Source organism: Elephas maximus, chromosome 13, assembly GCF_024166365.1.
Source record: "Elephas maximus indicus isolate mEleMax1 chromosome 13, mEleMax1 primary haplotype, whole genome shotgun sequence".
In the NCBI taxonomy this organism is placed as follows: Eukaryota; Metazoa; Chordata; class Mammalia; order Proboscidea; family Elephantidae; genus Elephas; species Elephas maximus.
The window spans coordinates 469,252-541,340 of record NC_064831.1 but is presented as its reverse complement, the minus strand read 5'-3'; positions in this window follow the sequence as shown (position 1 = coordinate 541,340).

The following is a 72,089-nucleotide window of genomic DNA, read 5'->3' as shown; positions in this document are numbered from 1 at the left end:
CTAACATTAACCCTAAACTTAAACCTACCCTAACCATAAACCTAAAACTAGCACCCTAAACCTAACGTCTAACACTAACCCTAATCCTAACCCTAACCCTAACTCTCACCCTTAACCTAAACTTCACACTAACCCTAAACCTAAAACTAACCCTAACACTAAGCATAACCCCTAACCCTAAACTGGACCCTAAATCTAACCATAACACTAACCTGAACACAAACCCAAACTCTAGCCCTAACCCTAAAAGTAACCCTCAGCCTATGCTAAACTTCAACCAAATCCTAACCCTAACCATAACCGTAAACGTAAACCTAGCCCAAACCCTAACTTAAACCTAACTCTAACCGTAAAGCTAGTCCATCTGTAACCCTAAACCTAAGCCTTACAATAGCTCTGAACCTAACCCTAATCCTAAGCCCAACAATAGACCTAATCCTAAACCTAACCCGAACTCTAAACCTGACCCTAAATAGGACACTAACTCTAACCCTAAACCAGGACTTAAACCTAAAACTTACCCTGCACCTAACCCTAAACCTAACCCTAACTCTAACTCTAACCCTAATCCTAACACTTGCCCTAAAACCTAACCTTAACTGCAATACTAACTGTAACCCTCACCTAACCCCTAACCGTACCCCCAAGAGCTAACCCTAATGCTATCCCTAACCCTAACCCTAACACTCACCTGAAAACCTAAGCCCTAACGATAACCCTAACCCTAACCCAAAACCTAACCCCTAGCACCAAAGCCTAACCCTAACTCTAACACTAACCCTAAACCTAATCATAAAACTAACCCTAACCCTAAACCAAACCTAACCATGACCAGAACCACAATGCCTAACCGGAACCCTCACCCAAGCCCTAACCCAAAACTACTCCTCTAATCCCTAACACCTTACCATAACCAGAATCCTAACCCTACCCAACCCTAATCCTAAACCTAATCCTCACACCAACCACAATGCCTAACACAAACCGTAAACCTAACCCTAACCGTAACACTGAACTTAACCCTAACCTAAAATCTACCCCTAACCCTAAAAGTAAACAGAACCCATAAACTTATTCCTAACCCTAAACATAACCTTAACACTAACCTGAAAACTCAAGCAAACCTTAGCCATAACCCTAACCCTCACCCTATCTTAAACTTCACCCTATCCCTAATCTAAAGCACACCCTAACTTTAACCCTGACCGTAACCTTAACCTTGACCCACCTGTAACCCCAAACCTAACCCTTACAATAACTCTGACCCTAACCCTCACCCTAAACCTAATCCTAATCCTAACCCTGACCCTAACCCTAACCAAACCTTAACCGTAACTTTACCCTACCATAAACTTAAACCTAACCCTAACCTGTAACCTGAAATCTAAACCTAACCCTAGCCCTAGCCCTAAACCTAACCCTAACCCTAAATGTAACACTTACCCAAAACCCTCACCTTAACTGTAAACATAAATCTAACTCTTAACCTAACCCTAAATATAACCCTACCCTAAACCTAACCGAAACACTAACACCTAACTCGGAATCAAATCCTGATCTTTAGCCTAAACCTAACCTTAACCCTAAGCCTAACCCTAACCACTAACCCTAATTCTAATCCTAACCCTAAGCCTGATCCTAAACCGAACCCTAACCCTTACCCTAAACCTGACCCTAACATTAACCGAAACACCTAACCCTAACCCAAACCCTAAACCTAACCCTAACCTTAACCCAAACACCTAACCCTAACGCTAACCCTAACCCTCATCCTTAACATAAATTTCAAGATAAACCTAAGCCTAACCTTAACCCTAAAACTAAACCTAACCCTAAAAAAAAAACCCTAAACTATCCCCTAAATATAGCCCTAAACCTAAACCTCATCCTAACCCTAACTACAACCCTGACCTAACCGTAACACTGTAAAACATCAGCTTAAGTGTAAACCTAACACTAACCCTCCCACGAACACCTAACCCTTTCCCTAACCCTAACCCTAATCCTAACCTTAACCCTGACCTAAACCTAACACTTACCCTAACGCTAAGCTTAACCTTAACTCCACCCTAAAACTAACAAAAACTCTAAACCTGACCCTACCTCTTACCCTAAACCTTAGTACTAGCTCTAACTCTAAACCTAACCCTAACCTAGCCCTACCCTTTACCGTAAACCTAACCTTACCCCTAACCTTACCCCTACCCTAACCCTAACCCTAACACTAAACTTAACCCTAACTGTAATCTTAACCCTAACCCTTACCCTGACCCTGACTATTAACTGAAACTTCACCTTAAACCTAACCCAAACCCTAACTCCAACCCTAACTATAACACTTACCCTAAACCCTCACCTTAACTGTAAACCTAACCCTAACCCACACCCTAACCACAACCCTCACCCTAACCCCTAACCGTATCCCCAACCCTAAACCTAATGCTATCCCTAACCCTCTCCCTAACCCAAACACGAACATTAAACCTAATCTAACCCTAACTCTAACATTAACCCAACCCTAACCATAAACCTAACGTTAGCATCCTAAATCTAACCTCTAACACTAACTATAATCCTAACCCTAATTCTAACTCTTATCCTAACCCTCACCCTTAACCTAAACTTCACACTAACCCTAAACCAAAACATAACCCTAACCCTAAACATAACCCCTAACCCTAAACATAACCCCTAACCCTAACCTGAACCCTAGCCTTAAAGCTAACCTGAACACAAACCCAAACTCTAGCCCTAACCATAAAAATAACCCTCACCCTATTCTAAACTTCATCCAAACTTTAACACTACCTTAAACCTAAACCTAACCCAAACCCTAACCTTAAACCTACCTCTAACCATAGCGCTAGTCCATCTGTAACCCTAAACCTAACCCTTACAATAGCCCTGAAATTAACCCTAAACCTAATCCTAGCCCTAGACCTAATCCTAACCTAACCCTAACTGCACCCTTGACCCTAAAGAGAACACTAACTCTAACCCTAAACCTGGACCTAAACCTAAATCTTCCCCTACACCTAACCCTAAACCTAAAAATAACTCCAACTCTAACCCTAATCATAACACTTATCCTAAACCCACACTCTAACTGTAAAACTAACCGTAACCCTCACCCTAACGCCTAACCGTATCCCCAAACCTAACCCTAATGCAATCCCTAACCTTAACCCTAAAACTAACCTGAAACCCCTGAGCCCTAACGATAACCCTAACTCTAACACAAACCCTAACCCCTAACACCAAAGCCTAATCCAAACCTTAACCCTAACTCTCACCCTAACTCTAACACTAACCCGAAACCGAATCATAAACCTAAACCAAACCCAACCATGACCAGAACCACAATTCCTAACCGGAACCCTCACCCAAACCCGAACCCTAAACTACACCTCTAACCACTAACACCTTACCATAAACCTACTCCTAACCTTTATCCTAACCCTCACCCTTAACCTAAACTTCACACTAACCCTAAACCAAAGCGTAACCCAAACCCTAAACATAACCCCTAACCCAAAACCGAACCCTAAACCTAACCTTAACACTAAGCTGAACACAAAACCAAACTTTAGCCCAAACCATAAAAATAACCCTCACCCTATCCTAAACTTCATCCAAACCCTAACCCTAAACCTAAACCTAACCCAAACCCTATCCTTGAACATAACTCTAACCATAATGCTAGTCCAAATGTAACCCTAAACCTAACCCTTACAATAGCCCTGAACCTAACCCTAAACCTAATCCTAACCCTAGACCTAAACCTAACCCTAACCCTAAATCTAACCTTGACCCTAAATTGAACACTGACTCTAACACTAAACCGGCACCTAAACCTAAATATTGCCCTACACCTAACCATAACCCTAACTCTAACCCTAATGATGACACTTAACCTAAACCCTCACCTAAACTGTAAAAGTAACCGTAACCCTCACCCTAACCCCTAACCGTATCCCCAACCCTAACCCTAATGCTATCCGTAACCCTAACCCTAACACTAACCTGAACCCCTGAGCCCTAACAATAACCCTAACCCTAACCCAAACCCTAACCCCTAACACCAAAGCCTAACCCAAACCTTAACTCTAACTCGAACACTAACCTGAAACCTAATCATAAACCTAACCGTAACCCTAAACCAAACCTAACCATGGTCAGAACCACAATGCTTTACCAGAACCCTCACCCACCCCTAACCCTAAACTACACTTCTAACCCCTAACACCTTACCATAACCATAATCCTAAGCATACACAACCCTAACCCTAAACCTAAACCTCACCCCAACCTCAATGCCTAACACAAACCGTAACCTTAGCTGTTTACACTAAACTTAACCCTAACCTAAAATCTAACCCTAACCCTAAAACTAAACACAACCCATAAACTTAACCCTAACCCTAAACATAACCTTAACACTAACCCGAAAACTAACCCAAACCTTAGCCATAACCCTAACCCTCACCCTATCTTAAACTTCATCCTATCCCTAACCTAAAGCTAACCCTAACTTTAACCCTAAACCTAACCCTAACCTTAACCATGGCCCACTTGTAACCCTAAACCTAACCCTTACAATATCTCTGACCCTAACCCTCACCCTAAACCTAATCCTAACCCTGACCCTAACCCTAACCTAACCTTAACCTAACATTAAGGCTACCATAAACTTACACCTAACCCTAACCTCTAACCCTAACTCTAACTGTAACCCTAGCCCTAACCCTAACAGTAACACCCAAAACACTCAACTGTAAATGGAACTCTAACTCTTACCCTAACACTATTCTTAACCCTAAACAGAACCCTACCCTAAACCTTACTGAATCAATAAACCCTAACCCTAACTCTAAACCTAATCATTAGCCTAAACCTAAACTTAACCTTAAACCTAAACCTAAACACTCACCCGAACTCTAACCCTAACCCTAAACCTAAAACAAACCCTCACCCTTAACCAAAATTTCACCCTAACCATAACGCTAAACCTACCTTAAATTCATTCAAACCCTAACCAAAACTAAAACTAACCCTAAAGCTAACACTAACCCCAAACCTAAAACTAAACATAACCTAACCCTAACCCCTAACCCTAAACCTCATAATTAAAATAAACTTCACACTAAGCCTAACCCTAAAACTAAAAATACAACCTAAACATGACACTAAATCTCCACCTAACCCTGACCCTAACCCTAACCCTAAGCATAAACCTAATCCTAACCCTAACTCTAACTCTAACCCTAACTGTAACAAACTAAAACATCAGCTTAACTGTAAACCTGACACTAACCCTCACACGAATCCCTAACCCATCCCCCAATCCTAACCCTATCCCTAATCCTAGCCTAAACCCTGAACTAAACCTAACCCTTACCCTAACCCTAAAATTAACCCTAACATTAACTCTACCCTAACCCTAAACTTAAGCCTAACAATAACTCTAAACGTAACCCTAACCCTAACCCAGCACTACCCTTTACTGTAAACCTAGCCTTCACAGTAACCTTACCCCTACCGTAACCCTAACCCTAAACCTAACCCTGACACTAACCTTAACCCTAACTCTAACCTTAACCCTAACCCTCACTATTAACTGAAACTTCACCCTAACCCTAACCCTAACTCTAACTCTAACCCTAACCATAACAATTAACCTAAACCCTCTCCTTAACGGTAAAACTAACACTAACACACACCCTAACCCTTAACCGTGTCCCCAACCCTAAACCTAATGCTATCCCTAAACTTATCCCTAACCCTAACTCTAACACGAAGAGTAACCCTAATCTAATCCTAACCCTAACATTAACCTTAAACTTAAGACTAGCCTAACCATGAACCTAAACCTAACACCCTAAACCTAATGTCTAACATTATAATTCTAACCCTAATCGTAACCCTTATCCTAACCCTCCCACTTAACCTGAACTTCACCCTAATACTAACCCTGTTCGTAAATCTAACCCTAAACATAACCCCTAACCCTAATCCAAACCCTAAACCTAACCTTAAAAGTAACATGAGCACAAACCCAAACTCCAGCCCTAACCATAAAAATAACCCTCACCCTAGCCTAAACATCATCCAAACCCTAACCCTAACCTTAGCCCTAACCTAAACCTAAGCAAAACCCTTACCTTAAACCTAACTCTAACCATAACACTAGTCCATCTGAAACCCTAAAGCTAACCCTTACGATAGCCCTGAACCTAACCCTAACCCTAAACATAATCCTAATCCTAAACCTAACCCTAACTCTAAACTTGACCCTAAATAGAACACTAGCTCTGACCCTAAATACAGCACTAACTCTAACCCTAAACTTGGACGTAAACCTAAATATTACCCTACAGCTAACCCTAACCCTAAACATAACCCTAACTCGAACTCTAACCCTAATCATAACACTTACCCTAAACCCTCACCTTAACTGTAAAACTAACCGTAACCTTCACTCTAACCCCTAACCGTAGCCCACAACCCTAACCCTAATGCTAACCCTAGCCCTAACCACAACACTAACCTGAAACCCCTAAGCCATAAAGATAACACTAACCCTAACGCAAACCCTAACCTATAACACCAAAACCTTACCTAAACCTTAACACTATCCCTCACCCTAACTCTAACACTAACCCGAAACCTAATCATAAACCTAACCCTAACACTGAACCAAACTTAACCATGACCAGAACCACAATGCCTAACCGAAACCCTCACCCAAACCCTAACCCTAAACTACACCTCTAAACCCTAACACCTTACCATAACCATAATCCTAACTCTACCAACCCTAACCATAAACCTAACACTCACCCCAACCACAATGCCTAACACAACTCGTAAACCTAACTGTTACACTTAACTTAACCCTAACCTAAAATCTAACCCTAACCCTAAAACTAAACAGAACCCGTAAACTTAACCCTAACCCTAAACATAAACTTATCACTAACCTGAAAACGAACCCAAACCTTAGCCATAACCCTAACCCTCACCCTACTTTACTTCACCCTATCCCTAACCTAAAGCTAACCCTAACTTTAACCCTAATCCTACCCCTAAACCTAACCCTAACCTTAACCTTGGCCCATCTGTAACCCTAAACCTAACCCTTATAATAACTCTGACACTAACCCTCGCCCGAAACCTAATTCTAATCCTAACCCTGACCCTAACCCTAACCTAACCTTAACCCTAACTTTAAGCCTACCATAAACTTAACCGAAACCTAACCCCTAACCCAACTCTCACCCTAAACCTAGCCCTAACCCTAACCGTAACAGTTACGCAAAACCCTCACCTTAACTGTAAACGTAAATCTAACTCTTACCGTAACCCTAAACTTAAACCTAATTATAACCCTATCCTAAACCTAACTGAAACACTAACCACTAACCCTAACTCTAACCCTAATGCTTAGCCTAAACCTAACCTTAACCCTAAACCTAACCTTAACCACTAATCCTAACTCTAACCCTAACCCGAAACCAAACCCTCACACTTAACCAAAATTTCAACCTAACCATAACCCTAAACCTACCCTAACTTCATTCAAACCCTAACCCTAAGCTATACTGACACTAAACCTAACCCTAAACCTAAATCTAACCCTAACCCTGAATCTAACCTGAACTCTAAACCAAAACCCTAAACCTGACCCTAACATTAATCCAAACACCTACCCCAACCCTAACCCTCATCCTTAACCTAAATTCCACCCTAAACCTAAGCCTAAAGCACTATCACCATACTCTAGCCCTAACTCTAAACCTAACCTAACTCTAACCCTAAACCTTACTGTAACACCCAAAAACATCAGCTTAATGTAAACGTAACACTAATCCTCACACGAAACCCTAACCATTTCCCTAACCCTAACCCTATCCCTCATCCTAACCCTAAACCTGACGTAAACCTAACTCTTACCCTAACCTTAAACTTAACCTTAACCTTAACTCTACCCTAACCTTAACCGTAAACCTAACAATAACTCTAAACCTGACCTTAACCCTAACCCTAAACCCTAGCACTAACTCTAAACCTAACCCCAACCTAGCCTTACACTTTACCGTAAACCTAGTCTTAACCCTAACCTGACCGCTACCTTAACCCTAACCTAAACCTAACCCTAACACAAACCTTAACCCTAAATCTAACATTAACCCTGAACCCCACTATTACCTGAAACTTCACCATGACCCTAACTCTAACCCTAACCATAACAATTACCCTAAACCCTCACCTTAACTGTAAACCTAAACCTAACCCTCACCATATCCCCAACCCTCACCCTAACCCCTAACTATATTCCTAACCCTAAACCTAATGCTATCCCTAACCCTAACGGTACCCCTAACACGAACAGTAACCCTAATCTAACACTAACCCTAACATTAACCCTAAACTTAAACCTACCCTAACCATAAACCTAAAACTAGCACCCTAAACCTAACGTCTAACACTAACCCTAATCCTAACCCTAACCCTAACTCTCACCCTTAACCTAAACTTCACACTAACCCTAAACCTAAAACTAACCCTAACACTAAGCATAACCCCTAACCCTAAACTGGACCCTAAATCTAACCATAACACTAACCTGAACACAAACCCAAACTCTAGCCCTAACCCTAAAAGTAACCCTCAGCCTATGCTAAACTTCAACCAAATCCTAACCCTAACCATAACCGTAAACGTAAACCTAGCCCAAACCCTAACTTAAACCTAACTCTAACCGTAAAGCTAGTCCATCTGTAACCCTAAACCTAAGCCTTACAATAGCTCTGAACCTAACCCTAATCCTAAGCCCAACAATAGACCTAATCCTAAACCTAACCCGAACTCTAAACCTGACCCTAAATAGGACACTAACTCTAACCCTAAACCAGGACTTAAACCTAAAACTTACCCTGCACCTAACCCTAAACCTAACCCTAACTCTAACTCTAACCCTAATCCTAACACTTGCCCTAAAACCTAACCTTAACTGCAATACTAACTGTAACCCTCACCTAACCCCTAACCGTACCCCCAAAAGCTAACCCTAATGCTATCCCTAACCCTAACCCAAACACTCACCTGAAAACCTAAGCCCTAACGATAACCCTAACCCTAACCCAAAACCTAACCCCTAGCACCAAAGCCTAACCCTAACTCTAACACTAACCCTAAACCTAATCATAAAACTAACCCTAACCCTAAACCAAACCTAACCATGACCAGAACCACAATGCCTAACCGGAACCCTCACCCAAGCCCTAACCCAAAACTACTCCTCTAATCCCTAACACCTTACCATAACCAGAATCCTAACCCTACCCAACCCTAATCCTAAACCTAATCCTCACACCAACCACAATGCCTAACACAAACCGTAAACCTAACCCTAACCGTAACACTGAACTTAACCCTAACCTAAAATCTACCCCTAACCCTAAAAGTAAACAGAACCCATAAACTTATTCCTAACCCTAAACATAACCTTAACACTAACCTGAAAACTCAAGCAAACCTTAGCCATAACCCTAACCCTCACCCTATCTTAAACTTCACCCTATCCCTAATCTAAAGCACACCCTAACTTTAACCCTGACCGTAACCTTAACCTTGACCCACCTGTAACCCCAAACCTAACCCTTACAATAACTCTGACCCTAACCCTCACCCTAAACCTAATCCTAATCCTAACCCTGACCCTAACCCTAACCAAACCTTAACCGTAACTTTACCCTACCATAAACTTAAACCTAACCCTAACCTGTAACCTGAAATCTAAACCTAACCCTAGCCCTAGCCCTAAACCTAACCCTAACCCTAAATGTAACACTTACCCAAAACCCTCACCTTAACTGTAAACATAAATCTAACTCTTAACCTAACCCTAAATATAACCCTACCCTAAACCTAACCGAAACACTAACACCTAACTCGGAATCAAATCCTGATCTTTAGCCTAAACCTAACCTTAACCCTAAGCCTAACCCTAACCACTAACCCTAATTCTAATCCTAACCCTAAGCCTGATCCTAAACCGAACCCTAACCCTTACCCTAAACCTGACCCTAACATTAACCGAAACACCTAACCCTAACCCAAACCCTAAACCTAACCCTAACCTTAACCCAAACACCTAACCCTAACGCTAACCCTAACCCTCATCCTTAACATAAATTTCAAGATAAACCTAAGCCTAACCTTAACCCTAAAACTAAACCTAACCCTAAAAAAAAAAACCCTAAACTATCCCCTAAATATAGCCCTAAACCTAAACCTCATCCTAACCCTAACTACAACCCTGACCTAACCGTAACACTGTAAAACATCAGCTTAAGTGTAAACCTAACACTAACCCTCCCACGAACACCTAACCCTTTCCCTAACCCTAACCCTAATCCTAACCTTAACCCTGACCTAAACCTAACACTTACCCTAACGCTAAGCTTAACCTTAACTCCACCCTAAAACTAACAAAAACTCTAAACCTGACCGTACCTCTTACCCTAAACCTTAGTACTAGCTCTAACTCTAAACCTAACCCTAACCTAGCCCTACCCTTTACCGTAAACCTAACCTTACCCCTAACCTTACCCCTACCCTAACCCTAACCCTAACACTAAACTTAACCCTAACTGTAATCTTAACCCTAACCCTTACCCTGACCCTGACTATTAACTGAAACTTCACCTTAAACCTAACCCAAACCCTAACTCCAACCCTAACTATAACACTTACCCTAAACCCTCACCTTAACTGTAAACCTAACCCTAACCCAGACCCTAACCACAACCCTCACCCTAACCCCTAACCGTATCCCCAACCCTAAACCTAATGCTATCCCTAACCCTATCCCTAACCCAAACACGAACATTAAACCTAATCTAACCCTAACTCTAACATTAACCCAACCCTAACCATAAACCTAACGTTAGCATCCTAAATCTAACCTCTAACACTAACTATAATCCTAACCCTAATTCTAACTCTTATCCTAACCCTCACCCTTAACCTAAACTTCACACTAACCCTAAACCAAAACATAACCCTAACCCTAAACATAACCCCTAACCCTAAACATAACCCCTAACCCTAACCTGAACCCTAGCCTTAAAGCTAACCTGAACACAAACCCAAACTCTAGCCCTAACCATAAAAATAACCCTCACCCTATTCTAAACTTCATCCAAACTTTAACACTACCTTAAACCTAAACCTAACCCAAACCCTAACCTTAAACCTACCTCTAACCATAGCGCTAGTCCATCTGTAACCCTAAACCTAACCCTTACAATAGCCCTGAAATTAACCCTAAACCTAATCCTAGCCCTAGACCTAATCCTAACCTAACCCTAACTGCACCCTTGACCCTAAAGAGAACACTAACTCTAACCCTAAACCTGGACCTAAACCTAAATCTTCCCCTACACCTAACCCTAAACCTAAAAATAACTCCAACTCTAACCCTAATCATAACACTTATCCTAAACCCACACTCTAACTGTAAAACTAACCGTAACCCTCACCCTAACGCCTAACCGTATCCCCAAACCTAACCCTAATGCAATCCCTAACCTTAACCCTAAAACTAACCTGAAACCCCTGAGCCCTAACGATAACCCTAACTCTAACACAAACCCTAACCCCTAACACCAAAGCCTAATCCAAACCTTAACCCTAACTCTCACCCTAACTCTAACACTAACCCGAAACCGAATCATAAACCTAAACCAAACCCAACCATGACCAGAACCACAATTCCTAACCGGAACCCTCACCCAAACCCGAACCCTAAACTACACCTCTAACCACTAACACCTTACCATAAACCTACTCCTAACCTTTATCCTAACCCTCACCCTTAACCTAAACTTCACACTAACCCTAAACCAAAGCGTAACCCAAACCCTAAACATAACCCCTAACCCAAAACCGAACCCTAAACCTAACCTTAACACTAAGCTGAACACAAAACCAAACTTTAGCCCAAACCATAAAAATAACCCTCACCCTATCCTAAACTTCATCCAAACCCTAACCCTAAACCTAAACCTAACCCAAACCCTATCCTTGAACATAACTCTAACCATAATGCTAGTCCAAATGTAACCCTAAACCTAACCCTTACAATAGCCCTGAACCTAACCCTAAACCTAATCCTAACCCTAGACCTAAACCTAACCCTAACCCTAAATCTAACCTTGACCCTAAATTGAACACTGACTCTAACACTAAACCGGCACCTAAACCTAAATATTGCCCTACACCTAACCATAACCCTAACTCTAACCCTAATGATGACACTTAACCTAAACCCTCACCTAAACTGTAAAAGTAACCGTAACCCTCACCCTAACCCCTAACCGTATCCCCAACCCTAACCCTAATGCTATCCGTAACCCTAACCCTAACACTAACCTGAACCCCTGAGCCCTAACAATAACCCTAACCCTAACCCAAACCCTAACCCCTAACACCAAAGCCTAACCCAAACCTTAACTCTAACTCGAACACTAACCTGAAACCTAATCATAAACCTAACCGTAACCCTAAACCAAACCTAACCATGGTCAGAACCACAATGCTTTACCAGAACCCTCACCCACCCCTAACCCTAAACTACACTTCTAACCCCTAACACCTTACCATAACCATAATCCTAAGCATACACAACCCTAACCCTAAACCTAAACCTCACCCCAACCTCAATGCCTAACACAAACCGTAACCTTAGCTGTTTACACTAAACTTAACCCTAACCTAAAATCTAACCCTAACCCTAAAACTAAACACAACCCATAAACTTAACCCTAACCCTAAACATAACCTTAACACTAACCCGAAAACTAACCCAAACCTTAGCCATAACCCTAACCCTCACCCTATCTTAAACTTCATCCTATCCCTAACCTAAAGCTAACCCTAACTTTAACCCTAAACCTAACCCTAACCTTAACCATGGCCCACTTGTAACCCTAAACCTAACCCTTACAATATCTCTGACCCTAACCCTCACCCTAAACCTAATCCTAACCCTGACCCTAACCCTAACCTAACCTTAACCTAACATTAAGGCTACCATAAACTTACACCTAACCCTAACCTCTAACCCTAACTCTAACTGTAACCCTAGCCCTAACCCTAACAGTAACACCCAAAACACTCAACTGTAAATGGAACTCTAACTCTTACCCTAACACTATTCTTAACCCTAAACAGAACCCTACCCTAAACCTTACTGAATCAATAAACCCTAACCCTAACTCTAAACCTAATCATTAGCCTAAACCTAAACTTAACCTTAAACCTAAACCTAAACACTCACCCGAACTCTAACCCTAACCCTAAACCTAAAACAAACCCTCACCCTTAACCAAAATTTCACCCTAACCATAACGCTAAACCTACCTTAAATTCATTCAAACCCTAACCAAAACTAAAACTAACCCTAAAGCTAACACTAACCCCAAACCTAAAACTAAACATAACCTAACCCTAACCCCTAACCCTAAACCTCATAATTAAAATAAACTTCACACTAAGCCTAACCCTAAAACTAAAAAAACAAGCTAAACATGACACTAAATCTCCAGCTAACCCTGACCCTAACCCTAACCCTAAGCATAAACCTAATCCTAACCCTAACTCTAACTCTAACCCTAACTGTAACAAACTAAAACATCAGCTTAACTGTAAACCTGACACTAACCCTCACACGAATCCCTAACCCATCCCCCAATCCTAACCCTATCCCTAATCCTAGCCCTAACCCTGAACTAAACCTAACCCTTACCCTAACCCTAAAATTAACCCTAACATTAACTCTACCTTAACCCTAAACTTAAGCCTAACAATAACTCTAAACGTAACCCTAACCCTAACCCAGCACTACCCTTTACTGTAAACCTAGCCTTCACAGTAACCTTACCCCTACCGTAACCCTAACCCTAAACCTAACCCTGACACTAACCTTAACCCTAACTCTAACCTTAACCCTAACCCTCACTATTAACTGAAACTTCACCCTAACCCTAAGCCTAACTCTAACTCTAACCCTAACCATAACAATTAACCTAAACCCTCTCCTTAACGGTAAAACTAACACTAACACACACCCTAACCCTTAACCGTGTCCCCAACCCTAAACCTAATGCTATCCCTAAACTTATCCCTAACCCTAACTCTAACACGAAGAGTAACCCTAATCTAATCCTAACCCTAACATTAACCTTAAACTTAAGACTAGCCTAACCATGAACCTAAACCTAACACCCTAAACCTAATGTCTAACATTATAATTCTAACCCTAATCGTAACCCTTATCCTAACCCTCCCACTTAACCTGAACTTCACCCTAATACTAACCCTGTTCGTAAATCTAACCCTAAACATAACCCCTAACCCTAATCCAAACCCTAAACCTAACCTTAAAAGTAACATGAGCACAAACCCAAACTCCAGCCCTAACCATAAAAATAACCCTCACCCTAGCCTAAACATCATCCAAACCCTAACCCTAACCTTAGCCCTAACCTAAACCTAAGCAAAACCCTTACCTTAAACCTAACTCTAACCATAACACTAGTCCATCTGAAACCCTAAAGCTAACCCTTACGATAGCCCTGAACCTAACCCTAACCCTAAACATAATCCTAATCCTAAACCTAACCCTAACTCTAAACTTGACCCTAAATAGAACACTAGCTCTGACCCTAAATACAGCACTAACTCTAACCCTAAACTTGGACGTAAACCTAAATATTACCCTACAGCTAACCCTAACCCTAAACATAACCCTAACTCGAACTCTAACCCTAATCATAACACTTACCCTAAACCCTCACCTTAACTGTAAAACTAACCGTAACCTTCACTCTAACCCCTAACCGTAGCCCACAACCCTAACCCTAATGCTAACCCTAGCCCTAACCACAACACTAACCTGAAACCCCTAAGCCATAAAGATAACACTAACCCTAACGCAAACCCTAACCTATAACACCAAAACCTTACCTAAACCTTAACACTATCCCTCACCCTAACTCTAACACTAACCCGAAACCTAATCATAAACCTAACCCTAACACTGAACCAAACTTAACCATGACCAGAACCACAATGCCTAACCGAAACCCTCACCCAAACCCTAACCCTAAACTACACCTCTAAACCCTAACACCTTACCATAACCATAATCCTAACTCTACCAACCCTAACCATAAACCTAACACTCACCCCAACCACAATGCCTAACACAACTCGTAAACCTAACTGTTACACTTAACTTAACCCTAACCTAAAATCTAACCCTAACCCTAAAACTAAACAGAACCCATAAACTTAACCCTAACCCTAAACATAAACTTATCACTAACCTGAAAACGAACCCAAACCTTAGCCATAACCCTAACCCTCACCCTACTTTACTTCACCCTATCCCTAACCTAAAGCTAACCCTAACTTTAACCCTAATCCTACCCCTAAACCTAACCCTAACCTTAACCTTGGCCCATCTGTAACCCTAAACCTAACCCTTATAATAACTCTGACACTAACCCTCGCCCGAAACCTAATTCTAATCCTAACCCTGACGTAACCCTAACCTAACCTTAACCCTAACTTTAAGCCTACCATAAACTTAACCGAAACCTAACCCCTAACCCAACTCTCACCCTAAACCTAGCCCTAACCCTAACCGTAACAGTTACGCAAAACCCTCACCTTAACTGTAAACGTAAATCTAACTCTTACCGTAACCCTAAACTTAAACCTAATTATAACCCTATCCTAAACCTAACTGAAACACTAACCACTAACCCTAACTCTAACCCTAATGCTTAGCCTAAACCTAACCTTAACCCTAAACCTAACCTTAACCACTAATCCTAACTCTAACCCTAACCCGAAACCAAATCCTCACACTTAACCAAAATTTCAACCTAACCATAACCCTAAACCTACCCTAACTTCATTCAAACCCTAACCCTAAGCTATACTGACACTAAACCTAACCCTAAACCTAAATCTAACCCTAACCCTGAATCTAACCTGAACTCTAAACCAAAACCCTAAACCTGACCCTAACATTAATCCAAACACCTACCCCAACCCTAACCCTCATCCTTAACCTAAATTCCACCCTAAACCTAAGCCTAAAGCACTATCACCATACTCTAGCCCTAACTCTAAACCTAACCTAACTCTAACCCTAAACCTTACTGTAACACCCAAAAACATCAGCTTAATGTAAACATAACACTAATCCTCACACGAAACCCTAACCATTTCCCTAACCCTAACCCTATCCCCCATCCTAACCCTAAACCTGACGTAAACCTAACTCTTACCCTAACCTTAAACTTAACCTTAACTCTACCCTAACCTTAACCGTAAACCTAACAATAACTCTAAACCTGACCTTAACCCTAACCCTAAACCCTAGCACTAACTCTAAACCTAACCCCAACCTAGCCTTACACTTTACCGTAAACCTAGTCTTAACCCTAACCTGACCGCTACCTTAACCCTAACCTAAACCTAACCCTAACACAAACCTTAACCCTAAATCTAACATTAACACTGAACCCCACTATTACCTGAAACTTCACCATGACCCTAACTCTAACCCTAACCATAACAATTACCCTAAACCCTCACCTTAACTGTAAACCTAAACCTAACCCTCACCATATCCCCAACCCTCACCCTAACCCCTAACTATATTCCTAACCCTAAACCTAATGCTATCCCTAACCCTAACGGTACCCCTAACACGAACAGTAACCCTAATCTAACACTAACCCTAACATTAACCCTAAACTTAAACCTACCCTAACCCTAAACCTAAAACTAGCACCCTAAACCTAACGTCTAACACTAACCCTAATCCTAACCCTAACCCTATCCTTGAACATAACCCTAACCATAATGCTAGTCCAAATGTAACCCTAAACCTAACCCTTACAATAGCCCTGAACCTAACCCTAACCCTAAACATAATCCTAATCCTAAACCTAACCCTAACTCTAAACTTGACCCTAAATAGAACACTAGCTCTGACCCTAAATACAGCACTAACTCTAACCCTAAACTTGGACGTAAACCTAAATATTACCCTACACCTAACCCTAACCCTAAACCTAACCCTAACTCGAACTCTAACCCTAATCATAACACTTACCCTAAACCCTCACCTTAACTGTAAAACTAACCGTAGCCTTCACTCTAACCCCTAACCGTAGCCCACAACCCTAACCCTAATGCTAACCCTAGCCCTAACCACAACACTAACCTGAAACCCCTAAGCCATAAAGATAACACTAACCCTAACGCAAACCCTAACCTATAACACCAAAACCTAAGCTAAACCTTAACACTATCCCTCACCCTAACTCTAACACTAACCCGAAACCTAATCATAAACCTAACCCTAACACTGAACCAAACTTAACCATGACCAGAACCACAATGCCTAACCGAAACCCTCACCCAAACCCTAACCCTAAACTACACCTCTAAACCCTAACACCTTACCATAACCATAATCCTAACTCTACCCAACCCTAACCATAAACCTAACACTCACCCCAACCACAATGCCTAACACAAATCGTAACCCTAACTGTTACACTTAACTTAACCCTAACCTAAAATCTAACCCTAACCCTAAAACTAAACACAACCCATAAACTTAACCCTAACCCTAAACATAAACTTAACACTAACCTGAAAACGAACCCAAACCTTAGCCATAACCCTAACCCTCACCCTACTTTACTTCACCCTATCCCTAACCTAAAGCTAACCCTAACTTTAACCCTAATCCTACCCCTAAACCTAACCCTAACCTTAACCTTGGCGCTTCTGTAACCCTCAACCTAACCCTTATAATAACTCTGACACTAACCCTCGCCCGAAACCTAATTCTAATCCTAACCCTGACGTAACCCTAACCTAACCTTAACCCTAACTTTAAGCCTACCATAAACTTAACCGAAACCTAACCCCTAACCCAACTCTCACCCTAAACCTAGCCCTAACCCTAACCGTAACAGTTACGCAAAACCCTCACCTTAACTGTAAACGTAAATCTAACTCTTACCGTAACCCTAAACTTAACCCTAATTATAACCCTATCCTAAACCTAACTGAAACACTAACCACTAACCCTAACTCTAACCCTAATGCTTAGCCTAAACCTAACCTTAACCCTAAACCTAACCTTAACCACTAATCCTAACTCTAACCCTAACCCGAAACCAAACCCTCACACTTAACCAAAATTTCAACCTAACCATAACCCTAAACCTACCCTAACTTCATTCAAACCCTAACCCTAAGCTAAACTAACACTAAACCTAACCCTAACCCTAAACCTAAATCTAACCCTAACCCTGAATCTAACCTGAACTCTAAACCCAAACCCTAAACCTGACCCTAACATTAATCCAAACACCTACCCCAACCCTAACCCTCATCCTTAACCTAAATTTCACCCTAAACCTAAGCCTAAAGCACTATCACCATACTCTAGCCCTAACTCTAAACTAACCTAACTCTAACCCTGAACCTTACTGTAGCACCCAAAAACATCAGCTTAATGTAAACATAACACTAATACTCACACGAAACCCTAACCCTTTCCCTGACCCTATCCCTCATCCTAACCCTAAACCTGACGTAAACCTAACTCTTACCCTAACCTTAAACTTAACCTTAACCTTAACTCTACCCTAACCTTAACCGTAAACCTAACAATAACTCTAAACCTGACCTTAACCCTAACCCTAAGCCCTAGCACTAACTCTAAACCTAACCCTAACCTAGCCTTACACTTTACCGTAAACCTAGTCTTAACCCTAACCTGACCGCTACCTTAACCCTAATCTAAACCTGACCCTAACACTAACCTTAACCCTAAATCTAACATTAACCCTGAACCCCACTATTACCTGAAACTTCACCATGACCCTAACTCTAACCCTAACCATAACAATTACCCTAAACCCTCACCTTAACTGTAAACCTAAACCTAACCCTCACCATATCCCCAACCCTCACCCTAACGCCTAACTATATTCCTAACACTAAACCTAATGCTATCCCTCACCCTAACTGTAACCCTAACACGAACAGTAACCCTAATCGAACACTAACCCTAACATTCACCCTAAACTTAAACCTACCCTAACCATAAACCTAAAACTAGCACCCTAAACCTAACGTCTAACACTAACCCTAATCCTAACCCTAACCCTAACTCTCACCCTTAACCTAAACTTCACACTAACCCTAAACCTAAAACTAACCCTAACACTAAACCTAACCCCTAACCCTAAACTGGACCCTAAATCTAACCATAACACTAACCTGAACACAAACCCAAACTCTAGCCCTAACCCTAAAAGTAACCCTCAGCCTATGCAAAGCTTCAACCAAATCCTAACCCTAACCATAACCGTAAACGTAAACCTAGCCCAAACCCTAACCTTAAACCTAACTCTAACCGTAAAGCTAGTCCATCTGTAACCCTAAACCTAAGCCTTACAATAGCTCTGAACCTAACCCTAATCCTAAGCCCAACAATAGACCTAATCCTAAACCTAACCCGAACTCTAAACTTGACCCTAAATAGAACACTAACTCTAACCCTAAACCAGGACTTGAACCTAAAACTTACCCTGCACCTAACCCTGCACCTAACCCTAACTCTAACTCTAACCCTAATCCTAACACTTGCCCTAAAACCTAACCTTAACTGCAATACTAACTGTAACCCTCACCTAACCCCTAACCGTACCCCCAAAAGCTAACCCTAATGCTATCCCTAACCCTAACCCTAACACTCACCTGAAAACCTAAGCCCTAACGATAACCCTAACCCAAAACCTAACCCCTAGCACCAAAGCCTAACCCTAACTCTAACACTAACCCTAAACCTAATCATAAAACTAACCCTAACCCTAAACCAAACCTAACCATGACCAGAACCACAATGCCTAACCGGAACCCTCACCCAAGCCCTAACCCAAAACTACTCCTCTAATCCCTAACACCTTACCATAACCAGAATCCTAACCCTACCCAACCCTAATCCTAAACCTAATCCTCACACCAACCACAATGCCTAACACAAACCGTAAACCTAACCCTAACCGTAACACTGAACTTAACCCTAACCTAAAATCTACCCCTAACCCTAAAAGTAAACAGAACCCATAAACTTATTCCTAACCCTAAACATAACCTTAACACTAACCTGAAAACTCAAGCAAACCTTAGCCATAACCCTAACCCTCACCCTATCTTAAACTTCACCCTATCCCTAATCTAAAGCACACCCTAACTTTAACCCTGACCGTAACCTTAACCTTGACCCACCTGTAACCCCAAACCTAACCCTTACAATAACTCTGACCCTAACCCTCACCCTAAACCTAATCCTAATCCTAACCCTGACCCTAACCCTAACCAAACCTTAACCGTAACTTTACCCTACCATAAACTTGAACCTAACCCTAACCTGTAACCTGAAATCTAAACCTAACCCTAGCCCTAGCCGTAAACCTAACCCTAACCCTAAATGTAACACTTACCCAAAACCCTCACCTTAACTGTAAACATAAATCTAACTCTTAACCTAACCCTAAATATAACCCTACCCTAAACCTAACCGAAACACTAACACCTAACTCGGAATCAAATCCTGATCTTTAGCCTAAACCTAACCTTAACCCTAAGCCTAACCCTAACCACTAACCCTAATTCTAATCCTAACCCTAAGCCTGATCCTAAACCGAACCCTAACCCTTACCCTAAACCTGACCCTAACATTAACCGAAACACCGAACCCTAACCCAAACCCTAAACCTAACCCTAACCTTAACCCAAACACCTAACCCTAACGCTAACCCTAACCCTCATCCTTAACATAAATTTCAAGATAAACCTAAGCCTAACCTTAACCCTAAAACTAAACCTAACCCTAAACTATCCCCTAAATATAGCCCTAAACCTAAACCTCATCCTAACCCTAACTACAACCCTGACCTAACCGTAACACTGTAAAACATCAGCTTAAGTGTAAACCTAACACTAACCCTCCCACGAACACCTAACCCTTTCCCTAACCCTAACCCTAATCCTAACCTTAACCCTGACCTAAACCTAACACTTACCCTAACGCTAAGCTTAACCTTAACTCCACCCTAAAACTAACAAAAACTCTAAACCTGACCCTACCTCTTACCCTAAACCCTAGTACTAGCTCTAACTCTAAACCTAACCCTAACCTAGCCCTACCCTTTACTGTAAACCTAGCCTTAACCCTAACCTTACCCCTACCCTAACCCTAACCCTAACACTAAACTTAACCCTAACTGTAATCTTAACCCTAACCCTTACCCTGACCCTGACTATTAACTGAAACTTCACCCTAAACCTAACCCAAACCCTAACTCGAACCCTAACTATAACACTTACCCTAAACCCTCACCTTAACTGTAAACCTAACCCTAACCCACACCCTAACCACAACCCTCACCCTAACCCCTAACCGTATCCCCAAACCTAAACCTAATGCTATCCGTAACCCTATCCCTAACCCAAACACGAGCATTAAACCTAATCTAACCCTAACTCTAACATGAACCCAACCCTAACCATAAACCTAACGTTAGCATCCTAAATCTAACCTCTAACACTAACTATAATCCTAACCCTAATTCTAACTCTTATCCTAACCCTCACCCTTAACCTAAACTTCACACTAACCCTAAACCAAAACATAACCCTAACCCTAAACATAACCCCTAACCCTAACCTGAACCCTAGCCTTAAAGCTAACCTGAACACAAACCCAAACTCTAGCCCTAACCATAAAAATAACCCTCACCCTATCCTAAACTTCATCCAAACTCTAACACTACCTTAAACCTAAACCTAACCCAAACCCTAACCTTAAACCTACCTCTAACCATAGCGCTAGTCCATCTGTAACCCTAAACTTAACCGTTACAATAGCCCTGAAATTAACCCTAAACCTAATCCTAGCCCTAGGCCTAATCCTAACCTAACCCTAACTGCACCCTTGACCCTAGAGAGAACACTAACTCTAACCCTAAACCTGGACCTAAACCGAAATCTTCCCCTACACCTAACCCTAAACCTAAAAATAACTCCAACTCTAACCCTAATCATAACACTTATCCTAAACCCACACTTTAACTGTAAAACTACCCTTTACCGTAAACCTAGCCTAATCCTAATGCAATCCCTAACCTTAACCCTAAAACTAACCTGAAACCCCTGAGCCCTAACGATAACCCTAACTCTAACACAAACCCTAACCCCTAACACCAAAGCCTAATCCAAACCTTAACCCTAACTCTCACCCTAACTCTAACACTACCCCGAAACCGAATCATAAACCTAAACCAAACCCAACCGTGACCAGAACCACAATTCCTAACCGGAACCCTCACCCAAACCCTAACCCTAAACTACACCTCTAACCACTAACACCTTACCAGAAACCTAATCCTAACTTTTATCCTAACCCTCACCCTTAACCTAAACTTCACACTAACCCTAAACCAAAGCGTAACCCAAACCCTAAACATGACCCCTAACCCAAAACCGAACCCTAAACCTAACCTTAACACTAAGCTGAACACAAAACCAAACTTTAGCCCAAACCATAAAAATAACCCTCACCCTATCCTAAACTTCATCCAAACCCTAACCCTAAACCTAAACCTAACCCAAACCCTATCCTTGAACATAACTCTAACCATAATGCTAGTCCAAATGTAACCCTAAACCTAACCCTTACAATAGCCCTGAACCTAACCCTAAACCTAATCCTAACCCTAGACCTAAACCTAACCCTAACCCTAAATCTAACCTTGACCCTAAATTGAACACTGACTCTAACACTAAACCGGCACCTAAACCTAAATATTGCCCTACACCTAACCATAATCCAAACCCTAACCCCTAACACCAAAGCCTAACCCAAACCTTAACTCTAACTCGAACACTAACCTGAAACCTAATCATAAACCTAACCGTAACCCTAAACCAAACCTAACCATGGTCAGAACCACAATGCTTTACCAGAACCCTCACCCACCCCTAACCCTAAACTACACTTCTAACCCCTAACACCTTACCATAACCATAATCCTAAGCATACACAACCCTAACCCTAAACCTAAACCTCACCCCAACCACAATGCCTAACACAAACCGTAACCTTAGCTGTTTACACTAAACTTAACCCTAACCTAAAATCTAACCCTAACCCTAAAACTAAACACAACCCATAAACTTAACCCTAACCCTAAACATAACCTTAACACTAACCTGAAAACTAACCCAAACCTTAGCCATAACCCTAACCCTCACCCTATCTTAAACTTCATCCTATCCCTAACCTAAAGCTAACCCTAACTTTAACCCTAAACCTAACCCTAACCTTAACCATGGCCCACTTGTAACCCTAAACCTAACCCTTACAATATCTCTGACCCTAACCCTCACCCTAAACCTAATCCTAACCCTGACCCTAACCCTAACCTAACCTTAACCTAACATTAAGGCTACCATAAACTTACACCTAACCCTAACCTCTAACCCTAACTCTAACTGTAACCCTAGCCCTAACCCTAACAGTAACACCCAAAACACTCAACTGTAAATGGAACTCTAACTCTTACCCTAACACTATTCTTAACCCTAAACAGAACCCTACCCTAAACCTTACCGAAACAATAACCCCTAACCCTAACTCTAAACCTAATCATTAGCCTAAACCTAAACTTAACCTTAAACCTAAAACATAAACACTCACCCGAACTCTAACCCTAACCCTAAACCTAAAACAAACCCTCACCCTTAACCAAAATTTCACCCTAACCATAATGCTAAACCTACCTTAAATTCATTCAAACCCTAACCAAAACTAAAACTAACCCTAACGCTAACACTAACCCCAAACCTAAAACTAAACATAACCTAAGCCTAACCCCTAACCCTAAACCTCATAATTAAAATAAACTTCACGCTAAGCCTAACCCTAAAACTAAAAAAACAACCTAAACATGACACTAAAACTCCACCTAACCCTGACCCTAACCCTAACCCTAATCCTAAGCATAAACCTAATCCTAACCCTAACTCTAACCCTAACCCTAACTGTAACACCCTAAAACATCAGCTTAACTGTAAACCTGACACCAACCCTCACAAGAATCCCTAACCCATCCCCCAATCCTAACCCTATCCCTAATCCTAGCCCTAACCCTGAACTAAACCTAACCCTTACCCTAACCCTAAAATTAACCCTAACATTAACTCTACCCTAACCCTAAACTTAAGCCTAACAATAACTCTAAACGTAACCCTAACCCTAACCCAGCACTACCCTTTACTGTAAACCTAGCCTTCACAGTAACCTTACCCCTACCGTAACCCTAACCCTAAACCTAACCCTGACACTAACCTTAACCCTAACTCTAACCTTAACCCTAACCCTCACTATTAACTGAAACTTCACCCTAACCCTAACCCTAACTCTAACTCTAACCCTAACCATAACAATTAACCTAAACCCTCTCCTTAACGGTAAAACTAACACTAACACACACCCTAACCCTTAACCGTGTCCCCAACCCTAAACCTAATGCTATCCCGAAACTTATCCCTAACCCTAACTCTAACACGAAGAGTAACCCTAATCTAATCCTAACCCTAACATTAACCTTAAACTTAAGACTAGCCTAACCATGAACCTAAACCTAACACCCTAAACCTAATGTCTAACATTATAATTCTAACCCTAATCCTAACCCTTATCCTAACCCTCCCACTTAACCTGAACTTCACACTAATACTAACCCTGTTCGTAAATCTAACCCTAAACATAACCCCTAACCCTAATCCAAACCCTAAACCTGACCTTAAAAGTAACGTGAGCACAAACCCAAACTCCAGCCCTAACCATAAAAATAACCCTCACCCTAGCCTAAACATCATCCAAACCCTAACCCTAACCTTAGCCCTAACCTAAACCTAAGCAAAACCCTTACCTTAAACCTAACTCTAACCATAACACTAGTCCATCTGAAACCCTAAACCTAACCCTTACGATAGGCCTGAACCTAACCCTAACCCTAAACATAATCCTAATCCTAAACCTAACCCTAACTCTAAACTTGACCCTAAATAGAACACTAGCTCTGACCCTAAATACAGCACTAACTCGAACCCTAAACTTGGACGTAAACCTAAATATTACCCTACACCTAACCCTAACCCTAAACCTAACCCTAACTCGAACTCTAACCCTAATCATAACACTTACCCTAAACCCTCACCTTAACTGTAAAACTAACCGTAGCCTTCACTCTAACCCCTAACCGTAGCCCACAAACCTAACCCTAATGCTAACCCTAGCCCTAACCACAACACTAACCTGAAACCCCTAAGCCATAAAGAGAACACTAACCCTAACGCAAACCCTAACCTATAACACCAAAACCTAAGCTAAACCTTAACACTATCCCTCACCCTAACTCTAACACTAACCCGAAACCTAATCATAAACCTAACCCTAACACTGAACCAAACTTAACCATGACCAGAACCACAATGCCTAACCGAAACCCTCACCCAAACCCTAACCCTAAACTACACCTCTAAACCCTAACACCTTACCATAACCATAATCCTAACTCTACCCAACCCTAACCATAAACCTAACACTCACCCCAACCACAATGCCTAACACAAATCGTAACCCTAACTGTTACACTTAACTTAACCCTAACCTAAAATCTAACCCTAACCCTAAAACTAAACACAACCCATAAACTTAACCCTAACCCTAAACATAAACTTAACACTAACCTGAAAACGAACCCAAACCTTAGCCATAACCCTAACCCTCACCCTACTTTACTTCACCCTATCCCTAAGCTAAAGCTAACCCTAACTTTAACCCTAATCCTACCCCTAAACCTAACCCTAACCTTAACCTTGGCGCATCTGTAACCCTCAACCTAACCCTTATAATAACTCTGACACTAACCCTCGCCCGAAACCTAATTCTAATCCTAACCCTGACGTAACCCTAACCTAACCTTAACCCTAACTTTAAGCCTACCATAAACTTAACCGAAACCTAACCCCTAACCCAACTCTAACCCTAAACCTAGCCCTAACCCTAACCGTAACAGTTACGCAAAACCCTCACCTTAACTGTAAACGTAAATCTAACTCTTACCGTAACCCTAAACTTAACCCTAATTATAACCCTATCCTAAACCTAACTGAAACACTAACCACTAACCCTAACTCTAACCCTAATGCTTAGCCTAAACCTAACCTTAACCCTAAACCTAACCTTAACCACTAATCCTAACTCTAACCCTAACCCGAAACCAAACCCTCACACTTAACCAAAATTTCAACCTAACCATAACCCTAAACCTACCCTAACTTCATTCAAACCCTAACCCTAAGCTAAACTAACACTAAACCTAACCCTAACCCTAAACCTAAATCTAACCCTAACCCTGAATCTAACCTGAACTCTAAACCCAAACCCTAAACCTGACCCTAACATTAATCCAAACACCTACCCCAACCCTAACCCTCATCCTTAACCTAAATTTCACCCTAAACCTAAGCCTAAAGCACTATCACCATACTCTAGCCCTAACTCTAAACTAACCTAACTCTAACCCTGAACCTTACTGTAGCACCCAAAAACATCAGCTTAATGTAAACATAACACTAATCCTCACACGAAACCCTAACCCTTTCCCTAACACTATCCCTCATCCTAACCCTAAACCTGACGTAAACCTAACTCTTACCCTAACCTTAAACTTAACCTTAACCTTAACTCTACCCTAACCTTAACCGTAAACCTAACAATAACTCTAAACCTGACCTTAACCCTAACCCTAAGCCCTAGCACTAACTCTAAACCTAACCCTAACCTAGCCTTACACTTTACCGTAAACCTAGTCTTAACCCTAACCTGACCGCTACCTTAACCCTAATCTAAACCTAACCCTAACACTAACCTTAACCCTAAATCTAACATTAACCCTGAACCCCACTATTACCTGAAACTTCACCATGACCCTAACTCTAACCCTAACCATAACAATTACCCTAAACCCTCACCTTAACTGTAAACCTAAACCTAACCCTCACCATATCCCCAACCCTCACCCTAACGCCTAACTATATTCCTAACACTAAACCTAATGCTATCCCTAACCCTAACTGTAACCCTAACACGAACAGTAACCCTAATCGAACACTAACCCTAACATTCACCCTAAACTTAAACCTACCCTAACCATAAACCTAAAACTAGCACCCTAAACCTAACGTCTAACACTAACCCTAATCCTAACCCTAACCCTAACTCTCACCCTTAACCTAAACTTCACACTAACCCTAAACCTAAAACTAACCCTAACACTAAACCTAACCCCTAACCCTAAACTGGACCCTAAATCTAACCATAACACTAACCTGAACACAAACCCAAACTCTAGCCCTAACCCTAAAAGTAACCCTCAGCCTATGCAAAGCTTCAACCAAATCCTAACCCTAACCATAACCGTAAACGTAAACCTAGCCCAAACCCTAACCTTAAACCTAACTCTAACCGTAAAGCTAGTCCATCTGTAACCCTAAACCTAAGCCTTACAATAGCTCTGAACCTAACCCTAATCCTAAGCCCAACAATAGACCTAATCCTAAACCTAACCCGAACTCTAAACTTGACCCTAAATAGAACACTAACTCTAACCCTAAACCAGGACTTGAACCTAAAACTTACCCTGCACCTAACCCTGCACCTAACCCTAACTCTAACTCTAACCCTAATCCTAACACTTGCCCTAAAACCTAACCTTAACTGCAATACTAACTGTAACCCTCACCTAACCCCTAACCGTACCCCCAAAAGCTAACCCTAATGCTATCTCTAACCCTAACCCTAACACTCACCTGAAAACCTAAGCCCTAACGATAACCCTAACCCAAAACCTAACCCCTAGCACCAAAGCCTAACCCTAACTCTAACACTAACCCTAAACCTAATCATAAAACTAACCCTAACCCTAAACCAAACCTAACCATGACCAGAACCACAATGCCCAACCTGAACCCTCACCCAAGCCCTAACCCAAAACTACTCCTCTAATCCCTAACACCTTACCATAACCATAATCCTAACCCTACCCAACCCTAATCCTAAACCTAATCCTCACACCAACCACAATGCCTAACACAAACCGTAAACCTAACCCTAACCGTAACACTGAACTTAACCCTAACCTAAAATCTACCCCTAACCCTAAAAGTAAACAGAACCCATAAACTTATTCCTAACCCTAAACATAACCTTAACACTAACCTGAAAACTCAAGCAAACCTTAGCCATAACCCTAACCCTCACCCTATCTTAAACTTCACCCTATCCCTAATCTAAAGCACACCCTAACTTTAACCCTGACCGTAACCTTAACCTTGACCCACCTGTAACCCCAAACCTAACCCTTACAATAACTCTGACCCTAACCCTCACCCTAAACCTAATCCTAATCCTAACCCTGACCCTAACCCTAACCAAACCTTAACCCTAACTTTACCCTACCATAAACTTAAACCTAACCCTAACCGGTAACCCGAAATCTAAACCTAACCCTAGCCCTAGCCCTACACCTAACCCTAACCCTAAATGTAACACTTACTCAAAACCCTCACCTTAACTGTAAACATAAATCTAACTCTTAACCTAACCTTAAATATAAACCTACCCTAAACCTAACCGAAACACTAACACCTAACTCGAAATCAAATCCTGATGTTTAGCCTAAACCTAACCTTAACCCTAAGCCTAACCCTAACCACTAACCCTAATTCTAACCCTAACCCTAAGCCTGATCCTATACCGAACCCTAACCCTTACCCTAAACCTGACCCTAACATTAACCGAAACACCGAACCCTAACCCAAACCCTAAACCTAACCCTAACCTTAACCCAAACACCTAACCCTAATGCTAACCCTAACCCTCATCCTTAACATAAATTTCAAGATAAACCTAAGCCTAACCTTAACCCTAAAACTAAACCTAACCCTAAACTATCCCCTAAATATAGCCCTAAACCTAAACCTCATCCTAACCCTAACTACAACCCTGACCTAACCGTAACACTGTAAAACATCAGCTTAAGTGTAAACCTAACACTAACCCTCCCACGAACACCTAACCCTTTCCCTAACCCTAACCCTATCCCTAATCCTAACCTTAACCCTGACCTAAACCTAACACTTACCCTAACGCTAAACTTAACCTTAACTCCACCCTAAAACTAACAAAAACTCTAAACCTGACCCTACCTCTTACCCTAAACCCTAGTACTAGCTCTAACTCTAAACCTAACCCTAACCTAGCCCTACCCTTTACCGTAATCCTAGCCTTAACCCTAACCTTACCCCTACCCTAACCCTAACCCTAACACTAAACTTAACCCTAACTGTAATCTTAACCCTAACCCTTACCCAGACCCTGACTATTAACTGAAACTTTACCCTAAACCTAACCCAAACCCTAACTCGAACCCTGACTATAACACTTACCCTAAACCCTCACCTTAACTGTAAACCTAACCCTAACCCACACCCTAACCACAACCCTCACCCTAACCCCTAACCGTATCCCCAAACCTAAACCTAATGCTATCCGTAACCCTATCCCTAACCCAAACACGAGCATTAAACCTAATCTAACCCTAACTCTAACATGAACCCAACCCTAACCATAAACCTAACGTTAGCATCCTAAATCTAACCTCTAACACTAACTATAATCCTAACCCTAATTCTAACTCTTATCCTAACCCTCACCCTTAACCTAAACTTCACACTAACCCTAAACCAAAACATAACCCTAACCCTAAACATAACCCCTAACCCTAACCTGAACCCTAGCCTTAAAGCTAACCTGAACACAAACCCAAACTCTAGCCCTAACCATAAAAATAACCCTCACCCTATCCTAAACTTCATCCAAACTCTAACACTACCTTAAACCTAAACCTAACCCAAACCCTAACCTTAAACCTACCTCTAACCATAGCGCTAGTCCATCTGTAACCCTAAACCTAACCCTTACAATAGCCCTGAAATTAACCCTAAACCTAATCCTAGCCCTAGGCCTAATCCTAACCTAACCCTAACTGCACCCTTGACCCTAGAGAGAACACTAACTCTAACCCTAAACCTGGACCTAAACCTAAATCTTCCCCTACACCTAACCCTAAACCTAAAAATAACTCCAACTCTAACCCTAATCATAACACTTATTCTAAACCCACACTTTAACTGTAAAACTACCCTTTACCGTAAACCTAGCCTAACCCTAATGCAATCCCTAACCTTAACCCTAAAACTAACCTGAAACCCCTGAGCCCTAACGATAACCCTAATTCTAACACAAACCCTAACCCCTAACACCAAAGCCTAATCCAAACCTTAACCCTAACTCTCACCCTAACTCTAACACTAACCCGAAACCGAATCATAAACCTAAACCAAACCCAACCATGACCAGAACCACAATTCCTAACCGGAACCCTCACCCAAACCCTAACTCTAAACTACACCTCTAACCACTAACACCTTACCATAAACCTAATACTAACCTTTATCCTAACCCTCACCCTTAACCTAAACTTCACACTAACCCTAAACCAAAGCGTAACCCAAACCCTAAACATAACCCCTAACCCAAAACCGAACCCTAAACCTAACCTTAACACTAAGCTGAACACAAAACCAAACTTTAGCCCAAACCATAAAAATAACCCTCACCCTATCCTAAACTTCATCCAAACCCTAACCCTAAACCTAAACCTAACCCAAACCCTATCCTTGAACATAACTCTAACCATAATGCTAGTCCAAATGTAACCCTAAACCTAACCCTTACAATAGCCCTGAACCTAACCCTAAACCTAATCCTAACCCTAGACCTAAACCTAACCCTAACCCTAAATCTAACCTTGACCCTAAATTGAACACTGACTCTAACACTAAACCGGCACCTAAACCTAAATATTGCCCTACACCTAACCATAACCCAAACCCTAACCCCTAACACCAAAGCCTAACCCAAACCTTAACTCTAACTCGAACACTAACCTGAAACCTAATCATAAACCTAACCGTAACCCTAAACCAAACCTAACCATGGTCAGAACCACAATGCTTTACCAGAACCCTCACCCACCCCTAACCCTAAACTACACTTCTAACCCCTAACACCTTACCATAACCATAATCGTAAGCATACACAACCCTAACCCTAAACCTAAACCTCACCCCAACCACAATGCCTAACACAAACCGTAACCTTAGCTGTTTACACTAAACTTAACCCTAACCTAAAATCTAACCCTAACCCTAAAACTAAACACAACCCATAAACTTAACCCTAACCCTAAACATAACCTTAACACTAACCTGAAAACTAACCCAAACCTTAGCCATAACCCTAACCCTCACCCTATCTTAAACTTCATCCTATCCCTAACCTAAAGCTAACCCTAACTTTAACCCTAAACCTAACCCTAACCTTAACCATGGCCCACTTGTAACCCTAAACCTAACCCTTACAATATCTCTGACCCTAACCCTCACCCTAAACCTAATCCTAACCCTGACCCTAACCCTAACCTAACCTTAACCTAACATTAAGGCTACCATAAACTTACACCTAACCCTAACCTCTAACCCTAACTCTAACTGTAACCCTAGCCCTAACCCTAACAGTAACACCCAAAACACTCAACTGTAAATGGAACTCTAACTCTTACCCTAACACTATTCTTAACCCTAAACAGAACCCTACCCTAAACCTTACCGAAACAATAACCCCTAACCCTAACTCTAAACCTGATCATTAGCCTAAACCTAAACTTAACCTTAAACCTAAAACATAAACACTCACCCGAACTCTAACCCTAACCCTAAACCTAAAACAAACCCTCACCCTTCACCAAAATTTCACCCTAACCATAACGCTAAACCTACCTTAAATTCATTCAAACCCTAACCAAAACTAAAACTAACCCTAACGCTAACACTAACCCCAAACCTAAAACTAAACATAACCTAAGCCTAACCCCTAACCCTAAACCTCATAATTAAAATAAACTTCACACTAAGCCTAACCCTAAAACTAAAAAAACAACCTAAACATGACACTAAAACTCCACCTAACCCTGACCCTAACCCTAACCCTAATCCTAAGCATAAACCTAATCCTAACCCTAACTCTAACCCTAACCCTAACTGTAACACCCTAAAACATCAGCTTAACTGTAAACCTGACACCAACCCTCACAAGAATCCCTAACCCATCCCCCAATCCTAACCCTATTCCTAATCCTAGCCCTAACCCTGAACTAAACCTAACCCTAAAATTAACCCTAACATTAACTCTACCCTAACCCTAAACTTAAGCCTAACAATAACTCTAAACGTAACCCTAACCCTAACCCAGCACTACCCTTTACTGTAAACCTAGCCTTCACAGTAACCTTACCCCTACAGTAACACTAACCCTAAACCTAACCCTGACACTAACCTTAACCCTAACTCTAACCTTAACCCTAACCCTCACTATTAACTGAAACTTCACCCTAACCCTAACCCTAACTCTAACTCTAACCCTAACCATAACAATTAACCTAAACCCTCTCCTTAACGGTAAAACTAACACTAACACACACCCTAACCCTTAACCGTGTCCCCAACCCTAAACCTAATGCTATCCCGAAACTTATCCCTAACCCTAACTCTAACACGAAGAGTAACCCTAATCTAATCCTAACCCTAACATTAACCTTAAACTTAAGACTAGCCTAACCATGAACCTAAACCTAACACCCTAAACCTAATGTCTAACATTATAATTCTAACCCTAATCCTAACCCTTATCCTAACCCTCCCACTTAACCTGAACTTCACACTAATACTAACCCTGTTCGTAAATCTAACCCTAAACATAACCCCTAACCCTAATCCAAACCCTAAACCTGACCTTAAAAGTAACGTGAGCACAAACCCAAACTCCAGCCCTAACCATAAAAATAACCCTCACCCTAGCCTAAACATCATCCAAACCCTAACCCTAACCTTAGCCCTAACCTAAACCTAAGCAAAACCCTTACCTTAAACCTAACTCTAACCATAACACTAGTCCATCTGAAACCCTAAACCTAACCCTTACGATAGCCCTGAACCTAACCCTAACCCTAAACATAATCCTAATCCTAAACCTAACCCTAACTCTAAACTTGACCCTAAATAGAACACTAGCTCTGACCCTAAATACAGCACTAACTCTAACCCTAAACTTGGACGTAAACCTAAATATTACCCTACACCTAACCCTAACCCTAAACCTAACCCTAACTCGAACTCTATCCCTAATCATAACACTTACCCTAAACCCTCACCTTAACTGTAAAACTAACCGTAGCCTTCACTCTAACCCCTAACCGTAGCCCACAACCCTAACCCTAATGCTAACCCTAGCCCTAACCACAACACTAACCTGAAACCCCTAAGCCATAAAGATAACACTAACCCTAACGCAAACCCTAACCTATAACACCAAAACCTAAGCTAAACCTTAACACTATCCCTCACCCTAACTCTAACACTAACCCGAAACCTAATCATAAACCTAACCCTAACACTGAACCAAACTTAACCATGACCAGAACCACAATGCCTAACCGAAACCCTCACCCAAACCCTAACCCTAAACTACACCTCTAAACCCTAACACCTTACCATAACCATAATCCTAACTCTACCCAACCCTAACCATAAACCTAACACTCACCCCAACCACAATGCCTAACACAAATCGTAACCCTAACTGTTACACTTAACTTAACCCTAACCTAAAATCTAACCCTAACCCTAAAACTAAACACAACCCATAAACTTAACCCTAACCCTAAACATAAACTTAACACTAACCTGAAAACGAACCCAAACCTTAGCCATAACCCTAACCCTCACCCTACTTTACTTCACCCTATCCCTAACCTAAAGCTAACCCTAACTTTAACCCTAATCCTACCCCTAAACCTAACCCTAACCTTAACCTTGGCCCATCTGTAACCCTAAACCTAACCCTTATAATAACTCTGACACTAACCCTCGCCCGAAACCTAATTCTAATCCTAACCCTGACGTAACCCTAACCTAACCTTAACCCTAACTTTAAGCCTACCATAAACTTAACCGAAACCTAACCCCTAACCCAACTCTAACCCTAAACCTAGCCCTAACCCTAACCGTAACAGTTACGCAAAACCCTCACCTTAACTGTAAACGTAAATCTAACTCTTACCGTAACCCTAAACTTAACCCTAATTATAACCCTATCCTAAACCTAACTGAAACACTAACCACTAACCCTAACTCTAACCCTAATGCTTAGCCTAAACCTAACCTTAACCCTAAACCTAACCTTAACCACTAATCCTAACTCTAACCCTAACCCGAAACCAAACCCTCACACTTAACCAAAATTTCAACCTAACCATAACCCTAAACCTACCCTAACTTCATTCAAACCCTAACCTTAAGCTAAACTAACACTAAACCTAACCCTAACCCTAAACCTAAATCTAACCCTAACCCTGAATCTAACCTGAACTCTAAACCCAAACCCTAAACCTGACCCTAACATTAATCCAAACACCTACCCCAACCCTAACCCTCATCCTTAACCTAAATTTCACCCTAAACCTAAGCCTAAAGCACTATCACCATACTCTAGCCCTAACTCTAAACTAACCTAACTCTAACCCTGAACCTTACTGTAGCACCCAAAAACATCAGCTTAATGTAAACATAACACTAATCCTCACACGAAACCCTAACCCTTTCCCTAACACTATCCCTCATCCTAACCCTAAACCTGACGTAAACCTAACTCTTACCCTAACCTTAAACTTAACCTTAACCTTAACTCTACCCTAACCTTAACCGTAAACCTAACAATAACTCTAAACCTGACCTTAACCCTAACCCTAAGCCCTAGCACTAACTCTAAACCTAACCCTAACCTAGCCTTACACTTTACCGTAAACCTAGTCTTAACCCTAACCTGACCGCTACCTTAACCCTAATCTAAACCTAACCCTAACACTAACCTTAACCCTAAATCTAACATTAACCCTGAACCCCACTATTACCTGAAACCTCACCATGACCCTAACTCTAACCCTAACCATAACAATTACCCTAAACCCTCACCTTAACTGTAAACCTAAACCTAACCCTCACCATATCCCCAACCCTCACCCTAACGCCTAACTATATTCCTAACACTAAACCTAATGCTATCCCTAACCCTAACTGTAACCCTAACACGAACAGTAACCCTAATCGAACACTAACCCTAACATTCACCCTAAACTTAAACCTACCCTAACCATAAACCTAAAACTAGCACCCTAAACCTAACGTCTAACACTAACCCTAATCCTAACCCTAACCCTAACTCTCACCCTTAACCTAAACTTCACACTAACCCTAAACCTAAAACTAACCCTAACACTAAACCTAAACCCTAACCCTAAACTGGACCCTAAATCTAACCATAACACTAACCTGAACACAAACCCAAACTCTAGCCCTAACCCTAAAAGTAACCCTCAGCCTATGCTAAGCTTCAACCAAATCCTAACCCTAACCATAACCGTAAACGTAAACCTAGCCCAAACCCTAACCTTAAACCTAACTCTAACCGTAAAGCTAGTCCATCTGTAACCCTAAACCTAAGCCTTACAATAGCTCTGAACCTAACCCTAATCCTAAGCCCAACAATAGACCTAATCCTAAACCTAACCCGAACTCTAAACTTGACCCTAAATAGAACACTAACTCTAACCCTAAACCAGGACTTGAACCTAAAACTTACCCTGCACCTAACCCTGCACCTAACCCTAACTCTAACTCTAACCCTAATCCTAACACTTGCCCTAAAACCTAACCTTAACTGCAATACTAACTGTAACCCTCACCTAACCCCTAACCGTACTCCCAAAAGCTAACCCTAATGCTATCCCTAACCCTAACCCTAACACTCACCTGAAAACCTAAGCCCTAACGATAACCCTAACCCAAAACCTAACCCCTAGCACCAAAGCCTAACCCTAACTCTAACACTAACCCGAAACCTAATCATAAAACTAACCCTAACCCTAAACCAAACCTAACCATGACCAGAACCACAATGCCTAACCGGAACCCTCACCCAAGCCCTAACCCAAAACTACTCCTCTAATCCCTAACACCTTACCATAACCATAATCCTAACCCTACCCAACCCTAATCCTAAACCTAATCCTCACACCAACCACAATGCCTAACACAAACCGTAAACCTAACCCTAACCGTAACACTGAACTTAACCCTAACCTAAAATCTACCCCTAACCCTAAAAGTAAACAGAACCCATAAACTTATTCCTAACCCTAAACATAACCTTAACACTAACCTGAAAACTCAAGCAAACCTTAGCCATAACCCTAACCCTCACCCTATCTTAAACTTCACCCTATCCCTAATCTAAAGCACACCCTAACTTTAACCCTGACCGTAACCTTAACCTTGACCCACCTGTAACCCCAAACCTAACCCTTACAATAACTCTGACCCTAACCCTCACCCTAAACCTAATCCTAATCCTAACCCTGACCCTAACCCTAACCAAACCTTAACCCTAACTTTACCCTACCATAAACTTAAACCTAACCCTAACCGGTAACCCGAAATCTAAACCTAACCCTAGCCCTAGCCCTACACCTAACCCTAACCCTAAATGTAACACTTACTCAAAACCCTCACCTTAACTGTAAACATAAATCTAACTCTTAACCTAACCTTAAATATAAACCTACCCTAAACCTAACCGAAACACTAACACCTAACTCGAAATCAAATCCTGATGTTTAGCCTAAACCTAACCTTAACCCTAAGCCTAACCCTAACCACTAACCCTAATTCTAACCCTAACCCTAAGCCTGATCCTATACCGAACCCTAACCCTTACCCTAAACCTGACCCTAACATTAACCGAAACACCGAACCCTAACCCAAACCCTAAACCTAACCCTAACCTTAACCCAAACACCTAACCCTAATGCTAACCCTAACCCTCATCCTTAACATAAATTTCAAGATAAACCTAAGCCTAACCTTAACCCTAAAACTAAACCTAACCCTAAACTATCCCCTAAATATAGCCCTAAACCTAAACCTCATCCTAACACTAACTACAACCCTGACCTAACCGTAACACTGTAAAACATCAGCTTAAGTGTAAACCTAACACTAACCCTCCCACGAACACCTAACCCTTTCCCTAACCCTAACCCTATCCCTAATCCTAACCTTAACCCTGACCTAAACCTAACACTTACCCTAACGCTAAACTTAACCTTAACTCCACCCTAAAACTAACAAAAACTCTAAACCTGACCCTACCTCTTACCCTAAACCCTAGTACTAGCTCTAACTCTAAACCTAACCCTAACCTAGCCCTACCCTTTACCGTAAACCTAGCCTTAACCCTAACCTTACCCCTACCCTAACCCTAACCCTAACACTAAACTTAACCCTAACTGTAATCTTAACCCTAACCCTTACCCTGACCCTGACTATTAACTGAAACTTCACCCTAAACCTAACCCAAACTCTAACTCGAACCCTAACTATAACACTTACCCTAAACCCTCACCTTAACTGTAAACCTAACCCTAACCCACACCCTAACCACAACCCTCACCCTAACCCCTAACCGTATCCCCAACCCTAAACCTAATGCTATCCCTAACCCTCTCCCTAACCCAAACACGAACATTAAACCTAATCTAACCCTAACTCTAACATGAACCCAACCCTAACCATAAACCTAACGTTAGCATCCTAAATCTAACCTCTAACACTAACTATAATCCTAACCCTAATTCTAACTCTTATCCTAACCCTCACCCTTAACCTAAACTTCACACTAACCCTAAACCAAAACATAACCCTAACCCTAAACATAACCCCTAACCCTAACCTGAACCCTAGCCTTAAAGCTAACCTGAACACAAACCCAAACTCTAGCCCTAACCATAAAAATAACCCTCACCGTATCCTAAACTTCATCCAAACTCTAACACTACCTTAAACCTAAACCTAACGCAAACCCTAACCTTAAACCTACCTCTAACCATAACGCTAGTCCATCTGTAACCCTAAACCTAACCCTTACAATAGCCCTGAAATTAACCCTAAACCTAATTCTAGCCCTAGACCTAATCCTAACCTAACCCTAACTGCACCCTTGACCCTAAAGAGAACACTAACTCTAACCCTAAACCTGGACCTAAACCTAAATCTTCCCCTACACCTAACCCTAAACCTAAAAATAACTCCAACTCTAACCCTAATCATAACACTTATCCTAAACCCACACTTTAACTGTAAAACTAACCGTAACCCTCACCCTAACCCCTAACCGTATCCCCCAAACCTAACCCTAATGCAATCCCTAACCTTAACCCTAAAACTAACCTGAAACCCCTGAGCCCTAACGATAACCCTAACTCTTACACAAACCCTAACCCCTAACACCAAAGCCTAATCCAAACCTTAACCCTAACTCTCACCCTAACTCTAACACTAACCCGAAACCGAATCATAAACCTAAACCAAACCCAACCATGACCAGAACCACAATTCCTAACCGGAACCCTCACCCAAACCCTAACCCTAAACTACACCTCTAACCACTAACACCTTACCATAAACCTAATACTAACCTTTATCCTAACCCTCACCCTTAACCTAAACTTCACACTAACCCTAAACCAAAGCGTAACCCAAACCCTAAACATAACCCCTAACCCAAAACCGAACCCTAAACCTAACCTTAACACTAAGCTGAACACAAAACCAAACTTTAGCCCAAACCATAAAAATAACCCTCACCCTATCCTAAACTTCATCCAAACCCTAATCCTGTTCTTAACTGTAGACCTAAACCTAACCCAAACCCTAACCTTAAACCTAACTCTAAGTATAATGCTAGTCCACCTGTAACCCTAAACCTGAGCATTTCAATAGCCCTGAACTTAACCCTAAAACTAATCCTAATCCTAACTTTAGACCGAATCCTAAACCTAACTCTAACCTTGACCCTAAATAGAGCACTACCTCTCACCCTGAACCTGAAAGTAAACCTAAATCTTACCCTACATCTAAACCTAACCCTAAACCTAATCGTAACTCTAACTCTAACCCTAATCATAAGACTTGCCCTAAACCCTCCCCTTAACTGTAAAACTAACCTTAACCCTCACCAGAACCCCTAAACCTATCCCCCAACACTAACCCTAATGCTAGCCCTAACACGAACCTGAAACCCTAAGCCCTAACGATAACCCTAACCCAAACCAAACCCCTAACACCAAAGCCTAACCCAAACCTTAAACCAAACACTCACCCTAAATCTAACACTAACCCGAAACCTAATCATAAACCTAACCCTAACCCTAAACCAAACCTAACCATGGCCAGAACTAAAATGCCTAACCAGAACCCTCACCGAAACCCTAACCATAAACTACACCTCTAACCCCTAACACCTTATCATAACCATAATCCTAAGCCTACTCAACCCTGACACTAAAACTAACCCTCAACCCAACCACAACGCCTAAAACAAACCATAACCCTAACCCTAACCGTAACACTAAACTTAAGCCTAACCTAAAATCTAACCCTAACCCAGAACTAAACATAACCCATAAACTTAACCCTAACCCTAAACGTAACCTTAACAATAACCTGAAAACTTACCCAAACCTTTAGCCATAACCCTCACCCTAACCCACACCCTATCTTAAACTTCACCCTATCCCTAACCTACAGCTAACCCTAACTTTAACCCTAACACTACCCCTAAACCTAACACTAACCTTAACCTTGGCCCACCAGTCACCCTACACCTAACCCTTACGATAACTCTGACCCTAAACCTCACCCTAAACCTAATCCTAATCCTAACCCTACCCTAACTCTAACCTAACCTTAACCTTAACTTTAACCCTACCATAAAATTAAACCTAACCCTGAACCCTAATCCTAACTCCAACCCTAACCCTAACCGTAACACATACCCAAAACCTTCACCTTAACTGTAAACGTAACTCTAATTCTTACCCTAACCCTAAATAAAACCCTACCCTAAACCTAACCAAAACACCCCTAACCCTAACTCTAACCCTAATCCTTAGCCCAGACCTAACCATAACCCTAAACCTACCCTAACTTTATTCAAACCCTAACCTTAAACAAAACTAAAACAAACCCTAAACCTATCCCTAACCCTACCCCTGACACTAATCTGAACAATAACCCCTAGCCCTAACCCTAACCCGCATGCTTAACATCAACTTCACCCTAACCCTATCCTAAAACTAAACATAACACTAAATCTCCCCCAACCATGAACCTAACCCAATCCTAAGCATAAAACTAACCCTAAACTTAACCCTAACCCTGACCCTGACCCTAACTCTAACCTTAATCCTAACCATAAAAATTACCCTACACACTCAGCTTAAATGGAAACCTACCACTAACCCACACCCTAACATCTAAACCTAAACCCAACCCTTAACCTAACCCTATCTAAAACCTTATCCTAGCCCTACACCTAAACATGACTTAATCCTAACACTTACCCTAAACCTGACCCTAAACCTAACCTTAACCTTAAACCTAATCCTAACCTGGACCCTAACCCCTACCCCAAACCCTAAGCTCAACCCTCACCCTTAAATTAAACTTCACCCTATCCCGAACTCTAACTTTAAACCAAAACCTAATCCTAACTCTAAACCTAACCCTAAACCTGACTCTAACATTAACCCAAACACCTAACCCTAACAGTAAGCCTAACCCTAACCCTAACCCTAACCTGACCCTAACCTTAACCCAAACACCTAACCCTAACACTAAACCTAACCCTAACCCTCATCCTTAACCTAAACTGCACCCTAACCCTGACCCTGAAACTAAACATAACACTAAATCTCCCCCTAACCCTGACCGTAACCCAAATCCTAACCATAAACCTAACCCTAACTCGAACCTTAACCCTAACCCTGACCCTAACTCTAACCCTAATCCAACCCTAAAACTTACCCTACAAACTCAACTTAAATGGAAACCTAGCACTAACCCTCACCCTAACATCTAAACCTAACCCCAACCCTTAACCTGACCCTATCTCTAATCTTAACCATGCCCTAGCCTAACCATGATTTAACCCTAACACTTACCCTAAACCTAACCCTAAACCTAATCTTAAACCTAAACCTAAAACTAACCTTAACCCTAACCCTAACCCCTAACCCTAAGCTCAACCCTCACTCTTAACTTAAATTTCACCCAAACACTAACCCTAAAACGAACCCAACACTAACCCTAAACGCAAACATAAACCTGACCCTAACGTTAACCCAAACACCTAACCCGAACCCTAACGCTAACCCGAACTCTAAACCGAACCCTAAACTGACCCTAACCTTAACCCAAACACCTAACCCTAACACTAACCCTAAACATAACCCTCATCCTTAACCTAAACTTCACCCTAAACCTAAGCCTAAGCCTAACCCTAAAACTAAACCTAACCCTAAACTATCACCTAACTCTAGCCCGAACGCTAAACCTAACAATGACCCTAACCATAACAGCCTAAAACATCAGCTTAACTGTAAACCTAACACTTACCCTCAGACGAACCCCTAACCCTTTCACAAACCCTAACCCGATCCCTAATCCTAAACCTAACGCTGACGTAAACCTAACCCTTCCCCTAAACCTAAATTAAACCTAACCTTAACTCTACCTATACCTAAACCAAACAATAACTCGAATCCTGACCCTAACCCTAACCCTAAACTCAGCACTAAGTATAATTCTAAACCTAACCCTAACCCTAACCCAGCCCAACCCTTTACCGTAAACCTAGTCTTAACCCTAACCTTACCTACCCTAAACCTAACACTAACGCTAACCTTAACCCTAACTCTAACATTAACCCTAACTTTTAGCGTAACCCTCACTATTAACTGAAACTTCACCCGAACCCTAACCCTAACTCTAACCATAACCATAACACTTACCCTGAACACTCACCTTAACTGTAAAACTAACCAAAACCCTCAACCTAACCCCTAACTGTATCCCGAACCCTAACCCTAAAGCTACCCCTAAGCCTAACCCTCACAATCACCTGAACCTTTAAGCCCTAAGGATAACCCGAACCTGAAATCAAACCCTAACGCATAACACCAAAGCATAACCCAAACCTTAACCCTAACTCTCACCCTAACTCTAACACTAACCCGAAACCTAATCATAAATCTAACCCTAACCCTAAACCAAACCTAACCATGACCAGAACCACAATGCCTAACCAAAACCCTCACCCAAACCCTAACCCTAAACTACACCTCTAACTCCTAACACATTACCATAACCATAATCCTAACCCTAATCAAACCTAACCCTAAACCTAACCCTCATCCCAACCACAATGCCTGACACAAACCATAACCCTAACCCTAACAGTAACACTGTAAATAACCCTAACCTAAAATCTAAACCTGACCCTAAAACTAAACAGAACCCGTAAACTTAACCCTAACCCTAAACATAACCTTAACAATAACCTGAAAACTAACGCAAACCTTAGCCATAACCCTAAACCTAACCCGCACCCTATCTTAAACTTCACCCTATCTCTATCCTAAAGCTAACCCTAACTTTAACCCTAAACCTAACCCTAACCTTAACCTTGGCCAACCTGTAACCCTCATCCAAACCCTTACAATAACTCTGACCCTATCCTTCGCCCTAAACCTAATGCTAATCCTAACCCTAACCTAACCTTAACCCTACCATAATCTTAAACCAAACCCTAACTCCTAACCCTAACCCTAACCCTAGCACTAAGCCTAACCCTAACACTAACACTTACCCAAAACCCTCATCTTAACTGTAAACGTAACTCTAACTCTTACCCTAACCCTAAACTTAACCCTAAATATAACTCTACCGTAAACCAAACTGAAACACTAACCCCTAACCCTAACTCTAACCCTAATCCTTAGCCTAAGCCTACCCTTAAACGTAAACCTAACCCTAACCCTAAACCGAACCCTCACTCTTAACCAAAATTCACCCCAACCATGACCCTAAACCTCCCCTAACTTCATTCAAACCCTAACCTTAACCAAAAATAAAACTAAACTTAAACCTAACCCTAAATGTAAACCTAACCCTAACCCGGACCATAACCTGAACCCTAACCCCTAACCCTAACCCTCACGCTTAACATAAACTTCACCCTAACTCTAACCCTAAAACTAAATATAACACTAAATCTCCGCCTAACCCGGACCCTAACCCTAATCCTAACCATAAACCTAACCCAAACCTGAACCTAACTCTAACCCTAACCCTAATCCTAACCCTAAAACTTACCCTACACACTCAGCTTAAATGGAAACCTAGAACTAACCCTCACCCTGACATCTAAACCTAACCCCAACCCTTAACCTAACCCTATCTCTAACCTTAACCTAGCCCTAAACCTAACAATGACTTAACCCTAACATGTACTCTAAACCTAAGCATAAACCTAAACTTAACCCTAAACCTAATCCTAACCTTAACCCTAACCCTAACACCTAACGCTAACCTGAGCTCAACACTCGCCCTTAACTTTAAATGCACCCTAACACTAACCCTAAACTGAACCCTAACCCTAACCCTAAACCTAAGCCTAAACCTGACCCTAGCATTAACCCAAACACGTAAACCTGACCCTAATACTAACCCTAAATCTAACCCTAACATTAACGCAAACACGTAACGCTAACACTAGTCCTAACCCTCATCCTTAACGTATGCTTCACCCTAAACGTAAGCCTAAGCCTAACCTGAAACTAAACCTAACCCTAAACTATCCCCTCAGTCTAGCCCTAACCCTAATCCTAACCCTAACCCTAACTCTAACCATACCCCTAACCATAACACTCTAAAACATCAGCTAAACTGTAAACCTAACACTAACCATCACATGAATCGCTAACCCTTTCCCTAATCCTACCCCTATCCCTAATCCTAACCTTAACCTTGACCTAATCCTAACCCTTACCCTAACCCTAAACTTAACACTAACCTTAACTCGAACTTAAGCCTAACCCTAACAATAACTCTAAACCTGACCCTAACCCTAAGCCTAAACCCTAGCACTAACTCTACTCTAAACCTAACCCTAAGCCTAACCTAGCCCTACCCTTTACCGTAAACCTAGCCTAAACCCTAACCTTACCCCTACCTTAAACCTAACCCTGACACTAACCTTAAGCATAACTCTAACCTTAACCCTAACCCTGACTATTAACTGAAACTTCACCCTAACCATAAGCCTAACTCTAACTCTAACCCTAACCATAACAATTACCCTAAACCTTCACCTTCAATGTAAACCTAAACCTAACCCTTAACCGTATCCCCAACCCTAAACCTAATGCTATCTATCCCTCACATTATCCCTAACCCTAACCCGAAGACGAACAGTAACCCTAATCTAATGCTAACCCTAACATTAACCCTAAACTTAACCCTTCCCTAACCATAAACCTAACCCTAACACCCTAAACCTAAACTCTAACACTAACTAGAATCCAAACCCTAATGCAAACCCTTATCCTAACCCTCACCCTTAACCTAAACTTCACACTAACCCTAAACCTAAACCTAATCTGAACATAACCACTAACCCTAACCTGAACCCTAAACCTAACCTTAGCACTAACATGAGCACAAACCCAAAGTCTAGCCCTAACCCTAAAAATAACCCTCACCCTATCCTAAACTTCTTCCAAACCCTAACGCTAACTTTAGTCCTGAACCTAAACCTAAACCTAACCCAACCCCTAACATTAAATCTAACTCTAACCATAATGCTAGTCCACCTGTAACCCTAAACCTAACCCTTAAAATACCCCTCAACCTAACCCTAAACCTAATCCTAACCCTAGACCTAATCCTAACCCTAACCCGAACTCTAACCTTGACCCTAAATAGAACACTAACTCTACCCCTAAACCTGAAACTAAAGCTAAATCTTACCCTACACCTAACCCTAAACGTAAACCTACCCCTAACTCTATGTCTAACGATAATCGGGACACTTATCCTAAACCCACGCCTTAAATGTAAAACTAACCGTAACACTCACTCTAACCCCTAACGGTATCCCACAACCCTTACCCTAATGCTATCCCTAACCCTAACACTAACCTGAACACCTAAGCCCTAATGATAACCCTAACCCTAACCCCAAACCTAACCCATAACACCAAAACCTAACCCTAACCTTAAAGGTAGCTCTCACCCTAACTCTAACTCTAACACTAACCCGAAACCTAATCATAAACCTAACCCTAACCCTAAACCAATCCTAACCATGACCAGAACCACAATGTCTAACCGGAACCCTCACCCAAACCCTAACCCTAAACTACACCTCTAACACCTAACACCTAACCGTAACCATAATCCTAACCCTACCCAACCCTAACCGTAAACCTAAACCTCACCCCAACCACAACGCCTAACACAAAACGTAACCCTAACCCTAACTGTAACACTAAACTTAACCCTAACCTTAAACATAACCCTAACCCTAAAACTAAACAGAACCCGTAAACTTAACCCTAACACGAAACACAACCTTAACACGAACCTGAAAACTAACCCAAACCTTAGCCATAACCCTAACCCTAACCCTCACCCTAACTTAAACTTCACCCTATCCCTAACCTAAAGCTCACCCTAATTCTAATTATGTTTAGTTTTAGGGCTAGGGTTAGGGTGAAGTTTATGTTAACCTAATTCTAAACCTATCCCTACCCCTAAACCTAACCCTAACCTTAACCTTGGCCCACCTGTAACCCTAAAACTAACCCTTACAATAACTCGGACCCTAACCCTCACCCTCACCCTAAACCTAATCCTAACCCTGACCATAACCCTAACCTAACCTTAACCGTAACTTTAACCCTACGATAAACTCAAACCTAACCCTAACCCCGAACAATAACTCTAACCAAAATTTCACCCTACCCATAACCCTAAACCTACCCTAACTTCATTCAAATCCTAACCCTAACCAAAACTAAAGCTAACCCTAAACCTAACGCAAACCCTAGCCCTGACCCTAACCTGAACCCTTACCCCTAACCCTAACCCTAACCCTCACGCTTGACATAAACTTCACCCTAACCCTAGCCCTAAAACTAAACATAATACTAAATCTCCCCAACCCTGACCCTAACCCTAATCCTAACCATATACCTAACCCTAACCTTAAACATAATCCTAACCCTGACCCTAAATCTATCTCTAACCCTAATCCTAACCCTAAAACTTACCCTACACACTCAGCTTAAATGGAAACCTAGCACTAACCCTCACACTAACATCTAAACCTAAACCCTACCCTTAACCTAATCTTATCTCTAACCTTTACCTAGCCCTAAACCTAACCATGAATTAACCGTAACACTTACCCTAACCCTAAAACTAATCTTAACCCTAATCCTAATCCTAACCTTAACCCTAACCCTAACCCTAACCCCTAACACTAACCCTAAGCTCAACCCTCACCCTTAACTTAAACTTCACCCTGACCCTACCCTTAAACTAAACCCTAACCCTAAAGCTAACCCTAACATTAACCCAAACACCAAAACCTAACCCTGACACTAACACTAACCCTAAACCTAACCCTAACCTGATCCTAACCTTAACCCAAACACCTAACTCTAATATTTACCCTAACGCTAATCTTAACTTAACTTTCACCCTATACATAAGCATAACCCTAAAATTAAACCTAACCCTAAACTATCCCCTCAGTCTAGCCCTAACCCTAACTCTAACTCTAACCCTGACCCTAACTGTAACACTGTAAAACATCAGCTTAACTGTAAATCTAACACTAACCCTCACACGAACCCTAACCCTTTCCCTAAACCTAACCCTATCCCTAACCCTAACCCTAACCCTGACCTAAACATAACCCTTACCCTAACCCTAAACTTAACCCTAACCTTAACTCTACCCTAACCCTAACACTAACAATAACTCTAAACCTGACCCGAACCCTACCCCTAAACCCTAGCACTAACTCTAACTCTACACCTAATCCTAACCCTAACCTAGATGTACCCTTGACCGTAAACCTAGCCTTAACCCTAACCTTACCCCTATCCTAACCCTAACCCTAAACCTAACCCGAACACTAATCTTAATCCTAACTCTAACCTTAACCCTAACCCTTACCCTAACCCTCACTATTAACTGAAAATTCACCCTAACCCTAACCCTAACCCTAACCCTAACTCTAACTCTAACCCTAACCATAACACTTACCCTAAACCCTCACCTTAACTGTAAACCTAACACTAAACCTCACCCGAACCCCTAACCGAATCCCCAACCCTAAACCTGCCGCTACCCCTAAACTTATCCCTAACCCTAACCCAAACACGAACAGTAACACTAATCTAATACTAACCCTTACATTAACCCTACCCTAACCATAAACCTAACCCTAACACCCTAAACGTAAACTCTAACACTAAGCATAATCCTCACCGTAATCCTAACCCTTACCTTGACCCTCACTATGAACCTAAACATCACTCTAACCCTGAACCTAAACCTAACACTAACCCTAAACGTAACTCCTAACACTAACCCGAACCCTAAAACTAACCTTAACACTAACCTGAACACAAAATCAAACTTCAGCCCTAATCATAAGAATAACCCTCACCCCGTCCTAAGGTTCATCCAACACTAACCCTAACCTTCACCCTCAACCTAAACCAAACCCTAACCTTAAACCAAACTCTAACCATAACACTACTCCACCTGTAACCCTAAAACTAAGCCTTACATTAGCCCTGAACCTAACCCTAGACCTAACCCTAATCCTAACCCTAACCCTAACTCTAAGCTTGATCCTAAATAGAACACTAACTCTAATTCTAAACCTGAACCTAAACCGAAATCTTACCCTACACCTAACCCTAACCCTGAACCTAACCCTAACTCTAACCCTAAAAATAACACTTACCCTAAACCCTCACCTTAACTGTAAAACTAACCGCAACCCTCACCCTAACCCCTAACCGTATCCTCCGACCCTAACCCTAATGCTATTCCTAACCCTAACACTAACCTGAACCCCTAAGCCCTAACGATAACCCTAACCCCTACCCCAAACCCTAAGCTCAACCCTCACCCTTAAATTAAACTTCACCCTATCCCGAACTCTAACTTTAAACCAAAACCTAATCCTAACTCTAAACCTAACCCTAAACCTGACTCTAACATTAACCCAAACACCTAACCCTAACAGTAAGCCTAACCCTAACCCTAACCCTAACCTGACCCTAACCTTAACCCAAACACCTAACCCTAACCCTCATCCTTAACCTAAACTGCACCCTAACCCTGACCCTGAAACTAAACATAACACTAAATCTCCCCCTAACCCTGACCGTAACCCAAATCCTAACCATAAAACTAACCCTAACTCGAACCTTAACCCTAACCCTGACCCTAACTCTAACCCTAATCCAACCCTAAAACTTACCCTACAAACTCAACTTAAATGGAAACCTAGCACTAACCCTCACCCTAACATCTAAACCTAACCCCAACCCTTAACCTGACCCTATCTCTAATCTTAACCATGCCCTAGCCTAACCATGATTTAACCCTAACACTTACCCTAAACCTAACCCTAAACCTAATCTTAAACCTAAACCTAAAACTAACCTTAACCCTAACCCTAACCCCTAACCCTAAGCTCAACCCTCACTCTTAACTTAAATTTCACCCAAACACTAACCCTAAAACGAACCCAACACTAACCCTAAACGCAAACATAAACCTGACCCTAACGTTAACCCAAACACCTAACCCGAACCCTAACGCTAACCCGAACTCTAAACCGAACCCTAAACTGACCCTAACCTTAACCCAAACACCTAACCCTAACACTAACCCTAAACATAACCCTCATCCTTAACCTAAACTTCACCCTAAACCTAAGCCTAAGCCTAACCCTAAAACTAAACCTAACCCTAAACTATCACCTAACTCTAGCCCGAACGCTAAACCTAACAATGACCCTAACCATAACAGCCTAAAACATCAGCTTAACTGTAAACCTAACACTTACCCTCAGACGAACCCCTAACCCTTTCACAAACCCTAACCCGATCCCTAATCCTAAACCTAACGCTGACGTAAACCTAACCCTTCCCCTAAACCTAAATTAAACCTAACCTTAACTCTACCTATACCTAAACCAAACAATAACTCGAATCCTGACCCTAACCCTAACCCTAAACTCAGCACTAAGTATAATTCTAAACCTAACCCTAACCCTAACCCAGCCCAACCCTTTACCGTAAACCTAGTCTTAACCCTAACCTTACCTACCCTAAACCTAACACTAACGCTAACCTTAACCCTAACTCTAACATTAACCCTAACTTTTAGCGTAACCCTCACTATTAACTGAAACTTCACCCGAACCCTAACCCTAACTCTAACCATAACCATAACACTTACCCTGAACACTCACCTTAACTGTAAAACTAACCAAAACCCTCAACCTAACCCCTAACTGTATCCCGAACCCTAACCCTAAAGCTACCCCTAAGCCTAACCCTCACAATCACCTGAACCTTTAAGCCCTAAGGATAACCCGAACCTGAAATCAAACCCTAACGCATAACACCAAAGCATAACCCAAACCTTAACCCTAACTCTCACCCTAACTCTAACACTAACCCGAAACCTAATCATAAATCTAACCCTAACCCTAAACCAAACCTAACCATGACCAGAACCACAATGCCTAACCAAAACCCTCACCCAAACCCTAACCCTAAACTACACCTCTAACTCCTAACACATTACCATAACCATAATCCTAACCCTAACCAAACCTAACCCTAAACCTAACCCTCATCCCAACCACAATGCCTGACACAAACCATAACCCTAACCCTAACAGTAACACTGTAAATAACCCTAACCTAAAATCTAAACCTGACCCTAAAACTAAACAGAACCCGTAAACTTAACCCTAACCCTAAACATAACCTTAACAATAACCTGAAAACTAACGCAAACCTTAGCCATAACCCTAAACCTAACCCGCACCCTATCTTAAACTTCACCCTATCTCTATCCTAAAGCTAACCCTAACTTTAACCCTAAACCTAACCCTAACCTTAACCTTGGCCAACCTGTAACCCTCATCCAAACCCTTACAATAACTCTGACCCTATCCTTCGCCCTAAACCTAATGCTAATCCTAACCCTAACCTAACCTTAACCCTACCATAATCTTAAACCAAACCCTAACTCCTAACCCTAACCCTAACCCTAGCACTAAGCCTAACCCTAACACTAACACTTACCCAAAACCCTCATCTTAACTGTAAACGTAACTCTAACTCTTACCCTAACCCTAAACTTAACCCTAAATATAACTCTACCGTAAACCAAACTGAAACACTAACCCCTAACCCTAACTCTAACCCTAATCCTTAGCCTAAGCCTACCCTTAAACGTAAACCTAACCCTAACCCTAAACCGAACCCTCACTCTTAACCAAAATTCACCCCAACCATGACCCTAAACCTCCCCTAACTTCATTCAAACCCTAACCTTAACCAAAAATAAAACTAAACTTAAACCTAACCCTAAATGTAAACCTAACCCTAACCCGGACCATAACCTGAACCCTAACCCCTAACCCTAACCCTCACGCTTAACATAAACTTCACCCTAACTCTAACCCTAAAACTAAATATAACACTAAATCTCCGCCTAACCCGGACCCTAACCCTAATCCTAACCATAAACCTAACCCAAACCTGAACCTAACTCTAACCCTAACCCTAATCCTAACCCTAAAACTTACCCTACACACTCAGCTTAAATGGAAACCTAGAACTAACCCTCACCCTGACATCTAAACCTAACCCCAACCCTTAACCTAACCCTATCTCTAACCTTAACCTAGCCCTAAACCTAACAATGACTTAACCCTAACATGTACTCTAAACCTAAGCATAAACCTAAACTTAACCCTAAACCTAATCCTAACCTTAACCCTAACCCTAACACCTAACGCTAACCTGAGCTCAACACTCGCCCTTAACTTTAAATGCACCCTAACACTAACCCTAAACTGAACCCTAACCCTAACCCTAAACCTAAGCCTAAACCTGACCCTAGCATTAACCCAAACACGTAAACCTGACCCTAATACTAACCCTAAATCTAACCCTAACCTTAACGCAAACACGTAATGCTAACACTAGTCCTAACCCTCATCCTTAACGTATGCTTCACCCTAAACGTAAGCCTAAGCCTAACCTGAAACTAAACCTAACCCTAAACTATCCCCTCAGTCTAGCCCTAACCCTAATCCTAACCCTAACCCTAACTCTAACCATACCCCTAACCATAACACTCTAAAACATCAGCTAAACTGTAAACCTAACACTAACCATCACATGAATCGCTAACCCTTTCCCTAATCCTACCCCTATCCCTAATCCTAACCTTAACCTTGACCTAATCCTAACCCTTACCCTAACCCTAAACTTAACACTAACCTTAACTCGAACTTAAGCCTAACCCTAACAATAACTCTAAACCTGACCCTAACCCTAAGCCTAAACCCTAGCACTAACTCTACTCTAAACCTAACCCTAAGCCTAACCTAGCCCTACCCTTTACCGTAAACCTAGCCTAAACCCTAACCTTACCCCTACCTTAAACCTAACCCTGACACTAACCTTAAGCATAACTCTAACCTTAACCCTAACCCTGACTATTAACTGAAACTTCACCCTAACCATAAGCCTAACTCTAACTCTAACCCTAACCATAACAATTACCCTAAACCTTCACCTTCAATGTAAACCTAAACCTAACCCTTAACCGTATCCCCAACCCTAAACCTAATGCTATCTATCCCTCACATTATCCCTAACCCTAACCCGAAGACGAACAGTAACCCTAATCTAATGCTAACCCTAACATTAACCCTAAACTTAACCCTTCCCTAACCATAAACCTAACCCTAACACCCTAAACCTAAACTCTAACACTAACTAGAATCCAAACCCTAATGCAAACCCTTATCCTAACCCTCACCCTTAACCTAAACTTCACACTAACCCTAAACCTAAACCTAATCTGAACATAACCACTAACCCTAACCTGAACCCTAAACCTAACCTTAGCACTAACATGAGCACAAACCCAAAGTCTAGCCCTAACCCTAAAAATAACCCTCACCCTATCCTAAACTTCTTCCAAACCCTAACGCTAACTTTAGTCCTGAACCTAAACCTAAACCTAACCCAACCCCTAACATTAAATCTAACTCTAACCATAATGCTAGTCCACCTGTAACCCTAAACCTAACCCTTAAAATACCCCTCAACCTAACCCTAAACCTAATCCTAACCCTAGACCTAATCCTAACCCTAACCCGAACTCTAACCTTGACCCTAAATAGAACACTAACTCTACCCCTAAACCTGAAACTAAAGCTAAATCTTACCCTACACCTAACCCTAAACGTAAACCTACCCCTAACTCTATGTCTAACGATAATCGGGACACTTATCCTAAACCCACGCCTTAAATGTAAAACTAACCGTAACACTCACTCTAACCCCTAACGGTATCCCACAACCCTTACCCTAATGCTATCCCTAACCCTAACACTAACCTGAACACCTAAGCCCTAATGATAACCCTAACCCTAACCCCAAACCTAACCCATAACACCAAAACCTAACCCTAACCTTAAAGGTAGCTCTCACCCTAACTCTAACTCTAACACTAACCCGAAACCTAATCATAAACCTAACCCTAACCCTAAACCAATCCTAACCATGACCAGAACCACAATGTCTAACCGGAACCCTCACCCAAACCCTAACCCTAAACTACACCTCTAACACCTAACACCTAACCGTAACCATAATCCTAACCCTACCCAACCCTAACCGTAAACCTAAACCTCACCCCAACCACAACGCCTAACACAAAACGTAACCCTAACCCTAACTGTAACACTAAACTTAACCCTAACCTTAAACATAACCCTAACCCTAAAACTAAACAGAACCCGTAAACTTAACCCTAACACGAAACACAACCTTAACACGAACCTGAAAACTAACCCAAACCTTAGCCATAACCCTAACCCTAACCCTCACCCTAACTTAAACTTCACCCTATCCCTAACCTAAAGCTCACCCTAATTCTAATTATGTTTAGTTTTAGGGCTAGGGTTAGGGTGAAGTTTATGTTAACCTAATTCTAAACCTATCCCTACCCCTAAACCTAACCCTAACCTTAACCTTGGCCCACCTGTAACCCTAAAACTAACCCTTACAATAACTCGGAACCTAACCCTCACCCTCACCCTAAACCTAATCCTAACCCTGACCATAACCCTAACCTAACCTTAACCGTAACTTTAACCCTACGATAAACTCAAACCTAACCCTAACCCCGAACAATAACTCTAACCAAAATTTCACCCTACCCATAACCCTAAACCTACCCTAACTTCATTCAAATCCTAACCCTAACCAAAACTAAAGCTAACCCTAAACCTAACGCAAACCCTAGCCCTGACCCTAACCTGAACCCTTACCCCTAACCCTAACCCTAACCCTCACGCTTGACATAAACTTCACCCTAACCCTAGCCCTAAAACTAAACATAATACTAAATCTCCCCAACCCTGACCCTAACCCTAATCCTAACCATATACCTAACCCTAACCTTAAACATAATCCTAACCCTGACCCTAAATCTATCTCTAACCCTAATCCTAACCCTAAAACTTACCCTACACACTCAGCTTAAATGGAAACCTAGCACTAACCCTCACACTAACATCTAAACCTAAACCCTACCCTTAACCTAATCTTATCTCTAACCTTTACCTAGCCCTAAACCTAACCATGAATTAACTGTAACACTTACCCTAACCCTAAAACTAATCTTAACCCTAATCCTAATCCTAACCTTAACCCTAACCCTAACCCTAACCCCTAACACTAACCCTAAGCTCAACCCTCACCCTTAACTTAAACTTCACCCTGACCCTACCCTTAAACTAAACCCTAACCCTAAAGCTAACCCTAACATTAACCCAAACACCAAAACCTAACCCTGACACTAACACTAACCCTAAACCTAACCCTAACCTGATCCTAACCTTAACCCAAACACCTAACTCTAATATTTACCCTAACGCTAATCTTAACTTAACTTTCACCCTATACATAAGCATAACCCTAAAATTAAACCTAACCCTAAACTATCCCCTCAGTCTAGCCCTAACCCTAACTCTAACTCTAACCCTGACCCTAACTGTAACACTGTAAAACATCAGCTTAACTGTAAATCTAACACTAACCCTCACACGAACCCTAACCCTTTCCCTAAACCTAACCCTATCCCTAACCCTAACCCTAACCCTGACCTAAACATAACCCTTACCCTAACCCTAAACTTAACCCTAACCTTAACTCTACCCTAACCCTAACACTAACAATAACTCTAAACCTGACCCGAACCCTACCCCTAAACCCTAGCACTAACTCTAACTCTACACCTAATCCTAACCCTAACCTAGATGTACCCTTGACCGTAAACCTAGCCTTAACGCTAACCTTACCCCTATCCTAACCCTAACCCTAAACCTAACCCGAACGCTAATCTTAATCCTAACTCTAACCTTAACCCTAACCCTTACCCTAACCCTCACTATTAACTGAAAATTCACCCTAACCCTAACCCTAACCCTAACCCTAACTCTAACTCTAACCCTAACCATAACACTTACCCTAAACCCTCACCTTAACTGTAAACCTAACACTAAACCTCACCCGAACCCCTAACCGAATCCCCAACCCTAAACCTGCCGCTACCCCTAAACTTATCCCTAACCCTAACCCAAACACGAACAGTAACACTAATCTAATACTAACCCTTACATTAACCCTACCCTAACCATAAACCTAACCCTAACACCCTAAACGTAAACTCTAACACTAAGCATAATCCTCACCGTAATCCTAACCCTTACCTTGACCCTCACTATGAACCTAAACATCACTCTAACCCTGAACCTAAACCTAACACTAACCCTAAACGTAACTCCTAACACTAACCCGAACCCTAAAACTAACCTTAACACTAACCTGAACACAAAATCAAACTTCAGCCCTAATCATAAGAATAACCCTCACCCCGTCCTAAGGTTCATCCAACACTAACCCTAACCTTCACCCTCAACCTAAACCAAACCCTAACCTTAAACCAAACTCTAACCATAACACTACTCCACCTGTAACCCTAAAACTAAGCCTTACATTAGCCCTGAACCTAACCCTAGACCTAACCCTAATCCTAACCCTAACCCTAACTCTAAGCTTGATCCTAAATAGAACACTAACTCTAATTCTAAACCTGAACCTAAACCGAAATCTTACCCTACACCTAACCCTAACCCTGAACCTAACCCTAACTCTAACCCTAAAAATAACACTTACCCTAAACCCTCACCTTAACTGTAAAACTAACCGCAACCCTCACCCTAACCCCTAACCGTATCCTCCGACCCTAACCCTAATGCTATTCCTAACCCTAACACTAACCTGAACCCCTAAGCCCTAACGATAACCCTAACCCCTACCCCAAACCCTAAGCTCAACCCTCACCCTTAAATTAAACTTCACCCTATCCCGAACTCTAACTTTAAACCAAAACCTAATCCTAACTCTAAACCTAACCCTAAACCTGACTCTAACATTAACCCAAACACCTAACCCTAACAGTAAGCCTAACCCTAACCCTAACCCTAACCTGACCCTAACCTTAACCCAAACACCTAACCCTAACACTAAACCTAACCCTAACCCTCATCCTTAACCTAAACTGCACCCTAACCCTGACCCTGAAACTAAACATAACACTAAATCTCCCCCTAACCCTGACCGTAACCCAAATCCTAACCATAAACCTAACCCTAACTCGAACCTTAACCCTAACCCTGACCCTAACTCTAACCCTAATCCAACCCTAAAACTTACCCTACAAACTCAACTTAAATGGAAACCTAGCACTAACCCTCACCCTAACATCTAAACCTAACCCCAACCCTTAACCTGACCCTATCTCTAATCTTAACCATGCCCTAGCCTAACCATGATTTAACCCTAACACTTACCCTAAACCTAACCCTAAACCTAATCTTAAACCTAAACCTAAAACTAACCTTAACCCTAACCCTAACCCCTAACCCTAAGCTCAACCCTCACTCTTAACTTAAATTTCACCCAAACACTAACCCTAAAACGAACCCAACACTAACCCTAAACGCAAACATAAACCTGACCCTAACGTTAACCCAAACACCTAACCCGAACCCTAACGCTAACCCGAACTCTAAACCGAACCCTAAACTGACCCTAACCTTAACCCAAACACCTAACCCTAACACTAACCCTAAACATAACCCTCATCCTTAACCTAAACTTCACCCTAAACCTAAGCCTAAGCCTAACCCTAAAACTAAACCTAACCCTAAACTATCACCTAACTCTAGCCCGAACGCTAAACCTAACAATGACCCTAACCATAACAGCCTAAAACATCAGCTTAACTGTAAACCTAACACTTACCCTCAGACGAACCCCTAACCCTTTCACAAACCCTAACCCGATCCCTAATCCTAAACCTAACGCTGACGTAAACCTAACCCTTCCCCTAAACCTAAATTAAACCTAACCTTAACTCTACCTATACCTAAACCAAACAATAACTCGAATCCTGACCCTAACCCTAACCCTAAACTCAGCACTAAGTATAATTCTAAACCTAACCCTAACCCTAACCCAGCCCAACCCTTTACCGTAAACCTAGTCTTAACCCTAACCTTACCTACCCTAAACCTAACACTAACGCTAACCTTAACCCTAACTCTAACATTAACCCTAACTTTTAGCGTAACCCTCACTATTAACTGAAACTTCACCCGAACCCTAACCCTAACTCTAACCATAACCATAACACTTACCCTGAACACTCACCTTAACTGTAAAACTAACCAAAACCCTCAACCTAACCCCTAACTGTATCCCGAACCCTAACCCTAAAGCTACCCCTAAGCCTAACCCTCACAATCACCTGAACCTTTAAGCCCTAAGGATAACCCGAACCTGAAATCAAACCCTAACGCATAACACCAAAGCATAACCCAAACCTTAACCCTAACTCTCACCCTAACTCTAACACTAACCCGAAACCTAATCATAAATCTAACCCTAACCCTAAACCAAACCTAACCATGACCAGAACCACAATGCCTAACCAAAACCCTCACCCAAACCCTAACCCTAAACTACACCTCTAACTCCTAACACATTACCATAACCATAATCCTAACCCTAACCAAACCTAACCCTAAACCTAACCCTCATCCCAACCACAATGCCTGACACAAACCATAACCCTAACCCTAACAGTAACACTGTAAATAACCCTAACCTAAAATCTAAACCTGACCCTAAAACTAAACAGAACCCGTAAACTTAACCCTAACCCTAAACATAACCTTAACAATAACCTGAAAACTAACGCAAACCTTAGCCATAACCCTAAACCTAACCCGCACCCTATCTTAAACTTCACCCTATCTCTATCCTAAAGCTAACCCTAACTTTAACCCTAAACCTAACCCTAACCTTAACCTTGGCCAACCTGTAACCCTCATCCAAACCCTTACAATAACTCTGACCCTATCCTTCGCCCTAAACCTAATGCTAATCCTAACCCTAACCTAACCTTAACCCTACCATAATCTTAAACCAAACCCTAACTCCTAACCCTAACCCTAACCCTAGCACTAAGCCTAACCCTAACACTAACACTTACCCAAAACCCTCATCTTAACTGTAAACGTAACTCTAACTCTTACCCTAACCCTAAACTTAACCCTAAATATAACTCTACCGTAAACCAAACTGAAACACTAACCCCTAACCCTAACTCTAACCCTAATCCTTAGCCTAAGCCTACCCTTAAACGTAAACCTAACCCTAACCCTAAACCGAACCCTCACTCTTAACCAAAATTCACCCCAACCATGACCCTAAACCTCCCCTAACTTCATTCAAACCCTAACCTTAACCAAAAATAAAACTAAACTTAAACCTAACCCTAAATGTAAACCTAACCCTAACCCGGACCATAACCTGAACCCTAACCCCTAACCCTAACCCTCACGCTTAACATAAACTTCACCCTAACTCTAACCCTAAAACTAAATATAACACTAAATCTCCGCCTAACCCGGACCCTAACCCTAATCCTAACCATAAACCTAACCCAAACCTGAACCTAACTCTAACCCTAACCCTAATCCTAACCCTAAAACTTACCCTACACACTCAGCTTAAATGGAAACCTAGAACTAACCCTCACCCTGACATCTAAACCTAACCCCAACCCTTAACCTAACCCTATCTCTAACCTTAACCTAGCCCTAAACCTAACAATGACTTAACCCTAACATGTACTCTAAACCTAAGCATAAACCTAAACTTAACCCTAAACCTAATCCTAACCTTAACCCTAACCCTAACACCTAACGCTAACCTGAGCTCAACACTCGCCCTTAACTTTAAATGCACCCTAACACTAACCCTAAACTGAACCCTAACCCTAACCCTAAACCTAAGCCTAAACCTGACCCTAGCATTAACCCAAACACGTAAACCTGACCCTAATACTAACCCTAAATCTAACCCTAACCTTAACGCAAACACGTAACGCTAACACTAGTCCTAACCCTCATCCTTAACGTATGCTTCACCCTAAACGTAAGCCTAAGCCTAACCTGAAACTAAACCTAACCCTAAACTATCCCCTCAGTCTAGCCCTAACCCTAATCCTAACCCTAACCCTAACTCTAACCATACCCCTAACCATAACACTCTAAAACATCAGCTAAACTGTAAACCTAACACTAACCATCACATGAATCGCTAACCCTTTCCCTAATCCTACCCCTATCCCTAATCCTAACCTTAACCTTGACCTAATCCTAACCCTTACCCTAACCCTAAACTTAACACTAACCTTAACTCGAACTTAAGCCTAACCCTAACAATAACTCTAAACCTGACCCTAACCCTAAGCCTAAACCCTAGCACTAACTCTACTCTAAACCTAACCCTAAGCCTAACCTAGCCCTACCCTTTACCGTAAACCTAGCCTAAACCCTAACCTTACCCCTACCTTAAACCTAACCCTGACACTAACCTTAAGCATAACTCTAACCTTAACCCTAACCCTGACTATTAACTGAAACTTCACCCTAACCATAAGCCTAACTCTAACTCTAACCCTAACCATAACAATTACCCTAAACCTTCACCTTCAATGTAAACCTAAACCTAACCCTTAACCGTATCCCCAACCCTAAACCTAATGCTATCTATCCCTCACATTATCCCTAACCCTAACCCGAAGACGAACAGTAACCCTAATCTAATGCTAACCCTAACATTAACCCTAAACTTAACCCTTCCCTAACCATAAACCTAACCCTAACACCCTAAACCTAAACTCTAACACTAACTAGAATCCAAACCCTAATGCAAACCCTTATCCTAACCCTCACCCTTAACCTAAACTTCACACTAACCCTAAACCTAAACCTAATCTGAACATAACCACTAACCCTAACCTGAACCCTAAACCTAACCTTAGCACTAACATGAGCACAAACCCAAAGTCTAGCCCTAACCCTAAAAATAACCCTCACCCTATCCTAAACTTCTTCCAAACCCTAACGCTAACTTTAGTCCTGAACCTAAACCTAAACCTAACCCAACCCCTAACATTAAATCTAACTCTAACCATAATGCTAGTCCACCTGTAACCCTAAACCTAACCCTTAAAATACCCCTCAACCTAACCCTAAACCTAATCCTAACCCTAGACCTAATCCTAACCCTAACCCGAACTCTAACCTTGACCCTAAATAGAACACTAACTCTACCCCTAAACCTGAAACTAAAGCTAAATCTTACCCTACACCTAACCCTAAACGTAAACCTACCCCTAACTCTATGTCTAACGATAATCGGGACACTTATCCTAAACCCACGCCTTAAATGTAAAACTAACCGTAACACTCACTCTAACCCCTAACGGTATCCCACAACCCTTACCCTAATGCTATCCCTAACCCTAACACTAACCTGAACACCTAAGCCCTAATGATAACCCTAACCCTAACCCCAAACCTAACCCATAACACCAAAACCTAACCCTAACCTTAAAGGTAGCTCTCACCCTAACTCTAACTCTAACACTAACCCGAAACCTAATCATAAACCTAACCCTAACCCTAAACCAATCCTAACCATGACCAGAACCACAATGTCTAACCGGAACCCTCACCCAAACCCTAACCCTAAACTACACCTCTAACACCTAACACCTAACCGTAACCATAATCCTAACCCTACCCAACCCTAACCGTAAACCTAAACCTCACCCCAACCACAACGCCTAACACAAAACGTAACCCTAACCCTAACTGTAACACTAAACTTAACCCTAACCTTAAACATAACCCTAACCCTAAAACTAAACAGAACCCGTAAACTTAACCCTAACACGAAACACAACCTTAACACGAACCTGAAAACTAACCCAAACCTTAGCCATAACCCTAACCCTAACCCTCACCCTAACTTAAACTTCACCCTATCCCTAACCTAAAGCTCACCCTAATTCTAATTATGTTTAGTTTTAGGGCTAGGGTTAGGGTGAAGTTTATGTTAACCTAATTCTAAACCTATCCCTACCCCTAAACCTAACCCTAACCTTAACCTTGGCCCACCTGTAACCCTAAAACTAACCCTTACAATAACTCGGACCCTAACCCTCACCCTCACCCTAAACCTAATCCTAACCCTGACCATAACCCTAACCTAACCTTAACCGTAACTTTAACCCTACGATAAACTCAAACCTAACCCTAACCCCGAACAATAACTCTAACCAAAATTTCACCCTACCCATAACCCTAAACCTACCCTAACTTCATTCAAATCCTAACCCTAACCAAAACTAAAGCTAACCCTAAACCTAACGCAAACCCTAGCCCTGACCCTAACCTGAACCCTTACCCCTAACCCTAACCCTAACCCTCACGCTTGACATAAACTTCACCCTAACCCTAGCCCTAAAACTAAACATAATACTAAATCTCCCCAACCCTGACCCTAACCCTAATCCTAACCATATACCTAACCCTAACCTTAAACATAATCCTAACCCTGACCCTAAATCTATCTCTAACCCTAATCCTAACCCTAAAACTTACCCTACACACTCAGCTTAAATGGAAACCTAGCACTAACCCTCACACTAACATCTAAACCTAAACCCTACCCTTAACCTAATCTTATCTCTAACCTTTACCTAGCCCTAAACCTAACCATGAATTAACCGTAACACTTACCCTAACCCTAAAACTAATCTTAACCCTAATCCTAATCCTAACCTTAACCCTAACCCTAACCCTAACCCCTAACACTAACCCTAAGCTCAACCCTCACCCTTAACTTAAACTTCACCCTGACCCTACCCTTAAACTAAACCCTAACCCTAAAGCTAACCCTAACATTAACCCAAACACCAAAACCTAACCCTGACACTAACACTAACCCTAAACCTAACCCTAACCTGATCCTAACCTTAACCCAAACACCTAACTCTAATATTTACCCTAACGCTAATCTTAACTTAACTTTCACCCTATACATAAGCATAACCCTAAAATTAAACCTAACCCTAAACTATCCCCTCAGTCTAGCCCTAACCCTAACTCTAACTCTAACCCTGACCCTAACTGTAACACTGTAAAACATCAGCTTAACTGTAAATCTAACACTAACCCTCACACGAACCCTAACCCTTTCCCTAAACCTAACCCTATCCCTAACCCTAACCCTAACCCTGACCTAAACATAACCCTTACCCTAACCCTAAACTTAACCCTAACCTTAACTCTACCCTAACCCTAACACTAACAATAACTCTAAACCTGACCCGAACCCTACCCCTAAACCCTAGCACTAACTCTAACTCTACACCTAATCCTAACCCTAACCTAGATGTACCCTTGACCGTAAACCTAGCCTTAACCCTAACCTTACCCCTATCCTAACCCTAACCCTAAACCTAACCCGAACACTAATCTTAATCCTAACTCTAACCTTAACCCTAACCCTTACCCTAACCCTCACTATTAACTGAAAATTCACCCTAACCCTAACCCTAACCCTAACCCTAACTCTAACTCTAACCCTAACCATAACACTTACCCTAAACCCTCACCTTAACTGTAAACCTAACACTAAACCTCACCCGAACCCCTAACCGAATCCCCAACCCTAAACCTGCCGCTACCCCTAAACTTATCCCTAACCCTAACCCAAACACGAACAGTAACACTAATCTAATACTAACCCTTACATTAACCCTACCCTAACCATAAACCTAACCCTAACACCCTAAACGTAAACTCTAACACTAAGCATAATCCTCACCGTAATCCTAACCCTTACCTTGACCCTCACTATGAACCTAAACATCACTCTAACCCTGAACCTAAACCTAACACTAACCCTAAACGTAACTCCTAACACTAACCCGAAGCCTAAAACTAACCTTAACACTAACCTGAACACAAAATCAAACTTCAGCCCTAATCATAAGAATAACCCTCACCCCGTCCTAAGGTTCATCCAACACTAACCCTAACCTTCACCCTCAACCTAAACCAAACCCTAAACTTAAACCAAACTCTAACCATAACACTACTCCACCTGTAACCCTAAAACTAAGCCTTACATTAGCCCTGAACCTAACCCTAGACCTAACCCTAATCCTAACCCTAACCCTAACTCTAAGCTTGATCCTAAATAGAACACTAACTCTAATTCTAAACCTGAACCTAAACCGAAATCTTACCCTACACCTAACCCTAACCCTGAACCTAACCCTAACTCTAACCCTAAAAATAACACTTACCCTAAACCCTCACCTTAACTGTAAAACTAACCGCAACCCTCACCCTAACCCCTAACCGTATCCTCCGACCCTAACCCTAATGCTATTCCTAACCCTAACACTAACCTGAACCCCTAAGCCCTAACGATAACCCTAACCCCTACCCCAAACCCTAAGCTCAACCCTCACCCTTAAATTAAACTTCACCCTATCCCGAACTCTAACTTTAAACCAAAACCTAATCCTAACTCTAAACCTAACCCTAAACCTGACTCTAACATTAACCCAAACACCTAACCCTAACAGTAAGCCTAACCCTAACCCTAACCCTAACCTGACCCTAACCTTAACCCAAACACCTAACCCTAACACTAAACCTAACCCTAACCCTCATCCTTAACCTAAACTGCACCCTAACCCTGACCCTGAAACTAAACATAACACTAAATCTCCCCCTAACCCTGACCGTAACCCAAATCCTAACCATAAACCTAACCCTAACTCGAACCTTAACCCTAACCCTGACCCTAACTCTAACCCTAATCCAACCCTAAAACTTACCCTACAAACTCAACTTAAATGGAAACCTAGCACTAACCCTCACCCTAACATCTAAACCTAACCCCAACCCTTAACCTGACCCTATCTCTAATCTTAACCATGCCCTAGCCTAACCATGATTTAACCCTAACACTTACCCTAAACCTAACCCTAAACCTAATCTTAAACCTAAACCTAAAACTAACCTTAACCCTAACCCTAACCCCTAACCCTAAGCTCAACCCTCACTCTTAACTTAAATTTCACCCAAACACTAACCCTAAAACGAACCCAACACTAACCCTAAACGCAAACATAAACCTGACCCTAACGTTAACCCAAACACCTAACCCGAACCCTAACGCTAACCCGAACTCTAAACCGAACCCTAAACTGACCCTAACCTTAACCCAAACACCTAACCCTAACACTAACCCTAAACATAACCCTCATCCTTAACCTAAACTTCACCCTAAACCTAAGCCTAAGCCTAACCCTAAAACTAAACCTAACCCTAAACTATCACCTAACTCTAGCCCGAACGCTAAACCTAACAATGACCCTAACCATAACAGCCTAAAACATCAGCTTAACTGTAAACCTAACACTTACCCTCAGACGAACCCCTAACCCTTTCACAAACCCTAACCCGATCCCTAATCCTAAACCTAACGCTGACGTAAACCTAACCCTTCCCCTAAACCTAAATTAAACCTAACCTTAACTCTACCTATACCTAAACCAAACAATAACTCGAATCCTGACCCTAACCCTAACCCTAAACTCAGCACTAAGTATAATTCTAAACCTAACCCTAACCCTAACCCAGCCCAACCCTTTACCGTAAACCTAGTCTTAACCCTAACCTTACCTACCCTAAACCTAACACTAACGCTAACCTTAACCCTAACTCTAACATTAACCCTAACTTTTAGCGTAACCCTCACTATTAACTGAAACTTCACCCGAACCCTAACCCTAACTCTAACCATAACCATAACACTTACCCTGAACACTCACCTTAACTGTAAAACTAACCAAAACCCTCAACCTAACCCCTAACTGTATCCCGAACCCTAACCCTAAAGCTACCCCTAAGCCTAACCCTCACAATCACCTGAACCTTTAAGCCCTAAGGATAACCCGAACCTGAAATCAAACCCTAACGCATAACACCAAAGCATAACCCAAACCTTAACCCTAACTCTCACCCTAACTCTAACACTAACCCGAAACCTAATCATAAATCTAACCCTAACCCTAAACCAAACCTAACCATGACCAGAACCACAATGCCTAACCAAAACCCTCACCCAAACCCTAACCCTAAACTACACCTCTAACTCCTAACACATTACCATAACCATAATCCTAACCCTAACCAAACCTAACCCTAAACCTAACCCTCATCCCAACCACAATGCCTGACACAAACCATAACCCTAACCCTAACAGTAACACTGTAAATAACCCTAACCTAAAATCTAAACCTGACCCTAAAACTAAACAGAACCCGTAAACTTAACCCTAACCCTAAACATAACCTTAACAATAACCTGAAAACTAACGCAAACCTTAGCCATAACCCTAAACCTAACCCGCACCCTATCTTAAACTTCACCCTATCTCTATCCTAAAGCTAACCCTAACTTTAACCCTAAACCTAACCCTAACCTTAACCTTGGCCAACCTGTAACCCTCATCCAAACCCTTACAATAACTCTGACCCTATCCTTCGCCCTAAACCTAATGCTAATCCTAACCCTAACCTAACCTTAACCCTACCATAATCTTAAACCAAACCCTAACTCCTAACCCTAACCCTAACCCTAGCACTAAGCCTAACCCTAACACTAACACTTACCCAAAACCCTCATCTTAACTGTAAACGTAACTCTAACTCTTACCCTAACCCTAAACTTAACCCTAAATATAACTCTACCGTAAACCAAACTGAAACACTAACCCCTAACCCTAACTCTAACCCTAATCCTTAGCCTAAGCCTACCCTTAAACGTAAACCTAACCCTAACCCTAAACCGAACCCTCACTCTTAACCAAAATTCACCCCAACCATGACCCTAAACCTCCCCTAACTTCATTCAAACCCTAACCTTAACCAAAAATAAAACTAAACTTAAACCTAACCCTAAATGTAAACCTAACCCTAACCCGGACCATAACCTGAACCCTAACCCCTAACCCTAACCCTCACGCTTAACATAAACTTCACCCTAACTCTAACCCTAAAACTAAATATAACACTAAATCTCCGCCTAACCCGGACCCTAACCCTAATCCTAACCATAAACCTAACCCAAACCTGAACCTAACTCTAACCCTAACCCTAATCCTAACCCTAAAACTTACCCTACACACTCAGCTTAAATGGAAACCTAGAACTAACCCTCACCCTGACATCTAAACCTAACCCCAACCCTTAACCTAACCCTATCTCTAACCTTAACCTAGCCCTAAACCTAACAATGACTTAACCCTAACATGTACTCTAAACCTAAGCATAAACCTAAACTTAACCCTAAACCTAATCCTAACCTTAACCCTAACCCTAACACCTAACGCTAACCTGAGCTCAACACTCGCCCTTAACTTTAAATGCACCCTAACACTAACCCTAAACTGAACCCTAACCCTAACCCTAAACCTAAGCCTAAACCTGACCCTAGCATTAACCCAAACACGTAAACCTGACCCTAATACTAACCCTAAATCTAACCCTAACCTTAACGCAAACACGTAACGCTAACACTAGTCCTAACCCTCATCCTTAACGTATGCTTCACCCTAAACGTAAGCCTAAGCCTAACCTGAAACTAAACCTAACCCTAAACTATCCCCTCAGTCTAGCCCTAACCCTAATCCTAACCCTAACCCTAACTCTAACCATACCCCTAACCATAACACTCTAAAACATCAGCTAAACTGTAAACCTAACACTAACCATCACATGAATCGCTAACCCTTTCCCTAATCCTACCCCTATCCCTAATCCTAACCTTAACCTTGACCTAATCCTAACCCTTACCCTAACCCTAAACTTAACACTAACCTTAACTCGAACTTAAGCCTAACCCTAACAATAACTCTAAACCTGACCCTAACCCTAAGCCTAAACCCTAGCACTAACTCTACTCTAAACCTAACCCTAAGCCTAACCTAGCCCTACCCTTTACCGTAAACCTAGCCTAAACCCTAACCTTACCCCTACCTTAAACCTAACCCTGACACTAACCTTAAGCATAACTCTAACCTTAACCCTAACCCTGACTATTAACTGAAACTTCACCCTAACCATAAGCCTAACTCTAACTCTAACCCTAACCATAACAATTACCCTAAACCTTCACCTTCAATGTAAACCTAAACCTAACCCTTAACCGTATCCCCAACCCTAAACCTAATGCTATCTATCCCTCACATTATCCCTAACCCTAACCCGAAGACGAACAGTAACCCTAATCTAATGCTAACCCTAACATTAACCCTAAACTTAACCCTTCCCTAACCATAAACCTAACCCTAACACCCTAAACCTAAACTCTAACACTAACTAGAATCCAAACCCTAATGCAAACCCTTATCCTAACCCTCACCCTTAACCTAAACTTCACACTAACCCTAAACCTAAACCTAATCTGAACATAACCACTAACCCTAACCTGAACCCTAAACCTAACCTTAGCACTAACATGAGCACAAACCCAAAGTCTAGCCCTAACCCTAAAAATAACCCTCACCCTATCCTAAACTTCATCCAAACCCTAACGCTAACCTTAGTCCTGAACCTAAACCTAAACCTAACCCAACCCCTAACATTAAATCTAACTCTAACCATAATGCTAGTCCACCTGTAACCCTAAACCTAACCCTTAAAATACCCCTCAACCTAACCCTAAACCTAATCCTAACCCTAGACCTAATCCTAACGCTAACCCGAACTCTAACCTTGACCCTAAATAGAACACTAACTCTACCCCTAAACCTGAAACTAAAGCTAAATCTTACCCTACACCTAACCCTAAACGTAAACCTACCCCTAACTCTATGTCTAACGATAATCGGGACACTTATCCTAAACCCACGCCTTAAATGTAAAACTAACCGTAACACTCACTCTAACCCCTAACGGTATCCCACAACCCTTACCCTAATGCTATCCCTAACCCTAACACTAACCTGAACACCTAAGCCCTAATGATAACCCTAACCCTAACCCCAAACCTAACCCATAACACCAAAACCTAACCCTAACCTTAAAGGTAGCTCTCACCCTAACTCTAACTCTAACACTAACCCGAAACCTAATCATAAACCTAACCCTAACCCTAAACCAATCCTAACCATGACCAGAACCACAATGTCTAACCGGAACCCTCACCCAAACCCTAACCCTAAACTACACCTCTAACACCTAACACCTAACCGTAACCATAATCCTAACCCTACCCAACCCTAACCGTAAACCTAAACCTCACCCCAACCACAACGCCTAACACAAAACGTAACCCTAACCCTAACTGTAACACTAAACTTAACCCTAACCTTAAACATAACCCTAACCCTAAAACTAAACAGAACCCGTAAACTTAACCCTAACACGAAACACAACCTTAACACGAACCTGAAAACTAACCCAAACCTTAGCCATAACCCTAACCCTAACCCTCACCCTAACTTAAACTTCACCCTATCCCTAACCTAAAGCTCACCCTAATTCTAATTATGTTTAGTTTTAGGGCTAGGGTTAGGGTGAAGTTTATGTTAACCTAATTCTAAACCTATCCCTACCCCTAAACCTAACCCTAACCTTAACCTTGGCCCACCTGTAACCCTAAAACTAACCCTTACAATAACTCGGACCCTAACCCTCACCCTCACCCTAAACCTAATCCTAACCCTGACCATAACCCTAACCTAACCTTAACCCTAACTTTAACCCTACGATAAACTCAAACCTAACCCTAACCCCGAACAATAACTCTAACCAAAATTTCACCCTACCCATAACCCTAAACCTACCCTAACTTCATTCAAATCCTAACCCTAACCAAAACTAAAGCTAACCCTAAACCTAACGCAAACCCTAGCCCTGACCCTAACCTGAACCCTTACCCCTAACCCTAACCCTAACCCTCACGCTTGACATAAACTTCACCCTAACCCTAGCCCTAAAACTAAACATAATACTAAATCTCCCCAACCCTGACCCTAACCCTAATCCTAACCATATACCTAACCCTAACCTTAAACATAATCCTAACCCTGACCCTAAATCTATCTCTAACCCTAATCCTAACCCTAAAACTTACCCTACACACTCAGCTTAAATGGAAACCTAGCACTAACCCTCACACTAACATCTAAACCTAAACCCTACCCTTAACCTAATCTTATCTCTAACCTTTACCTAGCCCTAAACCTAACCATGAATTAACCGTAACACTTACCCTAACCCTAAAACTAATCTTAACCCTAATCCTAATCCTAACCTTAACCCTAACCCTAACCCTAACCCCTAACACTAACCCTAAGCTCAACCCTCACCCTTAACTTAAACTTCACCCTGACCCTAACCTTAAACTAAACCCTAACCCTAAAGCTAACCCTAACATTAACCCAAACACCAAAACCTAACCCTGACACTAACACTAACCCTAAACCTAACCCTAACCTGATCCTAACCTTAACCCAAACACCTAACTCTAATATTTACCCTAACGCTAATCTTAACTTAACTTTCACCCTATACATAAGCATAACCCTAAAATTAAACCTAACCCTAAACTATCCCCTCAGTCTAGCCCTAACCCTAACTCTAACTCTAACCCTGACCCTAACTGTAACACTGTAAAACATCAGCTTAACTGTAAATCTAACACTAACCCTCACACGAACCCTAACCCTTTCTCTAAACCTAACCCTATCCCTAACCCTAACCCTAACCCTGACCTAAACATAACCCTTACCCTAACCCTAAACTTAACCCTAACCTTAACTCTACCCTAACCCTAACACTAACAATAACTCTAAACCTGACCCGAACCCTACCCCTAAACCCTAGCACTAACTCTAACTCTACACCTAATCCTAACCCTAACCTAGATGTACCCTTGACCGTAAACCTAGCCTTAACCCTAACCTTACCCCTATCCTAACCCTAACCCTAAACCTAACCCGAACACTAATCTTAATCCTAACTCTAACCTTAACCCTAACCCTTACCCTAACCCTCACTATTAACTGAAAATTCACCCTAACCCTAACCCTAACCCTAACTCTAACTCTAACCCTAACCATAACACTTACCCTAAACCCTCACCTTAACTGTAAACCTAACACTAAACCTCACCCGAACCCCTAACCGAATCCCCAACCCTAAACCTGCCGCTACCCCTAAACTTATCCCTAACCCTAACCCAAACACGAACAGTAACACTAATCTAATACTAACCCTTACATTAACCCTACCCTAACCATAAACCTAACCCTAACACCCTAAACGTAAACTCTAACACTAAGCATAATCCTCACCGTAATCCTAACCCTTACCTTGACCCTCACTATGAACCTAAACATCACTCTAACCCTGAACCTAAACCTAACACTAACCCTAAACGTAACTCCTAACACTAACCCGAAGCCTAAAACTAACCTTAACACTAACCTGAACACAAAATCAAACTTCAGCCCTAATCATAAGAATAACCCTCACCCCGTCCTAAGGTTCATCCAACACTAACCCTAACCTTCACCCTCAACCTAAACCAAACCCTAACCTTAAACCAAACTCTAACCATAACACTACTCCACCTGTAACCGTAAAACTAAGCCTTACATTAGCCCTGAACCTAACCCTAGACCTAACCCTAATCCTAACCCTAACCCTAACTCTAAGCTTGATCCTAAAGAGAACACTAACTCTAATTCTAAACCTGAACCTAAACCGAAATCTTACCCTACACCTAACCCTAACCCTGAACCTAACCCTAACTCTAACCCTAAAAATAACACTTACCCTAAACCCTCACCTTAACTGTAAAACTAACTGCAACCCTCACCCTAACCCCTAACCGTATCCTCCAACCCTAACCCTAATGCTATTCCTAACCCTAACACTAACCTGAACCCCTAAGCCCTAACGATAACCCTAACCCCTAACCCAAACCCTAACCCCTAACACCAAAGCCTAACCCAAACCTTAACCCTAAGTCTCACCCTAACTCTAACTCTAACATTTACCCGAAACCTAATAATAAACCTAACCCTAACCCTAAACCAAACCTAACCATGACCAGAACCACAATGACTAACCGGAACCCTCACCCAAACCCTAACCCTAAACTAAAACTCTAACCCTTAACACCTTACCATAACCATAATCCTAACCCTACCCAACCCGAACCCTAAACCTAACCCTCACCCAAACGACAAAGCCTAACACAAACCGTGACCCTAATCCTAACCATAACACTAAACTTAACCCTAACCTAAAATTTAACCCTAACCCTAAAAGTAAAAAGAACCCGTAAACTTAACCCTAACCCTAAACATAACCTTAACACTAACCTGAAACCAAACTCAAACCTTAGCCATAACCCTAACACTAACCCTCAGCCTATCTTAAACTTCACCCTATCCCTAAGCTAAAGCTCACCCTAACTTTAACCCTAACCCTACCCCTAAATCAAACCCTAAACTTAACCTTGGCCCACCTGTAGTACCCTAAACCTAACCCTTACAATAACTCTGACCCTAACCCTCACCCTTACCCTAACCCTAACCGTAACCCTCACCCTTAACCTAAACTTCACACTAACCCTAAATCTATACATAACCCTACCCCCAAACATAACCCCTAACCCTAATCCAAACGCTAAACCTAACCTTAACACTAACCTGAACACGAACCCAAACTCTAGCCCTAACCTTAAAAATAACACTCACCATATCGTAAACTTCATCCAAACCCTAACCCTAAATCTAAACCTAACCCAAACCCTAAACTTAAACTTAACTCTAATCATAACGCTAGTCCACCTGTAACCCTAAACCTAACCCTTACAATAGCCCTGAACCTAACA